A 63,938-nucleotide genomic window follows, 5' to 3' on the forward strand; every position below is an offset into this window, starting at 1 on the left:
CTCGCTCTCAAAGCTGAAAACGGCCTTTTATTTCCCAAACGGTCAGAAATGCTCCAGCGTTCTACAGTTAAGGTGAAACGCTGACCTTGTGACCTGTCCAACGCTGTAATTACTCCCTCTGCTCTGCTGTTTTAGCAAGATCCACATTGTGTGTATGGGTCCATGTGTGTGTGTGTGTGCGCGTGTGCGCGTGTGTGTGTGTGTGTGTGTGTGTGTGTGACTCAAATACAGCGGTGGGGCGTAGGGGATTAAAATGATTGCTGATGTTCTTTCCTGAGCTGTAATTAGCCTGAGACCTTAACTGCAATTAACTGCCTATTAGGCAGGCCGGTTTTATTTATACATCACATTTCTTGCACAAAGGCAAGTGTGAATTACAAAAATAAATGAAACAGCCAGAGGAAAAATAAAGTGACAGCATACGAAATCATGATAAGAAGACAACAATATTATATTTAAAAGAAAGTGATTAAGAGAATTAAAACGCAAAAGAAAAATTATAATTTAAAAGTTGCAGGGCTAAGAATGTGTTAAAATGTCTACAATGGGGCAATACTAACACAAGGTATGTGGTTACAGTAACACTCACTCACTCACTCACTCACTCACTCACTCACTCACTTACTCCCTCACTAACGTACACACGCACGCACACATGCATTCACTCATTATTCCCTCAATTACTCACTTCATTGACTCACTCACTCATTTATTCATTTACTCACTCACTCATTTAGTCACTCACTCACTTATTCACTCACTCACTTACTCATCACTCACACTCTCACTTTTTCACTCACCCAATTATTCCCTCACTCACTCACTCATGCAATCACTCATTATTCACTCATTTACATACTCAATTATTTATTCACTCACTCACTCATTCAATCACCCAATTATTCACTCACTCACTCCCTAACTCACACATTTATTCACTCACTCACTCACTCATGCACTCACACACTTATCATTCAGACTGACTCAGACTCCCTCACTCACTCAATCATTAACGCAACCAATAATCTCAATAATGCAATCACTCATTATTCACTCGTTCACTCACTCAATTATTCACTCACTCACTTAATTATTCACTCACTCACTCATTGTTCTCTCATTCACTCACTCAATTATTCACTCACCCACTCACACAAATATTCATTCACTCACTAACTCACACATTATTCACTTACTCACTCACTCACACACACTTATTATTCAGTCACTCACTTATTCAATGACTCACAGCCTCCCTCACTCATCACTCACACAATTATTCACTCACTCACTCACTTATTAATTCACGCACTCATTATTCACTCATTCACTCACCCAATTATTCACTCACTCACGTTCTCACACACTGGAAGTCGGTGTGAAGATTTCATGCTGTTTTTGGAAAAGTTTGTGTAAAATATTATTTTAGCAGCCCATCCAAATAGAGATTAGAACACGAATGAGTTTTTCTGTTTGCAATTTGTCCGTTTATTCTCGGCCTTATTGGTGGTATAAGTTGGTGCCATCCAATATTGCTCAATGTACCACTGAAAATGAACAAACATGTAGAACAACAAAGTTCAAAAGTTGCATCAGCAAATGAGTGCAAACAACAGAGAAAAGGAACAAGTTGCTGTGTTCTTGTTGAAGTTTAAATATCACTCAAGAAGCCTTGCGCTTGTTTTCCCCCTTCCGTGTTCTCACTTATGTGGTTCAAATTGTCTTGTTACCTCTCTGAAGTTAAGTTCAAAGATCAGCAAAGAACAAAGATTAACCTCTGCTGTATGCGAGCGCTTTTCCAACAACTCCATCCACGAATCCAACAAGCCTCAAATGGCGTGGGCTGCTTTTTGATGATCAAAACCGAAAGGGAAAGGAAGCAGTAATCATTTTAAATGATGACATGATCATAGTGTCCACAAGCCAATGCACTGATTGGCTCGACTGCAAAAGGACAGATGCTAACAAAAGCTCTATTACAGTCACACCTGACGCCTCATCAAAATGACTGGCCGCCATTTTCTCTGTGATTTGGTTAGAAGTGGTCGGAAGTTAGACCTTGCTGATGTGAGAGCAAAATGATAATAAAAAAAAAGTTCTCCCCATGATTACAGGCCTAACAGGGCACATGCTCCCTAGATAAATGTGCTATCAAATACATGGAAAATTGTAGCAATTATTCATTAGAGAGGATAGGCAGAGGCTTGAAATATTAATAGGCTACAATGAAATAATGTGCGGCAGAGTGTGATTTGCTGTCAGAAAGAAAGAGGGGGGCAGCCGTGTTGTGGTGGTACAGATAAATCTAAAATGTCAGGCCTTCAAGCAGGAAAAATGCAATGTGCAACAAAATCCAATAAATAAATGTTAAAATAGAAACAATCAATTGCTATTTGCCCCTCTTAGTAAAAACAAAAACCCACTAGGTTCATTTTTAATTCATATACCACCAAAAAAATGGAAAAACTCCATGCAGAGTTTGACCCAATGCAGAGGTTCAAACTCTTGAGCTTTTGTGAACTTTTGTGCTACTTCAAGGGGACACATAATGGAATATTGACAATTTAATTGCTTGGTGGGTCTCTGGAATGCTTGCCTAAGCATCAAGTGTGAAATTGAACAACTAAATAAATCTGTTGTTAGCTGCTTATTTCCAAAGATGTCTGTGAGCGAGTGGTGCTGCATGTTGACGAATTGCGACTTCACAATGTCTTCACTTTTCGTTAACGCAATCAAATAAAAACGAAAATGCTTTTTAAAGAACGAAAACTAACTGAAACTGCATTTTATGTGTGTACAAAATTAACTAAAGCTAGCTATAATTATAGCGAAAAGGTCTTGCGTTTTTGCCTTTTGCTTAACTTTTGCCTCCATTGGCTCGACTCGCCTGCTTTTTCATTTAATTCAGGCGAAATGCAACGCTAGGTAAGAAATGTGTGTGCGTGTGTGTGTTTGTGGGGTTTTTTTTTCATTTTAGGGTGTTTATTAAATATTGCACACAAGTAATATACTTTTTTTAACTCATTCACTACCATTGACGGCTATTGACGTCAAATATTGATTTTAACTATTTCTATTAGTTTAAAAATTTTCCACTTTTCTTAACAAAAGTATGAAAACCTAGAAACAAAATTTATCGGACATTTAGAACAGATATAACATTTCTGATTAATTGTGAGTTAACTATTGCAGTTATTCGATTAATTACAATTAAAAAATGTATTTGCCTGACGCGATTTAAAAAAAAAAAAAAGATTATTAAAAATTAAGAGCGTCAGGCAATTAAAATATTTAATCGTAATTAATTGCATGACTTCACAAGTTAACTCCCGACTAATCACAAATGTTATATCTGTTCTAAATGTACAATAAAAAAATTGTAGGTTTTCATACTCTTGTTAACAAAAGTGGAAACAAATGTTAAAATAATAGAAATATTTCAAATGAATATTTGACGTCTATAACCGTCAATGGCAGTGAATGAGTTAAAAACTAAAACTAATACTGAAACTAAACTAAAACTAAATATAACAAAAATAACAGAACCCCCCTGAAAACTAATTAAAACTAAGTAAATTTAAAAAAGAAAACTAAATAACTAAAATGAAAAGTATTCACATATTGAATATTGTATGTAGACATTATAGATAAATGTAAAAAAAATACACACCATTGTATAATAGTTCTTCGTAACATACAATTTTTTTTTACGTTAAATGTCGTTATATTGCACAACTCTACCTCAAAGTGATGTTTCCTTCTTCCTCTATTTTTATGAATGTGCCGTCACAAATTTTACACGCTGGTTGCACTGTACTACGAGTGGATTAGTGAGTCGTAGGTGTGACCAAGCAGGTTGATGCAGCGCCGCAGGGGAAAAACAAAGATAAAGCTGGCTTTGAGAAAAAAGTGTCAGACATATCTGCTTTTTGTGCGTGGACATGAACGCCCCTCGGGCCATCTTCTGGAGGTTAGATTTCATGTGCAAAATCTTTCGCTCAATGTAGATGCATGAAAGAGCCTCTATTTATTTACACCCTTCATTTGTTCTAAAAATGTCGACGTGGGGAGAGAGTTGTGAGGGGGGGGGGGGGGGTATTTTCTTGTTGAGTGCTTTAAATGGATTACAGAAGAAAATAAAGTCCAGCTGGCAGCTTGGCAGCGGATGATATCCTGGACTTTGTTGTCGTTGGACAAGGTTTGAGAACATTGTTGCAATCTGTGCTTTCCCCACTGTGGACAGGAAGGAGGCAAGCTATTCAACCCCTCCCATCAGCTTCCCCCTCCCCCTCCACTTGCAGTATATCACCGGGATGCTTTTTAGGGCTTTACAGTGAAATCTCCGGACTGACCCCGACTGCACTGGTGCTCAATGAGGGGGCTATAAAGTTAATGGGTCAGATCCAATCTGTCCTTATAACACACCTCGATCCACGCTCATACACACGCGCGCTCGCAACTCTAACTGTAAAAGTGGAGCATCGAGATAAGATTTCGTTTCTACACGGGTCTTGAGCCAAGCGGTTGTAAAACTGAACTTATTTAAGGAGCAGGTTGGAAGAAATAGAGCTTCACATGTTACATTAATCAGCTGTATGTTTTTTCGGTAGCTATGTTATATTCACTTTTTTTCTTGTACAGAGCTGATATTGTTGGCCTTTTCCTCCCCAATCTGTTTTGTACTATAAATAGATATGTTTTTTTAGCTCACAAATTTACGAGACAAAACTTTATTTCTGCGACATTATAAAGTGGCAAATATGGGAGAAGGAAAAGTTTCTTACAGTGCCTCTTCAAAGTGTGAATGCTTAATACGATTGAGCTAATCTCTGCTAAAGCAATTCATGTCTCCTTATTTGAAAACTTGATCGAAAAATATATTTAATGTCTTCTTTCAACGTAGGCATTTTGCATACTTGGAAATTGTGACTTGGCACAAACATCAGAGTAGGCTACGTGTATTTCTTGCAGAGTTTTTTAAATTTCTAGAAATTTTTTGTTTTTGTTTTTTTTCAAACTTGCCACTTTAGAGTGCTGCAAATATGAAAGTTTTTTTTCATACAATTTTTATTTGTTTTCTCGCAAATTTGCCACTTTATAATGCCACAGATACCCAAGCTTTTTCTCGTAAATTTTTGAGGGTTTTTTTCTCTCGCAAACTTGCCACTTTATAATGCCGCAAATATCCGAGTTTTTTTGGGGGGGGGGGGGGGTGGAATTTGTGACTTTTTTCTTGCGAACTTGCCACTTTCAATTGCTGCAAATGTCCGAGTTTTTTCTTGGAAATTTTTGACTTTTTTCTTGCAATTTTGCTACTTTATAATTCTGCAAATATCGGGGGGGGTTTCCTGGAGTTTTTATTTTTTCTCCCAAACTTCCCACTTTATAATGCCGCAAATATCAGAGTTTTTTCTCAGAAATGTGTGACTTTTTTCTTGCAAATTTGCCACTTTGTAATTCTGCAAATATCTGAGTTTTTTAAAGTTGCCACTTTATAGTGTAACAAATATCTGAGTTTTTTTCTCTGAAAATTACCCACCTCTAAAAAAAAAAATTGTTTATACGTGGCCCCAATAAACCGTCGTAATTTTGCATCTGGATTTAATTTCTCAACTTTTTTGGACATGAATAGGGCAGTGTCACATATTTTTTGTATGTGCACTATTACATTGGCATCGATTTCTTTGCTTCTTTTTGTGTGTGCAACTCTACTTACAGATTTTGAGAGACACCTTCAGTATTTTTCTGAGGTTGTTGCCTTTTAATTAAAAAATGATTCTCGAATACATGGGGGCCTTTATATTTGCTTTACAGGTCAAACCCAAAGCCAAAACAAGTACTATCTAATGCACAGGTGTCAAATCTGGCCCGCTACATCATATTATGTGGCCCACAAAAGCAAATTATGTCCATCAATTTACTGTTTCGTGCAACAACAAAAAGGCAAACGGTCTTCACTTTTAGCTGCTACATAACCAACTTTTTGACAAAATCCCAACTCATCACAAACAAAATGTCTCCTGACATTGTTGAATGCATACTAGAAAATAATGTGACATTAATCTGCCAGGAATGCAATAATCTGCCAAATCCAATATTGTGCCTACTGCATGTATAATCTCTCCACAGTACTAAAAGTCACAGCAAAAGAGAAATCCTGGTGCTAGTCAAGTAATAATTCATTCATGTGACCACAAAATGCTGATTTTTTATTTTTTTATTTTTTGGGTCCCTCTGCCATGTGTAATTATAGCTGACTTTGTGTCAAATTGTCATTCTATTGCACACTTTCACTTCCACTGCTGCGTACTACTTCCTCAGCAGTGGGAGCTGCCAACTCTCCTTTCCAAGAAGTTCATTGCCACAATTACTGTCAATCACTTACTGGGAAACCATTAGTCACATGATGCAGTCTGCAGATTAAACAAATTACCTCACCAAGTAATTAAACATATAAAGCCAAACGTATTATATTAACTCATTCACTGCCATTGACGGTTAAAAATGTAAAAAATATATTTGAACTATTACTATTAGTTAAAAAAAATAAATCCTCTTTTGTTAACAAGAGTATGAAAAGCTAGATTTTTTATTGTACATTTAGAACAGATATAAAAATTTGTGATTAATCGTGAGTTAACTAGTGAAGTCATACAATTAATTACAATTGAAAAAAATATTTGCCTGTCGCCCCTAATTTTTGATAATTTGAATCACCCGACGCCCCAAATTCTTAATAATCTTTTCTTCTTCTTTTTTTTTTTTATTCACTGCCATTGATGGCTATAAACATCAAAAATTCATTTAAACTAATTTCTATTAGTTTAACATTTTTTCCACTTTTGTTAACAAGAGTATGAAAACCTAGAAATGTTTTTCATTGTACATTTAGAACAGATATAAAATTTGCGATTAATCGTGAGTTAACTAGTGAAGTCATACAATTAATTACAATTTAAAAAAAAAATTGCCTGTCGCCCCTAATTTTTAATCATTTTTTAAAATTAATTTACGGCAGTGAATGAGTTAAATACAAGACATTTGAGCCCTCTATTTCATGAGTATAATATATTTTTTCCCCATTAAAACCCTAACGTATATGATCTGACACATGCATTGCACGGATAATCCATCAGAGGGCAGTATCACCCAGCTGATGGCTTTTCCAGCGACCTTGAAAGATCGCCCCAATTGAGAAAGGAGAGTGTTATTAATAGTAGGAAATTTTTCTTTTTCTGATTTTTAGAAATACTAATGTTTGATATGTCTGTTTATTTTTGTATTTTTTTATTTTTCTTTAATAAATATACGAATTTAAAGCATTGTGACCAGATGTATCAAATATGACACAAATCAAAAGTCATATGCGCAGGTGGATTTTTTTTGTTCAAAAGGACCAATAAATACTTACAAAGAATCGGAATTTAGTCGAATTGTGAATGTCAGGGGGCTCTCAACTCGACGTTACGCTGTACTTGTTCGCCACGAACAGAAAAGCAAGCGATAAAGCAAGCCGTAATGATCCTCACGAGAGTGGTAATGAGACTTAATGGGAGTTAATGGGGTTACACTGATCAGGAGAATTGGGAGACCGCAGGTTAATACGGCTACTAACAGGACAGAGACAAAGAGGAGGCAAACACTCAAACATACAGTAGATGTAAAAGTTGAGCCTTCTTACTGTAGCCTGAAATCATTACATTGTTAGAAAACCTTGTTTCACTTTTAGGAATTATACATGAGCCTTCTGCGGGGATCCTCGCTTTGATTTTCTTGTCCAAAACTACTGTTAGCCGTGTGAGTGTGCGCGCGTGCTACTTTGTGTCTGTTTGTGAAGTGTGCTCTTTCAAGTCTTGTGCGCTTAGCAGCACTTAATGAGATCGTCGGGAGTTTTACCTGTGAGCGAGCCTTTGATGAAATGTTTTTTAGAAAGAAAGGGAAAACGGGAGGTGGGTTGTCGAGAGGCTGATAGGAACGAGGAAGGAAGAGTATCCATCACACGCATACAGTACTACACACGCCTGTGTGTGTGGGGGGGGGGTGATATATAGAGGTGACCTGCAGAAAATAGAGAAGGTTAAGTGAGGGAGTGAAAAAGAGTGACACAGAGCAGAAGGCTGTATTAATTTTTAATCAAGAGGAAAAGTCGTCTTGAGCTGAAAAAGCGGGACGGATGGTTACTTCAACACACATATCAATACATTAAAAGCCTCGCAGTTTAGAGCGTCTCGTGTTTGGCGTGTTGCATTTAAACGCATTGGATTGCAGTCAAACGGAGTGGTGGGTTTATAGTTTTTCTTTATCATAACCAGACTCCACTCCTCCTTTAATTCTTTGGTTTTATTACTTCACACGACTTGATGAATAGGTGGCTCTACATAAAATAAAAGTCATAGACTAGAATTGTGCAATAAAGAGGACAGGAGGATCATAAATACCAATACAAGCAGACTCCAGTCTTAATTACTTCTAATTATTATTCTGGGACCATGTTTGACCTCTAATTGAAAGCCTATTAGAACATCTGAGTAAACCTGAGTAACCATAAATGGTGGCAGCTGTGTGCTGAGCCATTTAACATGAGTTTGGATGTGATTGGTTCATTACCATCACAGTCACATCCGCAGTTACAGGAGGGTGTGCACACAGATGCCTATACAGAGTGAGAATTACAGAAACATAGCAACTGTATCTGTAACAACTTCATCGCCAAGAACATTTCTGCCTTTCTGTCAAATTTTTGACATTTTTGGCAATTTTATAGATATATTATGGTCATTTTCTGCCTCTCGTTTCCTTTTTTGGATAATTTATTTATTTGTTTATTTATTATTGAATATCAATTTTCTGACATTTTTGGCACATTTGTTGACATTTTATGGTAATTTCCTGTCCCTCGTTCCTTTTTGGATATTTTATGGCTTTTTTTCTTGCTTTTTTATGTCAATTTTTGGACATTTTTGGCAAATTTGTGGACATTTTATGGTAATTTGGGGATTTATTTTGTTTTTGGACATTTTATGGTTACTTTGTGAATGTTTTCTTTTCTGCATTTTTCAAAATAGGTTTTCTGACTTTTTAGGCAATTTTGCGTACATTTTATGGTAACTTTGAAGATTTATTATTTTGTTTTTGTACATATTGTTACTTTTTCAGCGTTTTCTTTTTTGCCTTTTTTATTTTAATTCTCTGACATTTTTGCTAATTTCAAGGACATTTTGTGATAATTTTTTGCGTTTCCTCTTTTTGGGCATTTGTAGGTTGTTGTTTTTTTTTTTACAAAAAACTTTTTCATCTATCCTTTCTCTCTCTTTTTCTGACAACTTATAAATTTGGACTGACATTTTTTAAAATATTTAATAATTCTTTTTTTTATCCTAATCATTAATTCATTTAAAGATTATTTTATTTATATGTAAATTTAAATATATGTTAAAATAGTAATAATAATAATAATAATAATAATAATTTCAAAAATAAAAAAATAATTGAGCTCCACAGGGGGCCACAGGAGAAGGACTAAAGAGCCACATGTGGCTCCAGAACCACAGGTTGCAGACCCCTTGGTCTACATTGATAAAAACCAATCTGACTTAAACATCATTCATGATATTTTACTTTGATAAAATTGATAAGTGAATTGTAATTTTATGCAATGGTATTCCAATGACAAAAACATGCTGTTTGCAAGGGGGGAAAGGACATTAACACCAATCAGTCAAGAATACCCAGTAAGGCTCTTTCCAGGATCTTACGGCGTTTTGCTGACCACCAACTCCACAGGATTTTTAGTTCAGACCTGATGTGAGCATAAAGCTGTACAGGAAGGATGTTTTTTCCTCTATGCGATTCCTCTCTCCCCGTCTCGCGCTTATCGCTATTTCTCTCTCCAGATTGGGGCGCTTTCATCCAATTCCCAGAACCGAAGAGATGCACAACACTGGGAGGGACAAAGGCACAAAGGCAAGTTAGACAACGACACGCACACACATACCAATAGGTGGTACAAGCGAGAGACACACAAAGACGCACACGCATAGTCGTGTATATACAGACGCAGAGGGCCTCATTTCCAGATGCTGTCAGCGGGAGGGCACGAGCTGGAGGAAGCGCAGGATGAATTTTCCTCTGCCTCATTCGATCAAAGTGCTGTGACACCCCTATTTACCGGCCCCATCCATCTCCACAATGACTGTCTACCACCTCGGTCTGCCTGCGTGTGCACGCGTGTGTTTGTGTGCACCCGCGTGATGCGCATGCTGTGCCCTTTTGCTGCTCAAACACGACTGGCTTAAGGAAGAATGCCTGCGTTTGACTTGAAACACTTTGCACCAGTCCCATCAGACAAAGTGAGGAAATGACTCGGCTTAAGTTTAAACTGGTGTTCGACCTCACCAAGAAATCCCTTCGATTGATTCCCTAATAGGTCGCCACTTCTTTTTCTTTTTTCTTTTTCTCTTCTCGACTCTCATACTTCTGGACTTTCCGCTGGCTTTTCTTCTCATTGTACGAGGCGTTTTCATCAGCGCGGAGCGTCAGCGCTCTGTCCAATTCCCCGACCTCATTTTGTCTCTGAGAGAAATAGTTTATTTCACACACACGCGCAAGCCTCCCTCCCATACACTGCTGTCCTTCTGCTCCCTGAGGCGATGGTCATGCATTTTCTGCTTCAAATTATTACTTTCTTTTTTTGTGTTTGTTATCACTGGCTACCTCTGATCCATGACCACCGAAATAGAGGGAGCACACACTGAGTGGAATGAAATGGATATTAGCAGCATAGGCCTGCTTAGTGAAGCTCGACAGCGGCGTTTCTCAAACCGCATTACTTGTGCTGCTTCTCTACAATAGCAAATACAATTTTGTTTCTAGCACAACTTTAGTTGAATTTACATGGAATACATGCACCCATCGGACGCAGTGTTACACTGGCACAAGCTTGATGTGATCCCAATACAAGATTCCGCCGTTACAAAGAATATTTTTTTCTTTATGATATCAATGTTGTCACGGTGGGCCAGAAAGTTGTCATCTTTTTTCACAAATCGATACGGTGTCAAATGAATGATGCTTAGTTCAAAATCATGTCTATTATGGGTGTAATTCTATTCTTGACCACTAGATGGTGGCACACAGCTTACTTTTGTGACGGTGTAAATTGTAAGAAGAAGGAGAAAAACATTGAAGAGGAAAGAAAACCCAGTGGTCATCCGAACAGCCACGGAATCAATAGACCCCTAGCGGCTGGAGCCCGAGGGCAGCCATCTTACGTTGCCACTTTCACTGACAACATTTGCGCTAGGATCCCTGGATGGAGTCACGAGAGCCTCGCGAAGAGCAAACTTCAATGTGTGCATCGATCATTATCGCAACATTGTGAATTGTGACTCACAGAGGTTCGGTTTACATTTCACAGCAATTTTTTTCCTGATTGGCTTCACTTTCACTTGATTGTTGATGGGTCTGACAACATGATGCAGACAAATCTTTGAGTAGCACCCGGAGATAAATCTTATAAAAGAAATTTGAAAGTCTTTTTCTTAGCAATGGAATGTACATGTAGCGATTCTCCCAGACTTATTGTTACAACTGTCATCCATGGTGGCATTTTTGCCATAGAGGCAGAAAACAACATGAAAACGTTGCGAGTGGCAATGTAAGATGGCCGCCGGTGACTTCACGTAGAATCTTTCCAATAAAACACCACACTTGTTGAGTCAGAACTCTTTGGATGCACGTCGCTGCATCACAAACAGAACCCAACAATGTCCAATCATGTGGTAAAAAAAACGATTTAATATCCAGTAACGTCGGAATCAAAAACGGATGCATTTAATTTCCAATAATGTACAATATTTTTCTGTTATCCATTGCTTTTGACCTCTCTCACTAAATTGTATGTGTTTAAATGTGTTTGTATAGTTTGTGTGTTTAAAGACTTTAGAAAGGAAGCGTGATAAATGCTATAAAACGTAACTTGATGGAATTAATGAGTGGAGTGGACAAGTGGCAGCAGAGGTCAAATAGTTTGGGGAAAATGTCTACCATAAATGAATGAATCAAAATCTGATGCCACCATTCATTCATTCATTCCTTATTGATAAATAGCCAAATATAACATTCTTAGAAGTAACTTTTTCAAGTAAACCCTACACAGACATTTTTTTTCGCAATGTATACTTATCTAACAGAATCCTGATCAAAGACTGAATTATGCTAGATTGCATTTGGACAAGATGTATGCTATAATTGAAATCAGCAAGCTGTTAACGGGACATTTTTCCCATTCAAATCCACTGCCTTCTTAATTATGACTGAAAGCCACGAAGAGGATGCTTGTTGAAATTGCTCGGCAGAGTGAAGAAAGGACATGCTGCATTCAGAAGCATCTGTACACAACTACGCTATGTTCCACATTGTTCAAATTCAATTGAATATGTATTGTAATACGACTACTGCATATGTCTCATCATGACAAGCAGGATAGAGACAGCTGGTTTTTATTTGCTAGTGTGCTCCCTGCGCCAAGTGAATGTTCTGATTCGAAACAAATCCACACAAAGTGCCACAATATTAAACTGTCCAAACCTTGTGTGCCTTCCAACTTCACTCACAGACAAAACGAATGTGGCAGCGACAAACGTTCTTTTTTCCCCCTCATTCTTGAGACTAACATTTATCTTCTAAAATGAAAAAACAAAAAAACAAGCAACGGATTCCCAAAGGCCAAGATGAAGTTGTGCTGCTTGCAGCAAAAAAAAAAAAAACACTCATAAAAATGTTGATAACTGCGCTCTTAAAAATGTCCAAATGTAATGAACTTGGTGAAAATTTGCTATTTAATCACTTTGATTTGCAGAAATGAGCTGGTTGGAGTTTTAACTGGAGTTTTCCCTGACTGCTTTGTTGTTTTATTATATAATAAATTCAAAGTTTGGGGCAAATCGGTACTGCTTATACAGCAGTTCTCATTGTATGTCATCGTGAGTTACAACGTAATATAACGGTTGTATTTTCCCTGCAGTGATGCATGTTTAAACACCCCATAGGCATGTATGAATTATCAAAAGTGCTTTCATGCTTCCTGCAGATTGAATTGAATTTGCAGGTGGACAAACCAAACTGTTGTTCAGGTGACAAAAATGACTTAGCTATAAATGCTTTTCATTAGAGAATGACAACAAATATATTTCTAATCATTCAACATCCACCACCTGGCCAAATGGACTTTTCCTAATTTAGCATTTTATTGTTTGTTGTTGTTGTTGTTGTTGTTGTTTTTTTAGTGTTCAATTTGCTTGCTTTCCCAAAACTTCATGTTGACCTGCAGCTTTATGAGCGTTCCCAAGAAGAAGATAACAGTTATGGATTTTATTTTCAACCTTAACAGCCGTATAAAGCCAAGAAGTGGCAATCCGCTGAGACGTAACACACTCGCTGAACATTTTTGACCAAATGTTCCCATGCATAATGTTAAAGGCTGATTATCCATTTTCAGAAGCAATAATTAGCCTATGTCGTGTCAAGATTTGTCAACGGCTCTGCACAGAACATTTAATTTGACATCTATTAAACGGCGTTAAATCGCCTTGAAGTGCTTATTAATTATGCCACTTGGACATCGCAATTCATATTAAAAAATGCAACATGCAGAATGGGAAGGAAAAAAAGAAGAAGGCTTGAGGGTGGAAAGCTGCGGAATATGTGAGACCACATTGTAATATCTTACATATGAATGCATGTGACCAAAGAGAAAAATGGATTTAATGAATAAACTGATTGAAAATGTATGAAATCATTTCCTTGTGATATTTCTGGTAATAACCAAAATAAAAAAAAGAAGAAGAAGAAATTACAGTATGAGAGAATGAGGAGTTTTATGTGGTTAGCACTGAGCACCTTTAAGAGACCCTTTCACATTGAGCACAGCTGAGGGGTAATTCGTTAATTAAATGAAAGGGGGAACAAACCAAAATTTGCGTGGATAAATAAACACTATTGGCAAAGCCTTCCATCAGGTGGAGACCTTCTTGCTGAAATGTTGTAAACAAGACCAAATCTCCAATCCTTTTCATTAAATTCAATCAGAGGTGTTTGACTAAGACTAATTACACATTATTGTGTAAGCACTGGATTGGAATTACAAACACAATACGTCCTAAAAGCCGGTCTACCTTTGAGTCCTTTGAATGTGAATACGTTGTTTTCCTATATAGAAAAAAGGAAAATTGTGAAAATCTGTTCAAGGGTCAAGCTGTCATTTAAGTGTTAAAATCAATTCTGCTTTGTATAATGAATGAACAAAACTACAGAAAATAAAAACACTCACCTACGGCATAGCATTGGAGGTTGAGAGGCATGTTTGTTGAGGACGTTTATCATCATGCATCATGTTTTTTTTTCCTAGCGCAAAAGATTAGCAAACATAAGAAGAGCGAATTTCAGCCGCTGAGACAATTCAGAAGCGACACAAAATTTGCAACCTGTATCACAGCTTTTTGTTTTTAATTGATTGTATGTCACCAATGGTAAAACTTCAAATGATACCTTTTAGTTTCATGAAAACAGTATTTAAATCATGCTACCAACGTAGCGGCCGTGGCTAACTTTGGCTTGTTTACAGTGCTAATGCTAGCTTAGTATTGCTTTGTATTTTTAAAATAGCAGCACATTCTAGATTCTTTGCAATAGTATCTTTGTAGTCAATATTAATAAGTGGAGATATGATTGTTTTTTTTGTTGTTATTTGTATTTAATCTTATGTTGTTCACCAAGATAATGGAGATATTGTGGTCATTTGTGGTTAATAAGTGGACTTCAGTTAGTTGTTTTAAAAGTCAAGAGACAACAAAGACATTCAGGAAATTCACTTCCTTGTTACAGGACGCTTAAATTCCGACTTTTATAAGGAGCAGTCAATGAGTTATTTTTGTTTGGATATTATTTTCAACATGTGAAATTACTAACTTCCTCTGTAGCCATGTTTATTTTTATTTATGTAAACATGCATTTATTATTTTAAGATTGATTATTTTTATGTCCTTTATAATAATATGATCTAAGCAGTCCCACTAGTCTAGACACAGTATTCTGATTAATATTGCGTTTGTGGAATATGAATAAAACAGCAAAATCCACGTCTTCGATCTATCTTAAGGGGCGGCCATTTTATCACTTGCTATCAGATAAAAATTGAATAACAGTAGCTCACGGCTCAGGTAACGACCAATCACAGCTCAGCACATCACATGCCCAAACTCAGAAAACAGGTAAGCCGTGATTGGTCGTCCATCCATATTATGCCACCCACACCTCATCTCAGGTGAGCTGGAGCCTAATCCAACTAACTTTCATGTGCGATAAAGTCAATTGTCAATTTATTCACTCTGGTGGTGTGAGATTTTGTACCGTTTTTGATGCTACCAATTCACAGCAATAAATTCAATTTCCGCACATTCCCTCTTAATCATTGCTGGTAGCAAACTGAGAGCTAGACACAATCCTTTAAAAAAGAAAAAGAAAAAAAAGATTCAACTGCAAATTTTTGTGCAACATAATTTCCCACAAAATGGCCGCTCAAATATTGAATTTTGTACTCAGTGCACACTTGCTTGAAATATGGATGTGTGGGTTTGTGTATGAGGAGAAGAAGCATGTGAGGATAATTTAATTATGGAGCAGATAAAGAAGGTTGCTGGGGTTAATATCCTGCATGCACTGTGCTCTTCCCCCGGACTCGCTAATTGCTTTAAACACATTAGGAACTTTATTGACTGCAATGGCCTTTTAAAGGCATTATGTTTCTCTTTCTCTCTCATTCTTGCTTTCTCTCTCTTGCTATCTATCCTTCACTCCAAATATAACCTCTGCTCCCCCTCTCTTAGTCTGTCCATCCTTTCCCAGATATGCTTAATTGAAAGCTGTGTAAATATGATGAGAATTGTTTATTAGGGCACTTCATCCGTGGAGGCGACTTGATGAGGTTTGAATGGCAGGTGATTAACTCCTCTCAACCCACAAGAATCCTTCATCGTCTCCTTCGTGCTAATGACGCCGTTGAAGTTCCTCTTGATGTGTCAGGTTCTGGGGAAAAAAAAGCTTCCAACATTTCTTTCAAGGGAGGGGGTTTAAAAAGAAAAAAAGTTTAGCCCCTCACTTTTCTGTATCTGCTGAGATCAATCCTCTCCACGCACAGCCCCCTCCGTTTTCACTCAACAGAACCTCTTAATGAGGACGGAGGTGAATGGAAGGAGTTATTAAAAAGTCTTCACCTTCCTCCCGGGACTGCTAAAGAGGAATTATATGCTAACTAAGTGCGCTTATAGCCACTGTTAGGAGTTATTTCACATTTCTGTCATCATAAATTCACATTCTCCGCAGTGAAGGCGTAAGGAGAAAAATCATTTCTGGCCCTTTTTGCTTGGTTTCTCTCGCTAACGCGTTTGCGGGGAGATTTTTATTACAGGGTTTGGGCAAAGGGAAAAATGAAAATTGCGGATTGTGAGGCAGCAAGGATGAGATGGGAGGACACAACGAGAAGATAAGTGCACAGATGACGTAATATTTGCACAGATCAATACACTGTATCCCTCGGAAAGTATCTTTCTATATGCGTGACATTTTTTTCTAATTGCTTGTATGCCGATACACAAGCCCAGCACACAAACACACAAACACTTATCACAAATGCCTTAATTAAACTGTATAGCAGAGGAATGTCAGGATGTAAAATGTCTTCTTCCAGCTGTCCAGTCTAATCACGATGCATGTAATGGAGGGTGGCTGGGGGCTAACAAATGTATTACAATAGCGCCATGCCACTAATGAGAAATCAAGAGGCTTGACTTTTCACATGTGGACCATCATGTCCGCTCAATGGATGACACCAAGACGTCATTAGCGGTGCTTAAAAGGACTCGTTGCAGATCGCCTCCCTCGTTACTGTACAGTATTTGCAAATAGCCCCATCTAGCGGCGAATGTAAGCACTGCGACAGTACTGGCAATCTGAAGAACAGCATAAGGACAAAACAAAAGTATAGGGACACTAAAAGTAGATACAACTTATTGGAAGAATTACTTTAAAAAAAATGCGTTGAAGCTACACCAACATTTTTTGGGGTCAAATACATTTTCAGTGGACAATATAGCCACTTTAGAGGCACATTATACTGTATGTGGTCACAGCATAACTATTTCTATGAGAAAGATGTTTGCCTCCTTATCCACAAATTGTAATATACAGTTAAACGAGATGTGATGAGATGGCCGTTCATGTGATTTAAGTCCAAATCGACTTTCCTCACCTGTGCAGCAAGACAAGCTGCGCGCTACAAGTCACGCTGTTCCAGTTAATATGAGCAGCACCTTGCTGTGATGACTTCATTAGGAATTCAATGTCTCGGAGGGCAAGCAAGAATGTATGATGAATATGCTAACAACCTTCGAAGGAGAAGAATCTCTCTTCTCAGATGTTGGAATGTACAGTTCCCTGAAGGCAGCGTGTTTTCACACAAGCCTACTCGTAACCCTTATAGATAGAATTTCTAAGAATTTGATGACCTCATTATGGACTCTTTGCTGTTTTGAAAGTGGCATGGCTTCATCTTATTGTGATCTCTAACCCTCACTGGAGCGGCTCCCATTGGAGTGCGATGCAATTGGCGTGAGAATCAGCAGCTTGGAAAAGGATGCAGTGCCCTCACCAGGTCCTGCGCTGCAAATGGAGGAGTCGAAGATTGGGCTTGCACTAAGGAATAACAAAGAAGTCCGTTTTCACACACAGTTGTGTGTCCAAAAGGTGAAATTCATCATTTGAGTTTGCATTCTCAATGTTTGTGGTTCGAACCGGTCTTGTATTTGAAAAGGATGAAAGTAGCGCAAAGACAAAAATTGGTTGAACCTTGTATGCTGATAGTTATAAATGGGAGCCTTTCAAGTACCACTTTAAGGTTAATCACTAGTGCATGAAGCTCAAAACAATCCAAAGCAAACTGGATGAGGCGGTTTATTTATTATGTCTTCTGGGGAGGAAAGTGAATACTATTCTAAGGGCACATGACTGACGGGGGCCTAGAAATTCACATTTTCAATTGCAGCACTAAAGTCAAGGTGAGGTTTTTTTTTCCCCTCTCTCTGAGAGCCTCTGCAGAGATACACACAGTAGCTGGTGTAAATTTCAATCTGTCAGTCTGTTTGACTCCTAAACTTAAGATCCTCCTCTTGGTGACATTGTGACCTTTTTTTGGGGTGCTATTGCTGTGTCTCATGCCGTTTTCTCAACAGCCCTGGACCTAAACATGGATTCAGCAGCATCGTGAACATGTAGTGATTGATGAAATGGCTGCGGTCAGGAGAAGTGCTTTTTTTTTTGTGCCAGTTCTGTGTCTGTCCAGGCCCCTGGTGCAATTGTGGAAGGTTTCCCAGCACTCCAGAACCGAAAAAGTGGCATCAACAGCAACTTGAAAAATTTGCAATTTTGCAACAAATGACAAAATAGCCCAAAATTGAACCTGGGAAAAGTGCCATTTTTTTGCTATTTGTGTTTTCCATCTGGTTTGTCTAGTGTGCTTCCGGCACTCCTGGATTTAAATTGCTATGTAGAAACTTATTTTTTGTTTAGTTGAGTTTTTTTTGTTTTTTGCCATTTCTGTATCTGGCAAGGGCCCCAGATGTGTGGTTGGTTTCCTGGGCCTCGAGAAGTTTAGTTTTTACCAACTTAAAAAAAAGAAAAAAGAAAATGTGAACAACAAACTGAAAAAGTGATATTTAATTTCATTTCTGTGTCCGCCAGGGGTGTCTTAAAAGCTTCTTCACCTACTTAAGAAAATCTTTCAAACTGTGTACCCAAAGTGATCTCATTTCCATTTCTGGCATTTTCCAACAAAAAAAGGACCTACAATATACAACACTTTGGAAAAACTGTTATAAATAACTACTGCATACCCTGGATTAAACACAACAGATGATAGTGACCGCTCAAAAACTTAGAGCCTTATATGGGCATATGTCTCCTCGTGATGATGTCATGTAGTGTCATAGCTCTTCAATCAATGAAAAGACAGCCAGAGGGTGTGTCCTCTTGGGTCAGGAAGGCACACTCGGGGCAGATGTAACTTGCCAGTCACGTGTTACTCAAGTTACTCAAGATATGCAGTAAGGTGTTTCAAGTAGATAAACAGCCCAGGGGGCAATTTGCATACCAGCATAATTCGAGGAGGACTGACATCAGACTGGAAGGTTGGCTACGTTGAAACATGAGGCATTAGCAGCTGGTTTGGAGTATTTGCATTAGAAACAGCTGCAAGAGCGAGCAACAAGGCAGCAGCACAAAAGAATAGAGGACTTTTTCATCAGTAGGAAGCACGTTAGTGGTCTGACAGAAAATTTCCTGTGTCTTCACTATGGGGAAGTCAGGTAAGTACCAAGCCTGGCCAAACTGCACACGATGTAAATCAAATGACTTGTTTCCTTTTTTTGAATCGAGTTGCTTTTATTGTATTCCATGCTGGCTGTGAGGCAACACTGACATTTGTGTGGCTGTGCATTACTGTATGAATGTGCCCATTGTGTTGGAGGAGTGGAGAAAAGAGCAGTGAGTGATGGCACCGCACTTGGGCGACAATCACTGGTAATCTCTGTCTGGCCTCTAAACGACCACACTCGAGCAGTATGGATTCTGCAATAAATTTTATTGAACTCGGTGTTCAATAGTCGTGTTTCCTTTTTGCCAGGCTGATGTCTGACATTCCCCGCTGCCTCTCCTTGATATGTCTCTCAGCCTCAAAGCAATTTGCAGAGGAGGTGCTGCAGTGCCATAACGAGTACAGGAAGAAGCACCAGGCTCCAGCACTCAAACTGAGCAGCAATCTGAGCAAAGAGGCTGCCCGGTGGGTACGCGCACAAATATGTACTCGTGCTCACACAGAACGGAAAACTGTCAAATTCGTTTGGACCACATCGACAAGTGCAATACAAGTTTGTGTCGCAAGTTCAAAAACAAAGCAGATGGTTGGTTCATGTGTGTTTTTATTTTTGTGCCAAAACAATCACATCTTGCATAAGAGTCATTTAATGTCCTCGGGCGTGTGGTATTCTGAAAGCGACACTTGGAAAGAACATAAATAAACTTTAATTATAGGACACCAATATGGAAGATTGTCATGCTCAACACAAAATTAAGTCAATGTTGCAGAATAACACGTTGGAAGAACAGGATGTAATGAATATCAAACAGATCAATACATGCGAAAAGATGAAGGCTCAGATATTGACAGTAAACATACTTGAAATGCCACTACTTTCAACATATAAGGTTAATGTTTGTTTGTTTTTTCATTTATATGGACCTGAACTCAATACATATGCTTCTGTCACTCTTTTGTGATACATTTAAAAACGTAAACAAAACATTCTATACGTCTTCTTTAGCCTGATATACAGTGTTACTAGATTTTGTTTAAACAACAACAACCAAACATTTATATTACCAACTCGTGAGTGAAAAGTCAATTTGCAACTAAAATGCCCTTTAAATGCTAACTCAATTAGAAGAGGTTAACCAGTGGCTACTGGCTAACAAGCTATCACATTCTCATTGATGTGTTTTTTGTTCACAACAAAACCAAATGTTTAGCTTTAATACAGCAGTTTTGTATTTGTGAAAGGTCAATTTACAGCTTTAATGCACTTTAGATGCTAACTCAATTAGCAGAAGCTAACTAGTGGGTAGTAAGTAAGTAGCTAAGGTGGCGAGCTAACAAGGGCTATCAAATTATCATCTGGTGTGCGTGTTTTACTTTTATTTTTTGCTTAGGCCTACATCAAAGCCAATTGTTTAGATTTAGTATACAGCAGATTTCAGTTTTGTTTTTAATGATGTTACATTATTGTATGTTGTAGATAAGGGGACAAAATCAAAATTGGAGTACTAAGATATTAGCATGCTAAGAAGCTTATCTGCTATGTTATCACTTTTACTCCCTTATTAAGTGTCATATTATCCATGTTAGTTTGCTTGTCTTGATATTTATTTTTAAATTCATGATTCAAGGTGTATTAATGAATGTCATTGTCTCCTTAAAGTTATGCTGAGAGTTTGGCGAACACGCGCATCCTAAAACACAGCGAGGAGTCCAGTAAGGGAAGCTGTGGAGAGAACCTGGCATGGGCGTCCTATGACCAAACAGGTACATCAATGATGAGCTATCACAATAATCATGGGACAAAACGTTCTCTGATCGAGGAGCACCCATCTAATATTTACTGTCAGTGGCTGGTTGGTCGCAACTGTTTAGCATGAAGTAAAGCGCAAAGGCACATTCTTCTCTTGAGAAGCGTGGATCCTTTTTATTCTCTTCCATTTTAGAGCTCAGAAGGCATGATTCAGTGCTGAAAAATGCGTCGCTGTGAGTCATAAAGCATCTCGAATGGAGCCGCACGGGGTGACCAAAAGTGCAGCATTGTAAATAAAAATGTAGCCCGTAGGGATTTGTGCTGATCAAAAAGGATTCTGTGACAATGCTGTCATTGTGATTATGGTGTGTGACAGAAGAGTGATTTGACGGCGCCTAAATTGAGGTTACTCTGCGTGCAGGAAAGGATGTGGCCGACCGCTGGTACAATGAAGTGAAACAGTACAACTTCAGCTCTCCTGGATTCTCCTCTGGCACTGGTGAGAATGGTCATTTCATGGTTAGTAGGTTCATTGGTTAAAGTAGCACTAAGGAACTTTTCAACCATAATAAAAATATTTTCATCATTTTTGCTGGCACTAAGCAACTTTGAGGAGGATGGTAGGAACACTGCCACACAAAAAAACGACAAATGTGCTGACTTATGGCATACGTCGCTTCCTCCTTTCCCGATTTGTTACAAAGATGGAAGTCAATTTGAATGTCGACGCACAATTACTGCTTTCCTGGCAGAAGCTGCAAAACAACTGAAAAGTTTTGTCTGATGAAAAAAAAAAAGGAAAGCTACTTGAATAAAAGGACAGTCAAAGATCAACATTGGCCTTTTCACTCACTGGAGCAAGCTGAACACAATGTGCTTGTCTTCATGGGAAATGTGGTCTTCCTTCAGGCATAACATTAGCACTTTTGTCTATATGGCGCCGCCGTAATCAACGTAAACTGAAAGTTCCTTAGTGTTGCTTTAATGAGACTTATTTGTTGGTTGTTAGCGGGATTTCCCAACCTTAATTGAGCCATTGCTGACATTTTGACAAAATCAACTCCAAATATAAATGTGATGTTTATGCTCAACTGAATAATATTATTTGTGGGATAAATTAGATGTACTGACATTAAAATGTGCATTTTTCATATTCCTCCCCAGTCTTATCCGACTCGATTATTTGTGACCTTTCCATTTGGCCTATAAATCCCTCGTCCATTAGCCGCGGCATGCATGATGATGATGATGATGTTGTTGTTGTGATGCTGATGTCACGCCGCAATCAGAATGCGAGCGTCTGACTCGGACACCCGCCATGGGTCAACTGATGGCAAATCACATCCCTGGTCTTCGTGTCACTTCCAGTCTTTGGAGACATCCCTTTGCAGAAGGCGACTGCAGTTGATTGCACACTCCTTGTAGCGCCACATGCTGCTTCATGTTCAACTAATGAGGGGGAAAAAAATTACAGAGAGACCAATGTTAGCATTCTTGTGTATGTAAATATTTAGAAGAGCTTCCATTTGTTTTAGAGTTCAACTCAACTTTTTATGTGGTCCTTCCTTCGACAGCAGCTTTGATACCAAACTTGCTGTTCAGAAAACCATCTTGAACCATTTGGAGAAAAAAATCTTATTGAGTGTTAATTCTGATGTTCATTTATTGTACTTAAAATCATGTCTTCATTTTGATAAGTTATATTCAAGTAAAACATGTTTAAACAGGGATGAAGCAGAATCTTAGGCTCTGAGTTAATCTCCCCTACATTTAAATGCACAGTCAGCTATAATAAAAACAAATTAAAAAAAAAAAAGAGAAAAAAGAGGATGTTTGGTTCATTCACTTCTGGTATGTCAACATATTGTATGAAAACGATCTTGTGACAGTCAGTCATTTCCTTCAAAGGAAGCCTAAAATGATATGCAGGCATATTGATGTGATAATTTATCATTCTGAATTCAAATGTAAAAAAATAAGCAGGTTCAACTGCAGTGATTAAAAATAAATACATAAATAATGAACTACCCATTTATGCACTGTATTTTGGTCCAGTGCCATGGCTCTTGCTCTACGTTTCCTCAACGTAATGACGTCACAAGAAAGTAAAACACACTTTTGAAGAGTTGCCCATTTATTTCGATGCTCATTGAGTTGTTTCCAGAAAATTCTAGTTGAATGCCAAATCTGGAGTGTCACTTTTAGGCAGCAATCATGGCTCAATTGCGCCATCTGCTTGCCGCTGCCCAGTAGTAAAAGCGGCCAGGCTTGCATTTGCTTCAAGATGTGTGCAGTAGTGACTCCATAGCTGATAATCTTGTTGGTGGACATTACCGAAAACATTCATGTTAGATCAATTGAAGACTCTAAATTGTCCATAGGTGTGAATCTGATTGTGATATTGTTACATTTTGAAGCTAGGTATTATTTTTTTTTAGATATTATGCTTAACTATGTTAGGCTGTGAAGTGAATTTTTAATAAGCACAGGATGATCAACATTGCCATCGGCGATCATCAGTGGTGTCCAAAATCCTGCCTGGAGGCCATTCGTGGCTCTTTTTTTTTTTAATTAGCTCGCAGAATATTTGAAAAATAAACTTTGTACGCCATCTGCATAAGAACACTAACAAAAAGGAAAAAAATTATTGAGTTGTACAGGTTATAGGTAATTTTTTGCTGATTTAAGGTGGCATTTAAATGTTAAATTGTGTAGCATAACTTGAATGCCATTTGATTGATTTTTTATCATGTTTACTTGAAGAAGAAAAGGTGATGAATATAAAAAATTCTGTTCCGCCCATAGGCCATTTCACAGCAATGGTGTGGAAGAACAGCACGAGGCTGGGTGTCGGCAAGGCCATCGCATCAGATGGTTCGTCCTTCGTGGTGGCTCGATACTCTCCAGCTGGGAATATCACCAACCAAGGACACTTTGAGAACAACATCCTCCCTGCTAAAACTCCAGGCTCCCCCTCCTAAAAATGCCGGTGACTTGACTTAAACTCAGGGGAGCGCCACTTATTGCCTTGTGGAGAATTGTTCTGCCATCCTGCATTGGACTTCTAAACGGTACAGTGTTTAAAGAGAAAAGACGTACTATTGTTTACTAACACACAGGGACTCAAGGTGGTCTGTATTTGTATGCAAATAGTTACAAGCAAAGTACATTATGTTTACATTTTTGCTTCCAATATGAAGTAATTGATTCATTATATTTTCTACTTTAACATTTTTGCACTTAACTGAGAATTTTTGTGTGTGTTTCAATTGTATGTTTTAAATAATTAAGGAAAAAAGTCATTTATTGTAATCTGAATTAAACATAGCCATAAACACTGTTGGCTTTGCCCCCATGTTGTTGATTTTGTGCTGTATAAATTTACACTTAAAAAAATATGTCAACCTCATCTTATTAACGTCATAGCTACATTTTTATTTGTATTTATTTTTTTACAATTGACCTGACACATTTAATGAATTTTACATTGTGATATGTACTGTCTGTATGTTTACATGTTTCTAATATACAGTAGTTCCAGGATAAACAAGGCAGACACAAAAGTAACCTAAATAAACTTGTATTAGAGAAATATTTTTGCAGGTTGTTTTCTCTTCAAATACAAATTGTTGTGAGTTGTGTTGTCTAAATAATTTGGTATTTGGTGAAAAATAAATAGATGAGAACAACTACTATACATAAGCCATTGATATTGCAATGGTAGTAATTTGGATTATCAAATGTAGGGGTGCTCAAAATCTATTTATAATGCCCTTCACTACTGTCTCCAATGTATTAGAAGCAGAAAAAGTGAAATCTACTTCAGTAGGATGCAACAAATTCCCCATAATGCATTGCAAAAGTGCTTGTATTGTTCCCTCCCATCTGCTTGGCGTTAATGTTGACACAAATCAGTGAATCACTCCACCATGTAGATTGAAATAAAAAATGTTGTCAAACACCAGCTAATGCACTTTTTTTTTAAGTATGTTGGCCTTTAAAGGACAAATGTTACATATTAGTGAATTGTCAGTTGAGTTTTTCGTAAAGTTGAATAAGCTTACCAGTAATAAAGAAAGTTTAATTTGCACTTTTGCACAATGTATTTTATTGTTACAGGTTTTTTGTATTAAAGTTCTTATGCATAATGTGCTGATTTTGGGGGCTAGGCAAAAAAAAGGTATTGAGGCATTTATTAAGGTCGATGTAATGACAACCAAAAGGTGTTTTATGTTCACTGGCCCACAAACTAAAATCATTGCAGTCCTTCTAGCAAAGCTTGCATCCTAATGGACTTTATTCATTCAGCAGGTATTGGAGATGCAACATACAGTAGCAGCGATACAGAGTGGTGTTTAGGCTTTGGGTGGAGGGGGGGGGGGGAGGACAAGGAGGAGAAGGAGGTCAAGCTTCAAACCAGCTACGCCATTCACATGGTCAGCTCCTGGAAAAAAGAGGGAGGACAGAAACATGTAACATGCTAAACTGGAATTAACCTTCATGTTTTTTTAAAACTTATCCTGCATTACTTGCTTAAAAAATAAAATATATATTCATCCAAAAACCAAACGGTAGCCAATTAGAAAGCGACATGAAGTTCACACTGTTGCCAGACATAAATAGTGGAGCTTACAAGTCATTCGCCACAATAAAAATGCAAGGAGAAGAGTTTGTTAGGGCAATGTAGTTTAGCAGACATGCTAATAGTCAACTTAGCTACTTCTCGTTCTTTTTTGTACTTACTATCAATGTGGATGCCCTGTGTCACAATGCTGCCTCCCACAGGTCAGTCTTGGTACTACACAAATGACATCTCACATCTAAGGTGTGCAAAATTGCTACAGTGTACTGCTCAGGGTGTTGATCTTATACTGCCATCAAGTGGTGAGAAGCTTAGGACTGAAGCGTTTGTGAGGAAAATTCAACTTGTCATTGACCTTTATTGTTTCCCCGCTACATAACCTCCCGCTCTTTCCATGACTCATTAATTTATTTGCCAGCTGCCGTCCTCACCATGATAGCGTTCACTATGTCATTCTTGTTGTGTTTCAGCGCACGCACGGCCTTGGCTCGAGACACGTTGGCCTGAGCCATCACCAGCTCGATGTCCCGCTGCTCCAGACCGCCGTCGTCCACCTGAAAAGACAGCATTGGGATAGTAAACGGGTTCAAGGTGTCTTAAGCTGTGTCCCATATCAGTGAGTCTACCTCCTCTTCCTCCTCTTCACTCTCCTCCTTGATGCTCAGGCTGGGTGGGACAGGGGGCGCCAAGGGAGTGGAGGTCACAGGCACCTTGAATTTCTCTGCAGCAGCTTTGTGAGCCTGTTGAGAAAGATCCTCAATCTGGGAGGGAGAGGGAGGAGAGGAATCAGAAATGATGCAATCATTGGAAACAAGCACCAGAGATTTAAAACAAATAAGAGACTTACCTTTGCCTCCCCAAATACAATATAAATGTCAGACGCGGGGCTTTTAAAAACATCTGGTCGGCTAATGACAAACAGGATACTCTTGGACTTTCTTATGGTTATTCTGGTCACGCCATGGACCGGCTTTAGACCTAGTTTAGACATGGCCTGCACACAAAACAGCGGAAGAAATTTCATGATATACTGGGCATCAAAATGATTCAAGTTAGCATTGCAAGTCTCACCTTGCGGGCCTTCTTCTCACTGCGGCTCTGTTTCGGTCTGTTTGGGCCTTCGTCTGCGGAGGAGAAGGACTGCAGGGGAAGCCAAACGTTATTGGAGACTATTTTAAGAAGCATGGCACCAAAAACAGCAAACCCTTTTGTAGGATAGCTTAAAACTACTCAAGCTAATTAATTAGCTTAAAAGTAAGTGGGGCATGTTATAGTAATAAAAAACAGTAGTAAATGAATACCTATTTGCACAGTAGAATCAATAGACTCACTTGTGGTTGAGAAGGTCTCACTGGCTCCTCCTCCAGCTCGAGAACCGATCCGTCACTCTCAGACTCATTACAGGAGGCCACTAGAGAACCTAGGTGAGAACACACACAAAACAAATGAATAGTAAATTAGGTGTCTTTTGATTTTTGTTATTGTAGTAGTCCTAAGTGAAACTCAGAAGTTAGGTGACATTATAGGGGTAATTTATTCAAATTCTAAAATATTAAGAGCTAGGAATACATTTTCTAAACATCGACCAAAGGGTACTAACCCATCACAAAAAGAATCTAGATTGATGTATCAAAACTGGCTGATTTAAACATAATCTCGGCAGAGGTACCGTTAAAAGGACCATAGAGTGTGTCATTGGCAGCAATAAAGAAAACTTAATGTCGTACCTTAGGCTCTTAAGAGACTTTTGTAATGTATAGCATAAGTAACACTACAAATAGAATGAGCAATATAATGGCGCAATGAAATGAAATGGGGATCTAAGTACTCACAACTGTTTTTGAAGTCTTCAGAAGTTGCGTGGTTGCGGTTGACTGAATAGCCTGCCTCTTTGTCGGTAAGCTGACGAGAAGAGAAAGGATGGCTTTCCTTTTGATCAGATGCAGCTGTTCGCTCCATGGATCCACTTCTGTTTCCCGCTGCTTCTTTGAGAACAGACCCTTGAACACATCGAGGGAGTCCACAATCCTCCTCACTGTCCGTTCCTCTCTCGACGAGAGTGGAACCTTTGGCCGTGTTCTTTGCGCAGCCTTGTTTGGTGGTACGGGGTGAAGGAATGGAAGATGACTCTTGGGTTGGCTTGGACACCCCAAAAGATGGCGACGGTAAAGCAACACTTGGGTCGGATGTATAGGTTGTGGCTAGGGGAGGGAGTTGTGGGACTGGAAGCGCAGGTTGGGATTCTTGCACAGGTGTGGGAAGGTCACATCGGGGCTCTGTTGAAGCTCGAGGGATAGGTGAGGAAAGGGTCACGGGAGAGGCAGACGAAGGAAATGGAGTGGATGGCGATGGTGAGTTCTGATCATCGTCGACGTTGTTGTCATTAACATCAACCCGGGTTCTTCTCTCGCTGTTTGACAGTGGTCTGTTATCAAGCACTTCCTGCCTATTGTCAAGTATTTCTGCTCTATTGTCAAGCCCGTCTCGTTCCTGGTGTGATTCTTGGTTTGTTTCCACTGTAGCATTGAGGTTCACTCGAGCAGGCCTGCCCATGTCGCGACTCAAGTTATTTTGACACTTTTCAACTTGAATCTGTGATCCAGACTTGTCTTTCTTCTGCTGACACTCGACCGATGACGTTTTATTGTTTGATTTTTTGCCTTTATTCGGTATTGGAAGACCGCCAACTGCAATTGAGCTTCCATCTTTTGGAGTCGGTTTGGGAGCAAGAGGTTTCTTTTCATCAGGACTGGAGTCCAAATTTGTGGTCACCTTAAAGGCCCTGTGTTTCCGTCTTCGCCCTTTCTTAGTAGCGCCAGCGTTCTCTGTGCAAAGAGCAGTGTCATGTGCCAAACCTGGCAGAGCAGGCTGTGGGGAAGAGGGGGTTACCTTATTCTGTTTATCATTCTTTGAGCATCTCTTTTTTAATTTCTTAGTATTTTCTTCCTCACCCATTCCTGAGTTCAAACGTACACACTGCTGTCCCTTAAAGGCATCTTTAGTCTTTGGTTCATCAGCAAGCCTGTCAGACGAAGGACTGGCATCACTTTTTTTCCGGCCTCCAGTTTCAGGCTCCGCCAGCATCTCATCTGATTCTGATTGCAAACCATTATTTGCACCTCGAATTGGTACAGATGCATTCGATTTACATCTAGGATTAAAGGAACCAAAGGATCCATCCAGTAAAGTAAGTGCTATGTTATTATCTGGGGTGATTGTCTGATCGCCGAGACCACTTCCTGGTTTGCTTTTGAGATGTTGGCTTAATGCAGATTTGCCCATGCTGGTGTTTTTTAATTGCAAAGTACAGTGGCCTTCTTTTGAGGATGGTGTCTGTGTCATGTGTGTTGTTTGGGTTACAGAAGCGCTTGCTGGTTCTTGTTCATCATTGGGCGTTGCGGCAGAAAGACTTAATGGCATCTCTTCAAGTGGAATATTAGAAACGGATTCTCTGACCTTAACACTCTCGAACTTGGGTTTCACTTCCTCAGACAGAGCATTCAGTCCGTCGCGCATTGCTATTTCCAGTGAATCAAAGGCAGAGTCATTATTATTGTTGGAATCCATCCATATTACTTGTATTTGTGTGTCTGTGTTATCTCCATCGTTGTTATGATTTAAATTGCTGACATCATCATTAAGGAATCTTCTTTCTCCCCCTCCTGCCTCTGAGATCTCCTCAATTGACTTCCAACAAACCAAGTTGGACACAGAAGTCCCCTCTCCTCTCTGTTCGTTTTCTTTTGTCTGATGCCTCTTTTCATCCATTCTGTTGTTATCTTTCATCTGCAGAACATAACCAAAAGCATTGTCATATTTTTGGTATGCTTCACTACTCATGTTCGGAATCACAGTAGTCTCTGTCCTTTGGCCTCGTGTGTCACACATGAGTACGCTCTCCGCCTCTAACTCATACTTCTTCCCCAGTGACAAGGAAAGAGACTCTCCTGCTCCCCATACTCCATATTCAGATACTGATCCTGAATGTAATTCAGTCTTGCCATCACACCAAATCCTGGGTTCAGGATCAATTTCCCTTCTTGTGTCTGTTTCTGAGTTTTCCCTTTTGGGTGAGATGGCTAGAGGAGAGTGAGGGGATCCTGACGCTCCAAGTACCCTCTCGTCAGTGCTCAAGTTCTCCTGACCGGAGTCGCCAGGACAATGTTCAGGAGTCATGGTCAGATTGTCTGCAAGGCCTAAAATAACCTCTGGAGAGGTAGAGATTGGGATATTACTGGGGTTGGGACTGGGGTCTTTAGGATAGGAGAGAGGAATGACACCTTTGTTCAAGTCATTAGTAGCAGTGGTCATACCCAAACTCAAGGGACCTAAATCAGTAGCTCTACAGTCCACACTTCTAACCTCTACTCTGCTGTTTTCATTCTTCTTGTTCCAGTCTTCTCTCTCAGGTTTATCAGATCTGTTGGAGGACCACTGCGATGATAAAATTCGACTTGCTCCTGCAGCTACGTGGCTTCCCGACTGATAACGACTATGTTTAATCAGCAGTTTATAAGAATCCCTTTCTGGAGTGGGATCTTCTTCTACGCCTTCATTGGGCTGCTTCAAACTAACATCATTCACGTCATCCTCATCTCCTGATTCCTTTAGAAGAACTGGACTACCAGGGTCTGTAGTCTCTAGTCTCCCCAAAGAAACGGGAGGGGAGGATTGGGCGGGGTTGTTGTGAGAACCATCACAAGGGCTGTGTTTAGATTCCTCTAGAGAACTAAGATCTCCTATCATCTCAGTCGCATTGCCATTGGCTTTGCAAGAAAACTCGCTTTGATGGGAAGCTGTACATTGTTTTGCCGAGATCTCATCCATTTGTGCAGCTTTTGCTTTGTCTAATGGACTGGAACATTCTAACGCTTCTGCAGGCTTGCGATCCATTTCATTGGACTCGGCCGACATGTCTGCAGAAAGACAAGTCGTTTTAGGGTGATCCACTATCATACATGGACTTTGCTGTGTGTGGAAAGATTCCGTTTGACCAATTGAAGTGGCAGGTCCCTGTTCTGATTCCGATTGCATTTCTGTAGAATCAAGTGTTGGCTCTAATGACTGTGCGTGCCTCTCAGTGCTGTAGAGGCGTTCATCTTCCTCTCCGTTATACGAAACAGAATCTAATGAGTCATCTGTATCATCTTGGAAACAGAAGAGGTCATCCAGTCCGTCATTTATAGATGTCTCCGAGAGTGTATGAAGGAAGGAGGCTGAGCTGTCCTCGTCGATAGCACCCTCCACTACTTTTTTGATGTACTCCCCCTCTTCATCATCTTGCTCCTCTTCATCTTCTTCCTCCTCAACCACTTTGACCTCCACATTGGCTTCCTCAACTGCCTCGCCGCTGTTGTCAGTGCCGTCATCATAATCCTCAACTTTATCACCATCTTCCACAATTTTATTACCATTGGCATCATCATTCGCAAAGTCATCGTCATCTTCTTCATCGCCATCTTCAACATCTGCTTCCTCCTCTCCGGCTGCGTACGCATCGACGTCCTTGCCTTCATTCCTGTCCGTCACTGTTTCATTGTCATCTTCTGTGGGAAAGAGAGTGATTTCAAAGGAATCGGCTTTGAAAATAAGGCTAGTGTGTGGAGGAAATGGAATGAGAGAGACAGGGATCATCCTTTCTTCTTCTGGTATATCCTCAGAACAAGCTGCCTGAGGGAACATAAAAGAACTGGGGCCAAAGCTACCAAAGGGTCCAGGACAGAAAGAATCCAGGTGAACGGCAGGTGAGTCAGGACTTGGGTTAGATGAGGTCATATCAGGAGTGACAGTTGTGGACGTTTTCTCTGGCTGATCCGCTTTGTGTCCGTAATCTACCGCAGCTAGACATGGGTCCAGTTGCAGGTTAAGAACTGAATGCATAGGTCTTAATTGCTCCTCCATCCCTGCACTAGCCTCCTCTTGGGGACAAAGGGAGCCCTCAGACACACCACCATCCTCCTGGGAGTCACTGGTGTGGCTGCTACTGCTCCTTGGTGGAGGTGTACGCGCAGTCACCCAACTAGGACGACAACTTTCTCGAGGAATCGTAGTCTCATCTTCATCATTTTGAGCCTCTTCTTCTTCAAGTATCGTAGTTGTCATCCCAAGTCGGGGATTAACGATATCCTCAGAAGAGTGTGGATATTCCCCTACCCTCTCCCCCTCACGCTCTGGACTTGTTCGCACCTTGTCCTCACCAACTTCATCTCCAATCTCAGACAAGGAGCCAACAAAGCAAGCACGAGCCTCCTGTGTGTCTTCGGCGAGCATCAGGTTGGGAGAAGTGGAGGGAGAGGTGGATGATGCATAGGAGGAGGTCCAGCTGCCTCCCTCAGCTGTCATATAAGAGCCAGAGGGGGAGGTCACAGGGGAGCAGAGGTCGTCACTGTCTGAGGGTAAGCCTGGTGAGGGGGAGAAAGCGGGAGAGCCTGGATATGAATGATGTTTAAGATGTGAGGAGCGTGACGCCATCTTGATTGGAGTGGAAGGGGCAGTGTAATACAGGTCCGGGTCGAGGGATGAGGGCACGCCCACTCGGAGTGGGTCTACAGAGTAAGTTGGCTCAGAAAAGGACAGAGTCACTGGACAGGCCTGCTCGTGGACAGACTGGGAAGGCACTTCAACGTTAGCAAGGCTTTGACTCTCTTCATTTGCCATCAAATTGTCATCATTTGTGACAGGTTCCAGAGACGAGGCGGTTGAAGAGGAAGGTAATGGAAGACTGTTCACAGGGGAAAAGCGTATGGTTGAGGGTGGAGCATGCTCTGTTTGTTTATCTTCTTTGTCCGGGTTTTTCATTTTGCACTCTTCATTGCGCGCTTCCGTTTGGGTCTTGTTTGCTTTTGTCTGAGCTTCATCAAATAGCTGAATAGCTGATGATGGGCTGGCCTGACCACAGTGTCCATGCGAGCGCATCCCTTTTAAGATCTCTGACGGTTTAAGGAGTGTCTCCTGGCCCATCACCACCCTTGCGTCCATGGTCTGTAGCTCTGGATAATCACTCTCCACCTCGGAACCAGTCAGGACCTGATGGCAAAAAAGCACATTTTAATGTCCTGCACGTACAGAAAGATATATCTTACAAGCCTAACACAGACTTTGATTCTCTCCATTTTGACAGGGACAAGCCGGCCACAAGGTCCATGACCACCTAACTTTCCGGACAATCTCGGTAGGTTGTTGTGCCGATGGTCAGATCCTTCAGGTTGAGGTCTTGGAGGCCCGGTAGAGTTAGATGTTGCGTGAAATAGTCTGGGTCCAAATGGGGACGTGTGTGACGGTAGTAGTTTCTGAGGAGTGCTGGGAGACGGGCTCGAACCACTGTCAGAAGGGGAAGAGCCACTCTCACTCGGTGTAGACGCTGTGGACGGATGTCGACTGCTTTTGCCTGGAAGACAAATTTATTTTACACAGTTAAAGGCTATCAACACATCTCTCCACTCCAAGAAAAATCTTTGTAGAAAGAAGATTTGATTTTTTTTAAACTGATGAGTCAATTGTTAAACTCTTAGCAGAGATGGAGGTTCGCCACTCGGACTCGTGAGAGACTTAAGTCCTTTTTATTTTTAGACTTGCAACTCGACACGCTCACTAAATACCCAAGACTTGACTTGGACTTCTTTTGGGACTTATTTGGGAATAATATTGCGAGTCTCTATGGGTGTGGCTTGCTTTCATTTTCTGTCCTTACTCCAAATGTCTATGTCTGTGTGTGCGTGTAAGTTGTCCCTCTCTCTCTCCCTACCTTTCAGTACGCCCAAGCAACGTCCAATGTTTTGGCTTTAATTATAACGAAAATTATTTCTTATTTAATTAATCATTTGAATTCAACCTAGGTTTTAACTTAAATATGACTTCATAAAAAATGGGATCCTAAAGACTTGGACTTGTCTTGGACTTGTGGGTCAGAGGCTTGAGACTTGACTTGGACTTGACCTTAGAGACTTGTGTCCATCCCTGACTCTTGGTAAATGAAACATGGATCTGGACAACAAAATTGTATTGCAGGGTTCACCAATTCCGGTCCTCGAGGTCCGGACTCCTGCAGGTTTTACATGTTACCGCCCACTAGCACACTTGATTCACCTAATCAGCTCATCAACATGCCTGATAACGATCCTGATCTTTAGTATCAGGTGTGTTAGTAGGCGGAAACATCTAAAACCTGCAAGGCTCCGGAGCTCGAGGAACGGAATTGGCGAACCCTGTTGTATTGTAGTGTTTATTGATTGATTTAACAGAGTAATACATTCGACGACATGAATTCAGCTTTACATCCATCTCTATAACACAGAGAGAACAGAGGCTTCATTTTAACTAGGCCGTTGCCACCCTGACCTCAATCCGCATGCAGATTGGCTATTTTGACACACAAGTGGCACAGCTCTGTGCCAGCCACCGACACACACACACACACACACACACACACACACACACACACACACACACACACACACACACACACACACACACACACACACCCACACCCACACACACACGTCACCCTGCCAGTTATCATTGTCGCCCTGCTTCCTGAGCACTGCTCATGGCTGTGTTGGGTGCAAGCATCAGCACTTAGCATCTCTGCTTGATCTCCACCCCAACAATAAGCTCCGAAGTGTGCTTGTGCGCTAGCTGAGTCATGCCTTGGAGAGTTGGCACAAATGAGAGCGATACCCTGCTAGGCATGATCACAACTCAGTCAACACAGCGCAGGCTAACTACAAATGAATGCTAACCATGCCGGTGTTGCCGAAATGCTAGCTATCATATCTGAGCAGCAGTTTCTTAAATAGATATGCGCTGCTCCTTTGGGGGAAGGCACTGAAACAGTAAGTGGAGCAGAATCAGTGAGGCTGCAGCGCCTCCTCGACAGGCCTGAGGGGAGTCAGCTCAGCTCAGCTCGAGCGTCGACGACGAAGGGGGGGGGAAAAAACAATCACTGACTTTCACTCCTTAACGGTCTGATGCTTTGTTTGCTGTGTGCGCATGCACAATTAAGCACTTGTAATACACAATTCCATTGAGCTTAAAACTGTGTTTTGTTTTTTCATGATAGAGGTCGAATCCCTCCGATGATATCTAAGAGACCTGGATAACTGACTAGCATAGTTTTCTCATCTCAGGAAAATTATCCCGTCAGACTATGTCATCCTCTCATTTAATTAAACAGGTAGGCTATATACCTCAGTCATAAAAATAATCAATAGTTTAATCAGTCATTCATCAGTATTAAGCAAGTCATTATTATTAGTATTGGAGACTTAAAATTTTGTAAGAACGAACAGAAATTAATCTACGATTGCATACATTTTCGGACATGTTTTATTTCTCTTAATAGCGCTACACCAATACGTTCTTGTAGGTCTTAAAATGGTTAGTTGACTTTATTACTCTTGAGTGGCGAAGGCATGGAGTTGGAGTGTTTGCGAACGTAGCGAACGATGGTTTTTCGTCAGTGTTTGTGACATACGAGTGAGATACTTCCTTCCTACATTATGAAGGCTACTAATTAAATGTTTTCAGCATCTTGTTTTCCAATGAGTCAATTTACAGAGAACATTTGGCTCGTTATAGTTAGACCGGTCATTGGCGCAGGAGAAAGTTTTGTGACTGCTGTACTGTGCTAAAATAAATAAATAAATAAAATACTGATGTCTTCAATGAATTGACTGCGACTTGACTTTCATCGTTCAACCCCGACTTTTTAGGGCATTACAGAAAGAGCCCAACAGCTTTGATCGAATAGCTGAGGATAGGTTCCACAGGGAAAATGTGAATAGATGGAATTTGTGTGAATAAGCAAGAGTTCATTTTGTATTTATTTGCCTCTTTACTGTATCGGTTCTACCATTTACTATTGTGACACATCAAAATGACTGAAGTTATAAATGTCATTAAAACAACAAACCAGGGCCAAAGACTTTGGCGCAATACTGCATTAAAGCAACACCAAGGAACTTTCAGTTTTCGCTGATTATGGTGCCACCATATGGACAAAAGCGGTAGTGTTTTGCCTGGAGGAAGACCACATTTCCAATAAGAACCAGCCCATAGCATCGTCTTTGAGCTCACGCCAGCGAGTGAAAGCCAGGCCAATGTTGATCCTTGACTGTCCTTTCATTCTGGTATCCTCCCTTTTAAAAATAATTTTTGTCTCCCCAGACAAAACGTTTTGGTGGTTTTGCAGCTTCTGCCATGAGCGCCAGTAAACGCAAAACAGACCCCCTCAGGCAGCGCCATTCAACTAGCTGAAAAATATTTTTGGGAGGTTGAAAAGTTCCTAAGAATTGTCTTTATATTTAATGGGCATGACAGCAAGGCTAAAGCACAACCCTCTCAGCATTCACATTGTATTCTTGAGTTGTTATTTTTATCATTATCATAATACACAGAACATCAACTGCAAATCATTTTATAGCATTGCCATGCCAACCATAACATCACAAAGTTTTAACATCCTGTTGTCGTCGTGTGAACCGTATGTGTGATTTCTGCCATGCTGCTGTGTCATGGTCCAGCTAATTAAGGCAGACGGGAAAGGAAGGGCGGAGCCACATTAGTACGCTCATCTGACAGTTGACAAAACTGCATAGTGCATGAGGGATGGATGAGGGTGCGCATGTAGACATGGAGGCATTGGAGCAGAGGATGAGGCAGTGGGCCGAGGTAAGGGTTAGGGCGGGGATGGGTGCGGAAGAGGCAGAGAAGCAAGAAATAGATGACAGTGCCATTTTTTGCAAGTCACGGGGATAAGAGTGGGGGGGGGGGTTTGAACAGTAACTGAAATATTACTGACTAAGAGCTGCAGAAGGAGCTTTTACTAACATAGTCAACATCCTGTTCTTATATGCTATCACAGTCTTAGCAATGTCCCCTTTTCTGTCCCATACGCCCCCTGAGGTCCTACCTGGTCCTGGTCCAGGGAGCCCGGTGTCGTCCTCTCCCTGCCCCGGATGCTCGTTCACGGGGACGGATCTGTGAGCGCTTTCCCCCGGCATGCTCCTCTCGTGGCTGCCTCTCGTTGCCTCTGACGCAACAATAAAAGCCAGAACAGACAAGGTGAACAAGGGGGAGGGGGGGGGCGATGGAGGAAGGATGGGGGAGGGAGCGGAGTGCTTAGGGACCCAGCACTCGCATCTGCCCAAGAGCACGTGTTTGTGGATAAGTGAGGAGGTTTTGTTTCCTTCTGTTGTGCGGCAAACGATGCCGCTTTAGCGTGCGCTTAAGACGAGCAACTCAAACTCTCCCCCATGTGCTATGTGCGCGTTTGTAGGCACGTCGAATCCGCAGTCTCATGCCCAAGTCTTCCTCTCCTCCCTCCCTTTGCTCTCCCAGCCAAGCTGTGACTGGATCTTGGGAGGTGATGTCAGCAGATTTCACGTATGCCTCTCAGTGCTGCCCCCCAACTGTGAAGGAAGATACTGCAAAAACAAGGCAATCGCTGAGCGGAATTCGAAACAAACCGAGGAAAGAGAAACTCCTAACGCTAACCTGAATGTATCTAATTGCACTCCTTCTGCATCACTAATGAGCCCCCGAAGACCAGTGTGAACATCTGTTTATCTTCCCCCACCTTCCAGTGTCTGCCTCCTCCTTTTTATACTTTGGCAGATAACAAGTGCGGAATGCATAGGCGCTAATGGAACGAGAAAATACAGAGGAGGTGCATGAGCCGCATGAGGGCAGTTTCTATGGCAACCCAAAACTTCCCACGACACTGTTAGTGTTACGGAGCAGAGCAGAAGTCATGCCGACCATACAAATGTGTCTAATAGCCTCACATAAACAATACGCAGCTCGCAGTTCACATAAACAATACGCAGCTCGCAGTGCAATGATTTAAAGTGAGACGTTGTTGTTGCCAATTAGTGAGACAGGAATATACAGGAAAAAATATTTTCCAAGTTATTTTAGTTTTTCCTAATGGATTGAATGTCATACACTTTACAGATTCATTTCACCTTACCTTAATATTGGTGCCCGATTGTTTTTTGTTTGCACAATAAATGTGACTGGGACTGTCCATATAGAGCAGAATAGGGATAGAGTGATTATCGCTCTGGCTGATTATCTGTGCCAATATTTGGCATTTTGATAAAAATCGGCATTGGCCTTTTTACGAATCCGAAGACTAACAAAGATGGTATCTCACTGCAAAAAATATTACATGACTGTTAAAAAATTTCCTGGCTAAATTAAAAACTAAGCAAGTAAATAGTTCCCTAAAGTGTTCCAAAATTTCCACATAAATTCTTAATTTTTATTTTTTTTAAATATAAGTGTAGGGTAAATAGTGCACTTTAGGACCTCCGTAGTAGAGAGTACCCAGTGTCAGCATATATTTTTTTATAAAGTAGAAATTTAAATAGATCCATAATTGAGAAGTTCTTATATCTCACTGAGCAACAAATGCTGGCGAATGTAGAGAATTTAGGGTTTTCAACAAGATTTGTAAAATGGTCACAGGCAGTTTTTCCTTTTTTGCAAAGACATTTTGAACATAAAATGTTTCACTGTCTGCGAAGATCTTTTGAAACCTTTTATGAACTCTGACAAAACCTCCAAATGAGACACATAAAAAAAAACAAAAAAATAAATAAATATATATATACACACAATTTAAGAAATTATGTTGAAATTTAAATGTAAAACTTTATTTACAGTAGAAAACAGTTTTTAATTTAGCTTAAACAAACCATTACCTTTTTACTGCTGAAGAAGGCAAAAATAAATAAATAAATACATAATCTGTAATCGAGTAAGCCCTTCTCGGCAGCTATACTGCGGCAGTTTGACACATCGGCAAATCATCATCTGCATCAGAAAGAAATGTCTTTGTTCACAAATCTTTGTCTTGTGTTAAATGTTAAAGATGCATTGTGCAGTTTAAAAAGGTAATAGTAAAGCTTTTACTACATCATGCATGCTCCACCAATGCCCAGATGAGTACAAAGAGCCCTGACTGTTTTACTCTGACTGCACTTATCAGCTTTTATCTTCCCTTTATAGTAGATTGTGCGTCACACTCCAGTTTCTTTGGGGAGGGGAGGGACGGAGTTTTTCTTACCTCAATTGAAGTCAACGGTGGCTGCCGCTTTAAGACCCTGCACGTACTCGCACGCGCACCATGAACGAGCCTGACACAGTTGCTACAGTTACGCTTTGGGCCAGAGGTGGCAGTCGTGAGTAAAAAAGTGGCAAACTGCACAAAGATCCTTTCAATTTTAAATATCAAAAATGCTCGAAGGATCGGCGAGTACTCAAACTGCCTCGGTTTGAAAGTCAAATGATGCAATGTCCACATTTATGCTGGCAAAACACACGACGATAGAAACAATTTACAACAAAACATATTTTATTCTATTACAATGATCACACATCCATGAAATTATCACCATTAATTCAATGCTTTCATCTTAGCCAAATGTTGTGGGGGGGGTTTCCTCACAGATGCTGCAACTTGAAGCTGACCGTATCAAGAGCAAGTGAAGCCCTCGCTGCTGGGTCTGACTCCAGAACACTTGCTCACCATCGCCACGGGAACAAGTCAATATATATGATATATAGTTCTTCTTTTTCGGTGCAAGCGCACTCCACTGCAATGCTGCATTGCTCAAATGTATGAACATGCATGAGAGTGCGTGTGTTTACTGTATTTTGGGAAATCTTCTGATTTAGCCACGTTTGCAACTGTGATCAAGACGAACCCGTTCACTTGGCCATGTCCTCGGCCACAGCCTTGCCCATCTTGCCCTTTAAATAGGCCAACTTCTGATGCTCCGTCCTCAGCTCCGACCACTCATAATAAGGAACCTAAAACAGCAACGCATATGTGATTTTGTGATTTACGTACTTCTTTTCCAATGGGGGGAAATTGTCATGGAATACTAACAAAAGTCATTCTACAGTATATATATATAAAAAAATAAAAATAAAAAATAAACGCCAGTCGCTTTGACCCCAAAAGCCTTTTTCACACTGCATTCACTCAGCGTGAAAGAGTCGCGCGGCAATGCAAAATGACCCGTTGCTGGTGTGACCATATTTGGAAGTGCTGACATAGCAGGAAGTAAAAAAAAAAAACCTCAATGCTGATGCGCTACAGTACAGGTGCTCAACGATCTCATTAAGTTAGAATATTGTAGAAAAGTTCATTTAGTTCACTACTAGTAGTTCAATTTAAAAAGTAATCATAACGAGAGCTGCGAGCACCTATAAAGGGCCCTCGCCACACCCTGGCCAAGTTGCGGTACTGGCACAAAGGACAATAACCCTCTAAGGTATCAATGTTTTTACCAGGCCTTGTGCGTGTGCAAAATTCCGTGAGTGTTTGCCTAGATTTAAACAAACAGCACATCGCCACGGCAACAGTGTGGGACGAAATAAAAAGCTTTCAATAACTTTTCATCTTAAACGTCTAAATTAAAAACCCAAAGTTTGAAGATGATCGGGCACGTCTGTTAAAATATGACCTCTTTAAAAAGGCGCCAAAAATGGCGCAAAATTTTAAAATAAAAAACAAAATGGCGGACTTCCTGGTCGGTTTAGGGTATGAAGACTTTTTGTAGGTCTTGGGCAGTTACATATTCCGCCCACTATTTGTAGATCTAGGTGAAACTTTCAAACATGGGTGCTTGTGAAAAACATGAAATATATGAATTTATTGAGATGCATTGTTTATATATGGAGCAACCATGAGCATCATCACAAACGCTTTTACCTCCGCTACGATGAAGCCAGAAAGTTGCAAGTGTCTCTTCTTCATGCTGAACCATCCCAGAAGGTCTTTAGTCTTGGAGACAAAGTTGGAGAATTCCCAAGATACAAAAGCGATCCTAAAACACAACACCAGAGAGCACGACGACTTTAGAAAGTAAAGACTACAAAACGAAAACGGAAGCTGTTTTATTGTATTTTTACAAACTCACCGTCGCGCCCCTTCAGGTAAAGCCCGCTTGCCGCCTCTATCGGGAAGATGAGGAGCTCTCAGCTGGGATAAGTCTATGGGCTTGTTGTCACTATCGACTACTATTTCCCCCTCTGAGGAGCAAAAAGACATTACAGTGCATTTGTCAAACTTTTTTTTTTTTTAATTATTATTATTATTATTTTTTTTTTAAAGAGCTCAGTATTGTATAGCATTTGTCAAACTTGAAACATCCTCGTTGGCGTCCGGCGGCCCCCTTACCAATCGTCCATCCATAAACAGTTCGGACCCCCGTGCGAAGCATTTCATTCCTCTTATCCACCAAAGTGTCCAGAGCCTCACTCAGGCTGCTCTGCAGCGCCGACAGTGGGGAGGTACCGGCCGGGACGGGCAGAACGTCCACACGGGGTGCGGGTGATTCAGGATTCTCCAAGTGAAGTGTGGCAGCAAGATGGAGGAGCTTCAATTTGTAGTTCTCCACTCGAACTGCTCTACCATCTTTAGGGGGGGCGGAACACAAATGGAAATGTATTTAATTGCGCAATTATTTTTTTGATATTGCTCACTTTGAAGATGCGCTTCTCACCTGAAAGCTTATCAGCATGTTCCTGCTGGAGGAGCGGTTTGAGGTAGTGAGGCCTGGCCTGCTGTAGCACGCACAGGGACCACGCAACATCTGTCCGAAGGAAAGGCTCCAGGTCTGAGAGGAAGCTCTCCAGCACTGGATGAACCTGAACATAACACGTACAAAAAGCATTCAAAGGGGAAGTCAACCCCCGCCAAAAAAATTGTTATATGTGACCTCACTCGTCCAAACATTACATTCTGGTTAATATTGCGTTAGTGGAATAAGAGTTAAGCAGTGAAATCCAGCCGTTTTTATCAACCTCAGGGGGCGGACGTTCTGCCACATGCTATCGAGTGAAAATAACATCAATGTTGCTCAGGGCTCAGGCAACGACCAATCACAGCTCACCGGTTTTCTGAAGCTGAGCTGTGATTGGTTGTTACCTGAGACCCGAGCAACTGTGATGTCATTTTTCACTCGACAGCAAGTGGCTCATATTTGTGGAAATGTGAGTTATGAAGCAAAATCCAGCCGTTTTTGTCCTTTTGTCCATCTCAGGGGGCGGCCATTTTGCCACTTGCTGTCGAGTGAAAATGACATCACAGTTGCTCAGGTCTCAGGTAACAACCAATCACAGCTCAGCTTTAGAAAACAGGTAAATCAGAATGTCATGTTTAGACTAGTGAGGTCACATATAACATATGGTCAAGAAACGTTTACGGTTGACTTCCCCTTTAACACAAATGTATATCAGGGACATGCAATCAGGGTAGGCAAGTGAGGCAGTGCCGCCCCCTGCTGGTCATTATATGTTGGCTCACATGCATCCAAGTTACTGCCACACTTTATAACCCCTGTAGGGTGATAGCAAATAGCTGCTATAACATCACAAGTACCTTTGCATAGAACTCGCCTCCTTTGCTCGGCTGAAAGTTCAGTCTGGCAAACGCCAGGAGCATGTTACACAGCTGCACATTGCTGTACTTCTCACCTTGCTCCAAATAGTGCTGGCAAAAACAACAACAATGACTTCTTTAATAGGCCCTTTTCAAGACTGCGAGGTGTTAAATTTGAAGAACTGACCTCCGCAAAGGCCTCAAAGAGCGGGACGTGAAGCCATTTTAGGTAGCCGAAATATTTTGCAAAGCGCGAGACGTCGGCGGCGGTCAGTTCCGAGACTCTCGGCATCAACTCGGACGCCATTCGCTGAAACACTTCGACTTGGTGGAAACTCAGCTTGCCTGGAGAAGCACAATTATGTATTAGCTAGCGAGGGAACCGCCATTCCTTACAAATGGCAAAAGCCATACACATCCTCCCGATAATGCATAGTAGACTTCTATAATGTAAAAAAAAATACACAAGAACAGTATCAATCATTATACCAGTATAAATCATTTGTGAAATGAATACCTCTTTGACAGTGTCAGTCAAAACTGCACATTGTTTGGTACCTTTTGATAGAGCTAATATTATCCTAATGTGACCTGATGGTGTCAAGACCAAACGTCAGGAGTGTTATTATTACCATATGCAAAGGCAATGTCGAGCATGAGCGGAGTGGTGAATTCTACCGACGGTCTCTGTTGGAGATAGTAGGACAGAGCCCTGATGAGGGGCACGGGCCTGCGGCCCAGCGCAGTTGAAGCCAACAACACTTTGCGAATTTCTTGAGCTGAAAACAATTCAGCAAGCGCCAAAGCCTGTAAGAGAGAAATAGAAAGACGTGTTAGCAGAGGGGGGTGATTTGTGTACATTTATAGGTGCCAACATGTACTAGTTAGCCCCAAGGACAGCATGGATAGCTCACGGGTCTGTTCTAAAAAAATGGTTCATCAGTGATGGGACTAAGAAGAATTACAACAAAAGAAGAATGTTACATTTAGGGATGTTCGATAAGTTTTTTTCAGACCAATACCAGTAATAGTACTTCATTCTCGAGTAGTCACTGATACTATGAGTACATTTGATACTAGTGTTGTTCCGATACTGCTACCGATATCTGGAGAGGCCCCAATACTGCATTAAAACAATGGAATCGGCATTGGCAAGTACCAACAAGTAACATGCCGATACCATTATCTAATATAGGACTTTGGAGGCAGCATCTTGTTTCTGGGTTTGGTCATGTGACACTGGCAAACTGAGCCATGATTGGTTGTTACCTGAGCCTTGAGCCCACGTGATGCTATTTTCAGTTGACAGCAAGTGGAAAAATCTAATGTGATTTTAAAGAAAAAAACGATGAAGTTATCTTCTTACTGCTGAAAATGGCTAAACGAGTCAAGTATCCCTTTCAAAAACATTTGTTTGGAACTTTAATTTGTTGTTTACACTGCAAGAAAATACTGCATATGTAATGTCAATGTTTGTGTCTCCAAACCTTGTCCTCTAGTTTGTCCATTAGGACAGGCGACATGTATTGTCCTTTGGAAATGAGCCCACTGACAGTTTTGGCATCAGCGATTTCAGTCCAGCGCAGTTCCAGCTGTTTCAGTGCCGTCATCACTATGGTCACATCCTGCTGTGCCGTCCTGCTAGCCCCCCTCTCTACCAGCAAGGCCAGGTGCTTGCTGCTTAACCGGCGGATTCGCCACAGGACCTCAATTTGGATAGAACTCAACATGGGCACTGTGCTGGGAAAGCCATTGTCCCAGAGAGTCTGTAATACGAACACAAGACTGCCGTTCCACACTGTTGATATCTGGAAGATACATAAGTGAATCATCATCATCTTAGTTTCGACATCTGCAAATTTCGCTTCCTCACCTCCTGGGTTATAGTATCCATCATGTCTTGCAGCCTTGAGTCTTTGACACACTGTTGGTGAAACCCGCCTTGCGTCTGCCGCATCTTCCTTCTCCATGCCAACAGAGTACAAGCTGCTTGATTACCATTTCCTCTATGTTGCTTCCAGGCTTGCAGGATGTCCTCTGGCAATGCAGCCTTTTCCACCATCTCATCCAGCTGGGTGCGCTTTGGCATCTTTAAAAACATTTCTTTTGTCAGCACCTGCTCATCACTTAATGACCTCTCTGAAGTCCATGGCCTGCACTGAGTTCTCTGCAGATGAGCCAGGCCAGCGGCTGATGGAGGCAGGCAGGCAGTCGGGGTTCGAGAGGAGGCCCTGCATAGCAGACGGACATATCTGCCCAAGAAACGAGTGGCCATGGGGCTCCAGAGGCGAAGCTGCAGCATAAAGACAAGAAAATGTTCTCACTTGTCAGTAGACCAGCGCACTATTCCACATTTGTCCTAAGATAACAATGAATGTGGTGAGTTGACATAATTAAACAGCAATTTAATAGGGCACATATACACTGTGAAACAGACTTTCTGTGTTATGTTAACTCTAATTAGGTAGACCTTTCAGGTATCTGTACTTTGCTAAGGTATTTTACTTTTATCCCCTTGAAACATTTATATATAAAAACAGATATCAATACGTTCTAATTTTGTAAAAAAATAGACTAATTTTTTATAACGACTAATAACAGTAACCGTTTTATTTGTCTATTTTTATTCACTACAATTAAATACTTGTGAGTACTTTTGCCACCTCAGTATGCCTCCCACACAGGTCATGATTCCTCGTTTTGCCACTAGCAACTAGCATGGTTGAAAACGCAAACACTCATTATTTATAGTCAATTACTGGTTGCATAATAGCTGTGCAGAAAGCGTCACCTGTCCACATTCAGACAAGCAACCATGAGAGACAGACAGGACGTGCAAAGAAAGCAGCGGCAGCCTTAGCTGTCAAGAAAAGTGAAATGCTGACCTTGTCGCGAGGAAAGACGTCTCTATCAGCAGTTTATTCTCCTCTCACCGGTCTCTTTGCAAACGGCAGTAGCCCGGCATGAGTCACGGCACGATTGGTTGTCATAAACAACGTGTCAACACAGAGACAAATAAATAATAGTGTATACTTATTAGAAGTGGTGCTTCACATGGAAATTCAGGATGCAGTACCGGTCGCCAGTCGCAGGAAAATGACGTCAGAAACTTACATCACATTCAGCGGCGCTGGTTTCGATTTTTTTCCTCCTCCAATTTTTTTTATATGAGCTTATTCGTTTTAAAATATTTCCCATTGAGTTTTTAATCAAAACTAAATAAATAAATATAAAAACTAAGCCTACTTGTTGTTCGTGTATTCTTCTTCTGCTGCAAATTGCTAGTTGGGAAAACGAGCGGTAAATAGTACCGCCACCTAAGGGACTGGAGTGCCCGTTTCTTCCATACACGTTCTTATTACACAACATAAACAGAAGAGAATAAACTATCTATGAGGAATGTATAGGCACACAGAGACACAGTATAGGCTACATTTGTTTATGTACATTTGCTTTTTTTGAATTAATGAACTATGAATTAATCATGAATAAGTTTATGAATTGGCACAAAAAACAATAATGCACAAATAAAGCAAACCAACAAGAATTGCAAAAATCAGTCATTTATTTACCCATATTTTAATCAAGCAATGTATTGGAAATCTTTTAAAAGAGGACTTCTAAAGTAACTTTAGAAAAATATTTGGAAGGGGGAAAAAATAATTCCAAAAAGCAATGACGAACCTTGCACTTCATACACATCTTGAATATTTGAGCTTCAAGGCGTTCATATTTCAAAAAAATTTCAGCTAGTTTCAACTTTATCGTTCAAAATAAAGAATGGGAAACTAAACTCTCTTACTCAGCCCCTCTATTCTCCACTCTGTGTCCTACTCTACTTTCCAGATAGCTATTTTGCCATCACGCTGCGCAGATCCGCTCAGGACGTAGCGATCTTCAGCGGAGCAGAGCGTCTGGATGCTGTCCGAATGGGCCTGCAGCTCCTTCGCCACCGTCAGAGTCTCCGGGTGCACCACCATCAGCTGTCCTCTCAGCTGACCGCCACAATGACCTCCCACACCGCTCTCTCCGCAGCAGCCCACCCAGATCTGATGTGGATGACAAATAACACAGATAATAGTTCTAATTTTTGCAATAAATCATACCAAACACGGATTACCTGGTCCTTGACCCGGATCATGCAGGTAACCCCTGAGCAGCCTGTCAGGGGGATCTTCTTGAAAGCAGCTTTATGGCCGTCAGCGTTCCACACATAGAGCTCACCTGAGTCCGCCAAACCTGTCCAAAGCTCACCTCGCTGGAATACACACACACAGAAAAGGTTCATGGGTGAACTGGCGCCAAATGCACGCCGAATTGGTCTAGTCCATTGTTCTGGTTGACTTGTACATGTACGACAAAGATGGGGATGACTTACCTCTGGGATGACGATAAAACTGCTGAATCTACGTGCTGGGCCTCGTAGGTGCTCAGGCAGTGGCAGCCTTCTTTGGGGCATCCCGCTATTTTTTAGCTCCACAATGCTGTCACCGCAGCCTGTAAAGCAAGACAACACAAATATTTAGGAAGGTTGGTCTAATGTGCATAAAGGGATTATAAAGTGTGCACTTACAGCACCACAGTGTATCGCCGTGGATCTGTATGGAGGAGAGACGCTTGCAGTTGATGTGAATCTGTCGTTTCACCTTCAGGCTGGATGAATCCCACTGCAGGATTGTACCATCGCAGCTGCATGAGTAAATCTCAGAACTGCAGAGAAAGAGTATTAACATGATGAATAAACACACGTTTATAGTGGATGTCAACCTTAAAAGGTTCTTAATATTAATATGTTATATGTGACCTCACTAGTCTAAACATTACATTCTGATTAATATTACATTTGTGGAATATGAGTGATGTAGCAAAAGCCGTTTTGATCCATTTCAGAGGGCGGCCATTTTGTCACTTGCTGTCGAGTGAAAATGACATCATTGTTGCTCAGGGCTCAGGCAACGACCAATCACAGCTCACCTATTTTCTGAAGCTGAGCTGTGATTGGTTGTGTTACTTGAGCAACATTGATGTCATCTTCAGTTGACAGCAAGTGGCAAAATGGCCGCCCTTTGAGATGGACACAAACTGCTGGCTTTTGCTGTTTGACTCATTTTCCACTAACACAATATTAACCAGAATACCATATTATAATTAGGCTAGTTGGGCTGCATATAACATATTATTGTCAAAAAAAAATGTAAAGGGTGACTTCCCCTTTAAGTACAGGAAGTGTCTGGATTCTGGACGTGTCTACCTGCTTCGTTGATCTCTTGCGTCCAGCGCGAGTCCAGTCACCTCGTGTCTGTGCTCCGTCAGCTGTTTGTTGCAGGACAGGTTGTGAGTGTCGATGATGTAGATGACCGAGTCCTGGGAGCCGATCCACACCTGGTCGTGGACCAATCCCAGCATGCAGTTCTGTTGGGGACAGCTCCAGCTTCAGTTCGGTACATCAAAAAGTCTCAGTTGGGACATTGCTAGATACGATTTTGATTGCAACCTCTGGTGGTGACAGTATATTTCAAAAACAAACAAACTATGCACTCACCAGTTGTGACTCGCCAAGATGGATGGAGTCCTGCAGCATGGACCAGCTGGCAGCATCGAATACCACCACTCTGCCCCCGCTGAGGGCCACCCACAGTTTGGGATTCATCTCATTTTTTGAGTCATCGCATGTCAACTGACCTGTACCAGACAAGATGTCCTTTCACTGAACAAAAGTCTAGACACCCGGGCTGAGGGCCAAAGTAACTCCAATGCTAAGCAAGATAACTCATTCACTGCCATTGACAGCTATAGTCGTCAAAAATTCATTTGAACTATTTATATTAGTTTAATATTTTTTTCCCATTTGTTAACAAGAGGATGATTGATTTTTTCTGTACATTTAGAACAGATATAAAATGTGTTATTAATTGTGAGTTAACTTGTGAAGTCATGCGATTAATTACGATTACAAATTTTGATCGCCTGATGCCCCTACATTTTAATAATCTTTTCTTTTTTTTTAAGAAAAGATAAAAAATTAGGGGCATCAGGCAATTAAAATTTTTTAGCGTAATTAATTGCATGACTTCCCTAGTTAACTCACGATCACAAATTTAATATCTGTTCTATTACCAAAAAAATCTAGGTTTTCATACTCTTGTTAACAAAAGCGGGAAAAAAGTTAAACTAATATAATTAGTTAAAATGAATTTTTGACGTTTCACCCGAAAGTATACATCTTATGACTGAATGAAAATAATTTTTTTTAAAGTAAAACATTATCAGTAATTGCCACCAAAACATGTGTGTCAAACCAATATATAATATATACAACCCAATAAGGGTTTTACAAAACAAGCTTAAGAAGAATAACATACAGCGAATGAATGTATACATACATGAAAAGCATCACAGGTTCTACAAAGACTTACCTGGAGTGTAGAGCAGCACATGGACAGTCTGCGGCTCTGCCAGGTCCAAAGAGGGGTTAATTTTGTGTTTTAGCGTCTCGGAGGTAGTTTTGGGCACCATCATGGGCACTATTCAAAGAAAAATAGCAACAATGTAATGATGATAAGAACAAGAACATAGTTTAACTCATTCACTGCCATTGACGGCTATAGACGTCAACAATTCATTTTAACTATTTCTATTAGTTTAACATTATTTCCCACTTTTGTTAACAAGAGTATGAAAACCTAGATTTTTTTTGTATTAGAACAGATATAAAATTTGTGATTAATAATGAGTTAACTAGTGAAGTCATGCAATTACGATTAAAAATTGTAATCGCCTGACGGCCCTAATTTTTAATAATCTTTTCTTAAATTTTTTTTTTTTTTAAATATATAAAAACAAAAACTATATATATAATTATTTTTAAAGAAAAGATTATTAAAATATAGGGGCATCAGGCGATTTAATATTGTAAACATAATTAATTGCATGACTTCGCTAGTTAACTCACAAATAATCACACATTTTATATATGTTCTAAATGTAAAAAAAATATTAAAATCTAGGTTTTCATACTCTTGTTAACAAAAATGGAAAAAAAAAGTTAAACTAATATAAACAGTTCAAATGAATTTTTATTGATTAAAAAAAAAACAAAAAAACCTGCTGACTAAACAGTCACGTAAACAAGAGTTTTATCATTTCTGTCAAGTCAAGCGAGTACCTTCATGTTTGACCTTGTCAAAATAGGCCAGCTTGGAGGCAGCGCAGATTGACCTTTGGGTCTGCAGACAGCCCACCACGGCATCCATCAGCAGCACGTTGGTCAGAGCCTGAGTCATGTACTGAGGGTCCTAAAAACCACATCAGCTGAATGGTCCCGTTGGCTCTCCAAGCTAAAGTACGTATTTGTTTTTCCCTACCTTATGTTGGTCGGCCATCTTGCGCCCGGCCCACATCTCCTTGACCACAAGATTCCAGAGATCAGTTTCCGTCTTCAGGTTGGCCTCAAACGCCTCCAGCCTGCCGGAAGTCCGAATACGCAGCGAAGGAATGCGCACCAAGAGAAAAGGCGCCGAAGCGATCTTCACCTCCTGTGCACAAGACTTGCTAAAACAGATTCTGGTTTTGATGATTTGGTCGATTTTTCCACCTAGAAAGCCACCTGTATATCTCGGAACATTGTGATTTCCAGGAAGTCGGGTTGACCCTCCGGGAGCAAGAAGAGACGCTTCTGGGTCATGGCGATTTTACCAACGCCATGAGAGGTCTTGACAGAAGACGACAGCTTGTAGACGCACTCGCTGTGGTCCAGGTGCTCGATGACGTCGGCGGGGAGGTTGACGTCTTGAGCCTCTGCTTCAGTTTCCTTCCAGAAGGTGTAGAAGCTTTTGAAGAGCTCGGGGTCCACTTGCTTGGACTCGCCTTGACATACATTGCATGTACACATAAGACCTTCACATTTGCAACTAGACGGAGCGCTATGTGAGCAGTTAGCCTCATTCTGGACACAGATGGCCTAAACACTAGTCGCACTGACCTACTTATTCCAGGAAATTGTATTATTATGTCTGCAACAGTATTGTAACATTTATTTTGGCTGCTATTAAATTTATGTTTTTATTTTTTTTAGTCCAACCAGATTTCAGCCTCTACGTGTTGACATGCCAATGGAGCCAATCACATTTCAAATTCATCGTCAGCTGGCCTTTGAGGATGTGGTTATTTTTCTGTCCCTTGATTGGTTAGTAAGAGCAAGCTACATTCACCTAGCAAAACATGTCAAGAGAAATATGCACATACATTGATTGGCCATCAATATACGTAGTATGCAAAATAGTGTCCGACCTGTGACAATTGATCACTCTGATTGGCTGTTATTATTACTTTTGTTGTTGTGTTTCCATCCTTCTGTGATCTAGATTGCAATTGTATTTTGTTTCTGGCATCGTATTTGCACTGTGGCTCCGCCCATGTCTTCAGTTTAGTTCTGTATAGTTTTGAATGTTTATTCGCGTCTAATACTGTACATTATTGTGATTCCTTGGTTTATCAAACTCAGTATTTACACTCCATGACAGAACGGTTTCAGATGACACACAGTTGCGTTTTTGTATAGTATTGATGCTTTTTTATATGATCTTTTGCAGTATTAATTAGGTGCATAAAGCCATGTGTATTACCAAGGATCAAGCATCAAATGCCTGCCTCACAATGAGCTGACCAAACATGCAAAATCTAAAAACAAATAAAACCTGAAAGGAGCGGTTATTTAAAAAAAAAAAAAAATGCCCCAGAAACACTTGAAGCCACAAATGATCACGCAGCCTGATAAAACTAAGCATTTCTTTAATCTGTTACATAAACTTCGTTTTTTAAAAGCTGTGAGGCAAAATGTTCCACACTCCTGATCTAAATCAATTTCACAGAAATTTAAAAATAATCGCTTTATGTTTTCTCTTGCTATATCGAGGTCTACTTTCTGTTCTGGTTTATTAATTAGATATTATAAAATCATTATGATGTAATCACAATGTGTGACGAATGTGCTCTACTTTAGATTCCGGGTTGCATAGTGTATATTCCAGCGTTTAGGGTCACGTATTAGGTTGTCACCCTCCTTACATAATTGCCTCATATTTACATAAAAATATTTTTTGGGCCTGCTGAAATTGACTACATTGTTAGATAAACAGACCATTGAGTTCTCTCTGAAATAAAATTATATGCATGTATTATTGTTATTATTACTATTATTGTTTTATTGCATCAGTTTTTCGTATTTTCTGAGAAAACAGAAACAATGACGGAGGCCATTATGTTTTATATTTTTTTATTTTAACGATGTGTCTGTAAGCAGCAAAATTTACAGTCTACATACAGTGCTGTGCTTCATGCTAAACTGCCAATTAGAGCGGAGCAGATTATAAAACAGTTGCTTGATTCCACCATGAAACTAATTTGTACCATAAGAATTATAAATAACTTCAACAGAGAGACTTATGGAGTTCTTGGCCCTGCGTGCCTCCAAATCCAAATGCGGCTGCTTGGAAAATGTGTGGCAAATGTAATGAATTAAGGTTAAGGCTATGGCAGTTGGGTGCAGATACAAACAAGTATGCAAGTGAGCAAAACAATCCAAGTATTAATATTATAAATAGCCAACAGTTGCCCGAGTTAATACTATTTTATATAATGGTGTAAAAAATAAGTTGACCTAATTAGATAAGATTGATGGAAGGAATTCCCCTCAGTAAATGTCTTCCTGTCTTACCGCCAGTGAGCGCGACGAATAATCGATGTATGGTCGCCACGTCTTTAACAATCCCGGCCTCTTGGACGCAACGCACAAACTCCTCTCGATCCAGATGTTTCCGAGGGAGCTCAAACTTCTTGACGTCGTCGTGGAGCTGCACCGACGGCTTCTCGTTTTCCGTCTTCACCTGGCGATCAATTGAGAACAGTGATCCCTCTGGATGTTGAGTTGAGAAAGGTGCGAGGACACTGACCTTGAGGATGAGTCTTTTGAGCTCAGGCCATCTGTTGGCTTGCTGCTGTTCTTCCTGTATGAGCGAGTCCACAAGCCATGTGACCACTCGTGTGGGGAAGATGGCCGTGTCCGTCTTGTGCAGCGTTTGGAAGTCGCACAGAGCGTTGAGGTGACGCGAACGCCGCAGATTGGTGAAACCACGCAGGTAGTAGTATCTTAGGAACAAGAAACCACTTTTAGTTAATCGTTTATGTTAAAATCCATCCACGTTGATACACAATTGAATAGAAGAGTTGTAACAAAAGAAAAAGTCATGTTTTATAAACACACTTTAAAATCAATTATGTAGGTAACAGGAAGCCAGTGTAGGGATTTAAGGACAGGAGTGATAAGCTCAGTTTTTCTAGCTGATGTTGCCACAGGGTAAATAAAAGTGGTCCAAGAATCCAACCTTGGGGGACTCCGCATGTTAAAGTGACCCACACAGATGTATGATCACCAATGGAAACAACATCACAGATTTCTTGAAACATTTTCTTAAAACCAGGGGTGTCAAAATCAGTGCGTTAATTTTGAGTTAATTTAAAGTACCATTAACGCACGCCACTAGTGTTTTTAACGTGCAATTAATGACCGCGCCTTACTTGGAAAGCCTGTACTGGAAAAATTCCAGTCACAATACAGCAGACACATCCACGTCAAATTTTTGCAGTACATTTTTTTAATAATAATGCATATATTTGTGGAGACTGGGTTAAAGTTGTATTTTACAATTTGAAAAATGTGCAGAATTTCACAAGTTACTTCATGTTAAAGATTATATAGCTCTTAATATGAAAAGAAAAAATGCACTGAGCTGTCACCAACATCTTACAAATGTAATTATGCCATCTAGTGGCAGAAATTTGACCTCAATGCAAATCAATATCACACTCTTTTTTTTTTTTTTTACACTACAGTACATCTTTTTAATTGTAATTTTTATGGTTTATTATGAAATTACTGCATCAATGACTAAAAGATACAGCCATATTTCTATTTAACATTTTTTTTTTACTTTTATGTTAACAAGAGTATAAAAACTTATTGTACATTTTATTGTACATTTAGAACAGATATAACATTTGCGATTAATTGTGAGTTCACTATTGAGATCATGCAATTAATTAAAAAATGTAATCACCTGGCACCCCTACTTAAAACATTCCAAATACTATTGAGCCCATTTTATGGGTTATGCAGTTGAACAAAATCTCTTTGAAGCTACCTAGAAATGACCAATGTACTCAAAAAATGTAGCTTTAAAACAAAACAGCATACTTTTAGGCATCGGTTCGTGAGACTTGTGTGTGTATGTGGGTCTAGTCAGTGCTAAATGTGCTTACCTACTTTCACTTTCCTACATGAAATAAGGCCTTTTTTGGGGGGGGGGGGGGTAACAACTCTACAAGATGTGTTTGTGAAGTGGTGAGTCCAAAAAAAGGGCAGTTCATTAATTTTAATCAAATCCTACATTATGTTCTCGGAAGAGGCAAACGTGTAGGCTACTAGTTTAAAATGTCCCTGAAATGTAAACATTTATTACCATGGCACAGATGAAATGCGAGACGTATTGTTTTGGTCGTTCGTTGGTTTGATAGAAAACATCCAACTTTGCTAACTGAAACGGAAATGGAAACGAATCCAAAGTGGTTCTTGAAGGTATTTTTGGTCAAACATCCATCCATCCAAACATATCCTATTTTAAATGTCCGCTGTTACAGTCTATTTGCACCGGGGCCAAGCGGATAATTCCTGTACAGTAAAAATACCTGGCTAGTAGAGCAGAGTTGTCATTTTGGATAGAGTCGATCTCCTTGCCAAGAAGCTCAATCAGCTGACTGTAATAACTTTGGACAGCATGGAAGGACAGACAGTTTGGGAATTCTGGGAGCTTGAATATCTTCACAGGCTTAGGAGGCATCCTCGGTGCTAGCATATTGTGGAAAAAGGAAAATATTGGTCAGTCCGTTCAACCGCATGGGGAATTCTACTCAAATGTTCCTCTCCAGTCTCACCAGGTTCGCACGTTAGCAATTTGGACAGTAGTGAACTTCTTTGAAAGCTCATGGTTTGGTCTTGGTCACCCAGCCTGGGGAGGCTCATTCCTTGTCTCGTGATCAGCTTGTTCTCAGGCAGGGAGCTCTTTCTCCGGGCTTGAATCTCCTGCATGGTGGGCCTGCGCGGGCTTTCCATTGATGATTTCTTCCTGGTGGAAACACAATCATAAAACAGACATTTATTTTCTTTCTAGATCTAACAACCCACAAACTGCATGGATAGTAAAGGTTGAACCAATTAGCCGACTAGTTTGTTAAACATTACATTTCTGTATCAAGTCAAACTCAGTAAAATCAGTTGAACAAAAATGACCAGCCATGCAATGCAGCAGGGATCGATAGCATAGGATCAATTAAGGTACTTAATAATTGATGCTATGATACAATAAAACGGATGAAAATATATTTCAACACAGGTACAAATACGACACAAAGCTTACTTTTGCATCTCTGATCGCGTGCTGATTTCCATGCGAGCAAAGTTGTCCATCTTCCTGTTGAGTCGGTCCCTGAGGAAAGAATAAAAGATGTGTGTCTCCAAAACCTGCAACAAAGCCAGATCCACGTCAGCACAAGAAGGTGTCCAAATGTCGATTTTTCATCATACTCTAGCAAATGTTACAGATTCAAATTACTTTATTGGTAATTTTTTTTATTTTTTTTTAAGAAGCTGTTCTTAGACACATCACACAAGGAAGTGTGGCAGCTCTGAACTGTCAGCAAGGTAAGAGAATTCTCTCTTAACTGTAAAAAAACAACAACAAAGAGAATTGTTGTCCGAAAAAAGGGCAAACTCTGGTATTTACAACTTAAACATAGTGAGGCATTGTTGGAGACTTCAACTTCCCATTCCCATCTGAGTAAATTCAGCGCGTTGACGACTCACGTGTTCACATCATACAAGGTAAACAGCAGAGGAGAAATACAGTCACTATTTTGAGTTTGTATCAGCTAAAAACAAAACTATTAAGGTTTGTTGCACATTCTGTGCTGTCGACGGAGGGTTTTCTAGCTTCAATAACACCTCGAAAAAAACAAAAATAAAACAATGGGTTGCAGCGCAGCTTAGAGAAAGTCACACCAGATTTAGTGTCCCGAATTTAATTGCTATACAGTATTGATCATAATAATAATAAAACATTTTAAAAGTTTTGCCATTACAACGTTAATAGTTAAATATCTCAAGTAAAAAAAAGACTGCCCTTTAATTTAAGATTCTATTTTAAAAAAAAAAGAAGTGGAAAGTGAAATACCTTTTAAAAATGAGAAAATTATTATTATTATTATTATTATTATTATTAACAGCCCATTTATGTTAAGTGACATTTACTGTATTTTTTTTTTTTACAGTATAAATGATTAATACCAACATATATATATATATATATATATATATATATATATATATATATATATATATATATATATATATATATATATATATCGAAAAGGTTGCCTTTTTTTATTAAAAAAAAAGTTTTTTTAAAAATGGACACCGTTAAAAATGCATTTTCAATTATGTGGCAAAATCGGTTGTCATTTTTACGTTTAGCAGTGTTGCCGATATCTGCTGAATGTAACTATTAAAGTAACTTGTAATCTAACTTAGTTACTTTTAAAATCAAGTAATCATTGTGGCAACTAAGATACTGTTTAAAGAAAGTAATCGGTAAAGTAACTAAGTTACTTTTTCGAGGTAGCTATGTGCAACACTGAGGATAACTAACAAAAAGCATTTACATTCTTGTAGAAAAGTTGTTCTGTCGGTTCTCTGCTTTTCAGGAACTCTTCACTGTTAAACACGCGGTGTTCGTAGTTCAAGTGGCTGCTAACATGCCTGCACACACGTGGAAATATATAAATGGCTCTTTCTCATATTGGTTGTCATTCGATTGTGAAAGCTTAGCTAATGTATTCGAAGTGTATATTGAGAAGTGATGACCTGAATATGTTGACAATGAGTTCCGTGGTGATCCTCTGGATGTCACAGTTCAGATTGCGCTGCCACGCCCGTCTCTGGGCACGCTGATCCTCCATGTCAGTGCAACTTGCGCGTTTGCATTGGTCCAAGTCAAAATGGGTCTGCAGAGATTGGCACCTAAACAAAAACACGCAAATTGTTTAAACTTGTAGGATTCTTCAGTATGTTGCTTACTTACCTCTGTGTGAAGCAGTGTGCTGCAAGCATTGGGATCTCCGGTAGGTCCAAAGTCTCCGAGCAAGAAGTGGACACGCTTCCATGATCAATATTGATGAGGATCAGATCGTCTGTTTCCTGCATGGACAGAAACAAAACAATACTTGAACAAATAACATTTTGCAATCGGTTTTATGGACCACGAGTGCTCACCGCAGCAACTTCCTCGAAATGGCAGAGGTGGCAGCCCATGAGGAAGGCGGTCGGTGCCATGAGGAAGTCCAGCATGCCTCTGGCCAGGACGGGAACGTAAGGATGCTGCCATGATAGAGGCTGCAAAAACAAGATAAGTCGTAACAGGATAAATGTGTTTATTGTGTGGGAGTTAATGGTATGTGTAACTTCATCAAGGCCAAAGGAATCTAATGCAAATACAGTACATAAAAAATACTAAATAGTACACCGCACTCCACAATATGAAACAAGATTAGGATGTCTGCCTTCTGCCAGGGGCGGAGCTACGTTGTGGCCAGGGGTGGCCATAGCCATATCTGGCCACCCCATATTAAGGAGGAAAAATTTGACACCTGTGACTTTCCTGTCAGTTTCATATGGATGCAATATTCTTCGATCACTTAATATACTCTGCTACAATACATTCATATTGATTGTATATGAATGAATTGAATATGATTTATAACAGTGTTGGAGTAACACTGGTTAAGTGTGAAAAAAGTAACACTTTGAAAAGTGTCAGATTTACACTCATTGGTGTGGACACATATAAACACTTTTCTAGTGTTAGATTTAACACTCTCAGTGTTAATCTAACACTGGTAATTTGTTTTCTGTGTACCATTGACTTCTTGTCAATTTATTATCCCATGTTAATTAATTTTGTTAGTTAAAATCAAAACTAATGCATTGAGTTAAAATTTGCTGAAAATTGTTAATTAAAAATGTATGTATTCTGTAGTAAATTAAAATGGTATTTTTTTTTTTAAATGATCAAAACATTTTTTTTTTCGTAAACAGTTTAAAGTTTACAGTGACATATACAATGACAACAGAAGAATAATTAACACAAAACAGACATTACAACAATTCAAACATATAAACTTGGGTCAACATAAAAATGGGTAAAATTAAATTAAAAGAAAAAGAATAACAACAAACCTTGATAAACAGTCCTATGTAATTTTATGTTAACCAAATTTAGTTAGTTAAACATATGTACTTACCAAACACAAATTAGGTTATTCTAAAAACATATATTTTTTAACTATGCAAATTTTGTGTTTTATGGTGCTATTGTTTTTAGTTGTATTTAATAAATAAATGTAGGCCAATCTGTAAAATGTATTAATACAATCAAAATGTGTAAAAAAAACAAAAAAAACAACATGAGTTATATTATTAAAGTTAAATTCCTGCTGTTGTACTTATCATAATTTGGATTCAATGTTACCAATCTCTAAGATATGATAACATTAAATCAATCCCCCAAAATATGTAACATAGTACATGAACTTTTTTTCTCACTTTTTTGTATTCATAAAGCACCGTTAAGATGCCTCCATGCAACAATGTCATTCACAAAAACGGATTGAATTACATCCCACCATTAATGAGCGTACCTGCAGAAAAAGCAGCAAGCTCTCTGCCACCAGCGTCAGTCGGGCCCAGTTGGCGGAAAAGAGCACCACCCTTTGCTCCTGGAGGAGGCACGATAACACCTGCACAGAGAAGACAAGGTGACATTTCCAGCCAGGACAGCAACAAGGAGGTCTTAATGTGCGCACGACCTGCAGGAGGGAATGCGGGCGGAAGCAGATGAAAGGCAGATGAAGGTCTAAATCTACAGCTGGGGAATCTTTCTCTTCTCTGGATGGCAATTCGATGGTCAGGGGGTGCAAGGTAAACATCTATTGGGGTTGGGGGTGAGGGGGGGGGTCATGTGGTACATCACAATCAAGAAATAAGAGTTGTTTTTAAAATGATGGCTGTCATGTGGTACCAAATGGAGTTGTCCAGGAGGAGGGACGGGCACCAGTGCCAATTTGGCCGCAAATTCCTTCACCTTCTCCTCAACGGTGGAAAAATGACAAGCTCGAAGGTCTATCAGGAGACTGACAAGAGAAACAGGAAGAAAGAAATACATTACATGCAGCACAGATATACAAAACACTTCTCAAAACTGTACATTCATCCTGCTTCATTGTCACTCACCATGACAGACAGTCTTTCAGCGCAGTGAAGTACGGATACTTGGATATAACGCACAAACTGTAGGCACAGAACAGTTCAGATGCAGCTCCGTTCTGGTCTGAGGACGTCCACTCCTGTAACACACGGCAAACCTACGTCATGCAACTTGACTTCATCTCAGGTCACATTTGCGTCTGTTTAGTGCTGCCAACCTGGACGGGGCGAGAACACTGCATGACGACTCCATGGGACTTGTTGCCAAAGACGTCAGTGAAAACCAGGAAGTGGAACTGTTCCTCTGACTTGACATTGGTCACTTGGAGCCCGCCTGGGGAAACAAAGGCACGCACGGTATTTCATGTTATCACATGAGTTCAACAGATGAGATCAGAAATGTGACTATGACATGATGCACACAATAATAGCTTTTGAAAATGTTTTATTTTTTAGCTGTTAGCTTGAGTGAAAGCTGAGCTGTTATTACAGTTCATAGCAAAGCTTTTTGTTACATTTTCATAATTATTTTTAATTGAAAAAACATTCAAACAGATGAACAATTTTTTTTATTGATTTTCAAATGAAAAAAATTCAATACAATTAATATTACAATTAAATAATTTATAAAATAAATAATAAATTAAATATAAATAAAAACTAAAATTATATATATATATATATATATATATATATATATATTATTTAATAAAAAAAATTCAATTAAATCTAAATAATTAAATAAGAGTGCATAATAAGCCGTTTACTTACATTTGCATTTTTTTTTAATTATAATAATATGCAGTTTTAAAATGTATGACTGTAGCCTACATAATATGCCTCAATTTAAAAAAAAAAAAAACGAAATTAAAGTAACTGGTGCCTTTTGTGAGAGAATAACATTCATAGCTGACATACAGTAGGCTATGTCATTCCACACGGCTGTCTTATATCATGCGACAGTCTAAAGCCCTTTTCGCACTGCACTTAGCAGGTCACAGCGCGCCAACGTCAGAACCCATTCATTGTGTATGTGGTGAGGGGCAGGTATCACGGAATGGAGAGATACAGAGCTGCTGCAGGAGTTTTTTTTTTTAAGTGCATTTCAATATATTCTGTGTTTGGTCATGTGTATGATGCAATACCAGGGAAGCAGAGTTGAGGCAAAACCGTGAGGTCGATGTCTTTGGGAACGGCGACGTCGTTACTGCCTTTTCTCCCGTTTGCGGCTTCTTCACCTGCACAGTTGCGACGCGCTATAGCAACAGCACACAAGTATGAGTACAAACGTATTCAAACTTTTGCAATGTTAATCTCACACCTTGGACGGGTGTTGCGGCGGATGAAGAAGATCGCTTCCTTTTCTTCTTCAGCAAGGAACGATGCTTCCTCCCATGCGGCCTCACTGCTTCATTCTCAGCTTGCGGCCTGCTGACAAAGGGAGGCGCCAGGACGTGCAGGACCTCCGGCTCCAAAAGCACGTGCTCCACACGTCTGCGGCAGTTCACAGCCTTCAAGGAAAGTTGTCGTACGCTTTTTCATCAGTCCGTCCGTCCAACTATTATTTTAAGTTTTAGTACCTGGCAGACCTCCTGTAGTTTCTCACTGGAAGCTCCCACCACGACACAGACCTCCAGAAGAGGAGGAGGAAGATGGTCCGACATTGCTGACACGGGTTCAGATGTTGAACAAAGTCCTCACATCTGCTGCAACACAAGCGTTGAGCTGCAAGAGGGAGTGTGGGGGGCAGTGGCAAGGGGGGATGATAAGCAAATTAGACACGATAAGTTATTGTTTGAACTAGTGATGAAGGACATTCAAAGTAATTGCTGTTGTTTGAATTAGATTAGCATTCTGATGTTTTTTTTCCACTTTCAGAAAATTGACCATTTATTACGGATTACAGACTTTTTAATTTTAGGTTTTAAATTCTTTGTAGACATTTGCCTTCAGTATGTAAAAATTGTGCTCTAATAGCTTGAAATCCTTCAGAAAGTCCCAAGTTGCATTTCATGGGAGCCAACTAAAGCGGATGTTCACAGAACGCCCCCGCTGGAGAAGGCGTATCATTGTAAGAAATTGACAATTAAGTGTGATGAATGTAAATACTGATGCTGCATGGACAACATTTATAGCAGCGGTTACTTGATTTTCTTACACCAAGTACAACCTAAAAAAGAAATACCCCAATTGGAGTCAACGTACAGTATTGAGTTTAAAAAGAAAAAAAGTTGAAGCCACCATAACATTACGCAGTTTGAACGTTTAATTCAGTGATTCTTTGACATACCACTAGAGGGAGCACTCATACAGCTTGTGGTATTTGCACGATACTTTGAGAACCACATAATTCTGCAGTATAGAATACTTGAGCATGATCCAAAGCATACCACATCAAGCTGCTAATGGAATGGTTGTTCTGACAATTGTTGAAATGGTTTTTAATTTTATTTTGTATTTTATTTATATGTGTTTATTATTATTAACATTTTATTTGAGTTATTTTTGTTTTATTAATTTTATTATTATTTAAACGTTTTTTTTTAAATTGTTTATTTGACAATAGTTTAAACCCCTGAAAATGGAGGTAAACCGCTCCTTGCTGAAAGTTTTCATTTCTATTTGATTTCAAATCAATTGTGGTGTTGTAGAAGACAAAATCATGACCAAATACTACAATGTAATGTGTACTTTCTATTTATGCCCACATCAGCATCTGAGAATGCATGTCTTTGCAACGCGATCAAAGAGGCAGGGTGTACAAATGTATTCATTCGCCATAACATCCCTAAGACATGACCACATTATAAAACACAAATTAAACGTCACAGTTCTTATCTGTATATCATCTTCTCTTATGAGCCAGTATAATAGAAGTGCATGACTGTGTTAATTGCGCCGCACACCACAGCTGCACTTGTGTCATGTTCTCTTTGTTGAACACGTTTCGATTCACAATCCTTTTTATGAGCTTGGCATGGAGTGGTACATATTTGTTTTTATTTGCACGTATAGATTTTGTGTCTTCCCTAAACATCATTGCAACATCGGGGACTCTCTTTGCTGAGCAAAAGGCACATATTTTACTTACCACCAAACAAAATGAGCACAACAAGTATATATATATATATAAATTATAAAATAAATAAATATATAAATAATGATGATCTCCACTTTATTTACTCATATGTACTCAGTGTGAAGTCGGGCCTGTTTAATTGAACATTAAGCTATTGTGTTGTATGAATGGCAACAGGTGGATACACAAGTCAAATGTACCTTCTGCCATCAAGTAAAGAAAAATTAATTGTTCTGCATATCACTGTACGTCAGTGACATAGATAGATGAAGAAAGTTAATTTACTTGTAAGTTAAAAAAAAAATACTAATTATGAAAATGAAATAGCAAAAAAATAATTGAATAATTTGCTGCAGTGCATGTGATAATCTTTCTTGGCACATGTGTCTGGTTCAGATAATAATGTTGCATTCTGACCACAGATGTTTTTGTTTTTTGCTTTGTGACTCCCACGAAGACCGTAAAACCGCATAACTGGTAGAAGAAATAAAAAAGAAACGTGATTTATAGTTCAATGGACACTTTCCAAACTGTGAATTTGCACTGAGGCACATCATGGCAATTAAAGCAGCATGTGGTAATTTGCAGTAAACATATTAAGTACCATTTTGTTCTCCATATTATTAAAAATAATCATGCTTTTACCACCACTACTACTACAAATGCATGTGCAAATAGAATAATAGAACATTACTCTCTGCCAATGTAGACATTGCAATAAACACACAACAGATAACTAAACGGTCCATCAGCACATATTAAAGTATGTATATTGTTGGCGTTGGGCCGAAATCTTGGACCTCCAAAATCGTCACTCTTCAGGAGACTCTAAAAACGCGCAACAATAAACATGACTTCATCAAAGAGAGCAAGCCATTTTCAACACTTTAGATTGGTCAGTAATTCGAAAAAATGACACCGACACGTGTCGACTGACCAAAAGTATAGATAAAAATATTAAATTGTGACTTATGATATTTCGGCCCAATGCCAGCAATATTTACACACACTCAACTTTTAAGTCACTGCTGCACTCTCTAATTGGATCATTTAAAAAGTGCAAATAAAAATGAGGAAAAAATTGTGGTAAACTGCAATGCATCATATTGAGAGCTGCTTTTAATATTTTAGAAAATAAATAATTTACACCTTAAATGGCCAAAATATTAGAAACAAACGCTAATGATGTAAAACACAAAGGTTAAGCCATTTTAAATAAAGATTTTAAAAAACACATTTTCAGTATATACATAATCCAATGATGTTGAATAAATGAATCAACATTTAATTCATATATAAGAAATATATAAGAAATTAATAATTAAATAATGTGTACACCCCATTGGGGACAGCTTGGAGACTACTTGCTAATCAAATACCGTAGCGTTTTATTAAAATAATAATAATAATGTTATATAGTGTTTTTCAAATAGACTCGAGATGTATATAGTACTACAACAATATTTAGACAGGTAATCTACAAATAAAATGCTATCTAATAACCCATTTTTTTACAAACGTAAAAAGTACTACGTGCGTTTGTGTGTGCGTGCATCACTCACCTCTTTCCTCCTCAGTGCAGCCCCTCATCAAACTGGCGCGCGCCAAGAAGAGAAAAAAGGAAAAGCAGCTTCTTCCCTTTTGTCTGTGTGCAAACATGCGCACTGAGAGCAGTAGCTGGTTCACGTCTTCACGTAACGTGTCATCATAGAAGTGAAACAAACTTCATTTGAACCGAAAAGGTTGGCATGCTTTCGAAGAGACACCAAAAGTGATTTATGGGATGGCAATTCTCAAAATTCCAAGATGCTCTTAAACACAACTACCGTCGATTAAGAATCACAGGATTAAACCATGTAACAAATTCCATGCTGTTCCATAATTAAGCAGCAGGGAGCGGCCGTTAATAAGACTGTCGTCAGAGCACAAACTTTCCGGGTGGAAATGTCTTAAATGTCGTTCCACATCTAAGGATTTTTCGTTTTCATTTATTTATTTTACTTACTGTATTTGTTTAATTTAAACATTGCTTACAAACATGTATGATGAAATTGTGACAACTGACACTCACCTGTTTCCAATTACAACATTAAATATCAATTAAATATAGATTGTAAAGTATTTGCAAATTATTATATATTGTTTATATTTACATTTTACACAGCCTCCCAACTTCATTGGAATGGAGGGTTGGCTAATTTAAGTAAATGATAGTATGAAAAACAGTTATTGGCCAAAATACGCAAAAATCAAAAGAACAACATTCAGTAAGTTGGTAACTTGAGTGTGCCTCCTTTTGCCACGTGACGACGTTGAATTCAAAATGCAGCCGCTCGTATTCT

General features: G+C 39.7%; 4 protein-coding genes across 9 annotated transcripts; 1 reads left to right on the top strand and 3 right to left on the bottom strand.

The window, feature by feature from the left end:
• Nucleotides 1-19,084: 19,084 nt before the first annotated feature.
• Nucleotides 19,085-24,513, top strand: LOC147172297 (Golgi-associated plant pathogenesis-related protein 1-like). Of its 5 annotated transcripts, none has more exons than XM_086077565.1 (5): nucleotides 19,085-19,629; nucleotides 19,733-19,888; nucleotides 21,084-21,187; nucleotides 21,595-21,692; nucleotides 23,979-24,513. In XM_086077565.1, exons 1-5 carry the CDS (start codon nucleotides 19,601-19,603, stop codon nucleotides 24,174-24,176), a joined length of 585 nt encoding a protein of 194 aa, XP_085933691.1. In that variant the 5' UTR covers nucleotides 19,085-19,600; the 3' UTR covers nucleotides 24,177-24,513. The 5 variants fall into 5 exon arrangements, with proteins under 5 accessions (XP_085933691.1, XP_085933693.1, XP_085933692.1 ...); XM_086077567.1 differs by having other exon boundaries at nucleotides 21,595-21,672; XM_086077566.1 differs by having other exon boundaries at nucleotides 19,085-19,415.
• A 939-nt stretch (nucleotides 24,514-25,452) lies between these two features.
• Nucleotides 25,453-37,116, bottom strand: nacad (NAC alpha domain containing). Its single transcript, XM_086077559.1, has 9 exons — nucleotides 36,665-37,116; nucleotides 32,853-33,142; nucleotides 27,588-32,781; nucleotides 27,087-27,175; nucleotides 26,827-26,895; nucleotides 26,603-26,749; nucleotides 26,382-26,516; nucleotides 26,187-26,309; nucleotides 25,453-25,617 (listed from the first exon to the last, which is right to left on the bottom strand). The coding sequence occupies exons 1-9, from the start codon at nucleotides 36,753-36,755 to the stop codon at nucleotides 25,603-25,605; spliced, it is 6,153 nt and encodes a 2,050-aa protein (XP_085933685.1). The 5' UTR covers nucleotides 36,756-37,116; the 3' UTR covers nucleotides 25,453-25,602.
• A 1,978-nt stretch (nucleotides 37,117-39,094) lies between these two features.
• Nucleotides 39,095-45,255, bottom strand: tbrg4 (transforming growth factor beta regulator 4). 2 transcript variants are annotated; one of them, XM_086077366.1, is made up of 11 exons: nucleotides 45,034-45,255; nucleotides 44,022-44,441; nucleotides 43,636-43,914; nucleotides 42,781-42,955; nucleotides 42,336-42,493; nucleotides 42,149-42,259; nucleotides 41,271-41,415; nucleotides 40,946-41,182; nucleotides 40,686-40,797; nucleotides 40,478-40,592; nucleotides 39,095-39,570 (listed from the first exon to the last, which is right to left on the bottom strand). In XM_086077366.1, exons 2-11 carry the CDS (start codon nucleotides 44,421-44,423, stop codon nucleotides 39,469-39,471), a joined length of 1,836 nt encoding a protein of 611 aa, XP_085933492.1. In that variant the 5' UTR covers nucleotides 44,424-44,441; nucleotides 45,034-45,255; the 3' UTR covers nucleotides 39,095-39,468. The 2 variants fall into 2 exon arrangements, with proteins under 2 accessions (XP_085933492.1, XP_085933491.1); XM_086077365.1 differs by having other exon boundaries at nucleotides 43,636-43,956.
• A 658-nt stretch (nucleotides 45,256-45,913) lies between these two features.
• Nucleotides 45,914-60,181, bottom strand: LOC147172300 (DENN domain-containing protein 3-like). Its single transcript, XM_086078833.1, has 27 exons — nucleotides 60,098-60,181; nucleotides 59,839-60,028; nucleotides 59,663-59,773; nucleotides 58,736-58,851; nucleotides 58,545-58,657; nucleotides 58,333-58,444; nucleotides 58,121-58,240; nucleotides 57,953-58,051; nucleotides 56,529-56,648; nucleotides 56,338-56,453; nucleotides 56,121-56,276; nucleotides 55,919-56,015; nucleotides 54,619-54,722; nucleotides 54,137-54,327; nucleotides 53,891-54,050; nucleotides 52,099-52,294; nucleotides 51,864-52,032; nucleotides 49,755-50,014; nucleotides 49,513-49,683; nucleotides 49,314-49,443; nucleotides 48,565-48,672; nucleotides 47,691-47,830; nucleotides 47,400-47,560; nucleotides 46,722-46,858; nucleotides 46,527-46,645; nucleotides 46,269-46,406; nucleotides 45,914-46,197 (listed from the first exon to the last, which is right to left on the bottom strand). Exons 1-27 carry the CDS (start codon nucleotides 60,179-60,181, stop codon nucleotides 45,979-45,981), a joined length of 3,837 nt encoding a protein of 1,278 aa, XP_085934959.1. The 3' UTR covers nucleotides 45,914-45,978.
• Between the last annotated feature and the right edge of the window lie 3,757 nt (nucleotides 60,182-63,938).

Source organism: Leptonotus elevatus, chromosome 6 (genome assembly GCF_054856555.1).
Source record: "Leptonotus elevatus isolate MCC_2025b chromosome 6, RoL_Lele_1.0, whole genome shotgun sequence".
In the NCBI taxonomy this organism is placed as follows: Eukaryota; Metazoa; Chordata; class Actinopteri; order Syngnathiformes; family Syngnathidae; genus Leptonotus; species Leptonotus elevatus.

Excerpts from the sequence above, each read along its gene's own strand:
- LOC147172297 (XM_086077565.1), top strand. The coding sequence starts at position 19,601 with ATGGCACCGCACTTGGGCGACAATCACTG. Across the intron at positions 19,889-21,083 it reads CTGAGCAAAGAGGCTGCCCG|TTATGCTGAGAGTTTGGCGA; the intron begins GTGGGTACGCGC and ends GTCTCCTTAAAG. Across the intron at positions 21,188-21,594 it reads GGCGTCCTATGACCAAACAG|GAAAGGATGTGGCCGACCGC; the intron begins GTACATCAATGA and ends CTCTGCGTGCAG.
- nacad (XM_086077559.1), bottom strand. The coding sequence starts at position 36,755 with ATGCCGGGGGAAAGCGCTCACAGATCCGTCCCCGTGAACGAGCATCCG. Across the intron at positions 26,517-26,602 it reads TTGTATTTGGGGAGGCAAAG|ATTGAGGATCTTTCTCAACA; the intron begins GTAAGTCTCTTA and ends TCTCCCTCCCAG. Across the intron at positions 26,310-26,381 it reads GTGAAGAGGAGGAAGAGGAG|GTGGACGACGGCGGTCTGGA; the intron begins GTAGACTCACTG and ends CTGTCTTTTCAG.
- tbrg4 (XM_086077365.1), bottom strand. The coding sequence starts at position 44,423 with ATGGCCACTCGTTTCTTGGGCAGATATGTCCGTCTGCTATGCAGGGCC. Across the intron at positions 42,260-42,335 it reads TCTTTGAGGCCTTTGCGGAG|CACTATTTGGAGCAAGGTGA; the intron begins GTCAGTTCTTCA and ends TGTTTTTGCCAG. Across the intron at positions 40,593-40,685 it reads TTACCTGAAGGGGCGCGACG|GATCGCTTTTGTATCTTGGG; the intron begins GTGAGTTTGTAA and ends GTTGTGTTTTAG.
- LOC147172300 (XM_086078833.1), bottom strand. The coding sequence starts at position 60,181 with ATGTCGGACCATCTTCCTCCTCCTCTTCTGGAGGTCTGTGTCGTGGTG. Across the intron at positions 56,649-57,952 it reads GCTTGCTGCTTTTTCTGCAG|CCTCTATCATGGCAGCATCC; the intron begins GTACGCTCATTA and ends TTGTTTTTGCAG. Across the intron at positions 56,454-56,528 it reads ATTTCGAGGAAGTTGCTGCG|GAAACAGACGATCTGATCCT; the intron begins GTGAGCACTCGT and ends CTGTCCATGCAG.